Source organism: Pteropus medius, unplaced genomic scaffold (assembly GCF_902729225.1).
Source record: "Pteropus medius unplaced genomic scaffold, Ma_sr-lr_union100, whole genome shotgun sequence".
Lineage (NCBI taxonomy): Eukaryota > Metazoa > Chordata > Mammalia > Chiroptera > Pteropodidae > Pteropus > Pteropus medius.
In genome coordinates, this window is record NW_024340695.1 from 1,014,790 (window position 1) to 1,086,878 (window position 72,089).

General features: G+C 37.7%; 4 protein-coding genes across 6 annotated transcripts in view; 1 reads left to right on the forward strand and 3 right to left on the reverse strand.

The window, feature by feature from the left end:
* Positions 1-19,782: 19,782 nt before the first annotated feature.
* Positions 19,783-26,723, reverse strand: GPR135 (G protein-coupled receptor 135). The gene has a single exon (XM_039864105.1). The coding sequence runs from the start codon at positions 22,973-22,975 to the stop codon at positions 21,464-21,466; it is 1,512 nt and encodes a 503-aa protein (XP_039720039.1). The 5' UTR covers positions 22,976-26,723; the 3' UTR covers positions 19,783-21,463.
* A 187-nt stretch (positions 26,724-26,910) lies between these two features.
* L3HYPDH (trans-L-3-hydroxyproline dehydratase) lies at positions 26,911-35,746 on the reverse strand. The gene is made up of 5 exons (XM_039864116.1): positions 35,126-35,746; positions 31,371-31,540; positions 29,099-29,221; positions 28,871-29,008; positions 26,911-27,877 (listed from the first exon to the last, which is right to left on the reverse strand). The coding sequence occupies exons 1-5, from the start codon at positions 35,640-35,642 to the stop codon at positions 27,752-27,754; spliced, it is 1,074 nt and encodes a 357-aa protein (XP_039720050.1). The 5' UTR covers positions 35,643-35,746; the 3' UTR covers positions 26,911-27,751.
* Positions 35,747-35,778: 32 nt separating this feature from the next.
* JKAMP (JNK1/MAPK8 associated membrane protein) lies at positions 35,779-48,776 on the forward strand. Of its 3 annotated transcripts, none has more exons than XM_039864138.1 (7): positions 35,779-35,913; positions 37,883-37,956; positions 38,484-38,638; positions 41,073-41,279; positions 42,771-42,952; positions 44,865-44,941; positions 47,128-48,776. In XM_039864138.1, exons 1-7 carry the CDS (start codon positions 35,910-35,912, stop codon positions 47,344-47,346), a joined length of 918 nt encoding a protein of 305 aa, XP_039720072.1. In that variant the 5' UTR covers positions 35,779-35,909; the 3' UTR covers positions 47,347-48,776. The 3 variants fall into 3 exon arrangements, with proteins under 3 accessions (XP_039720072.1, XP_039720064.1, XP_039720082.1); XM_039864130.1 differs by having other exon boundaries at positions 35,780-35,913; positions 37,865-37,956; XM_039864148.1 differs by lacking the exon at positions 38,484-38,638 and having other exon boundaries at positions 35,837-35,913; positions 37,833-37,956.
* Positions 48,777-55,611: 6,835 nt separating this feature from the next.
* Positions 55,612-72,089, reverse strand: part of CCDC175 (coiled-coil domain containing 175) — a 46,442-nt gene continuing 29,964 nt past the window's right edge. Inside the window, exons 11-19 of the mRNA XM_039864161.1 lie at positions 71,716-71,787; positions 70,547-70,682; positions 69,866-69,997; positions 66,393-66,531; positions 62,433-62,512; positions 61,117-61,269; positions 58,322-58,424; positions 57,101-57,144; positions 55,612-55,812 (exon numbers count right to left, since the gene is read on the reverse strand). Coding sequence (XP_039720095.1) covers positions 55,642-55,812; positions 57,101-57,144; positions 58,322-58,424; positions 61,117-61,269; positions 62,433-62,512; positions 66,393-66,531; positions 69,866-69,997; positions 70,547-70,682; positions 71,716-71,787 — 1,030 coding nt within the window. The 3' untranslated portion in view covers positions 55,612-55,641. The remainder of the gene's footprint in view (positions 55,813-57,100; positions 57,145-58,321; positions 58,425-61,116; positions 61,270-62,432; positions 62,513-66,392; positions 66,532-69,865; positions 69,998-70,546; positions 70,683-71,715; positions 71,788-72,089) is intronic.

Sequence of the window (72,089 nt, forward strand, 5' to 3'; positions counted from 1 at the left end):
AAAGAAGACCATGATTTCCAGTGAAGACACAGGGACTACACTGTAGGGAATTTCTGCCATTATTTTGCCAATGCTAGTGTTGCATTTTTCTTCATTATTTATTGGACAATTCATTGAACATCTAGAACATGCCCAGATTTGTGTTCAGTGCAGGGGATAGAAATATGACTAAGCTATGGCTACTGTCCTTAAAAACCCACAGCCCCTGTGATGAGGATGAGACTAAACAAGCTCACCAAACACTAATGCCAGGCATGTATTAGTGTGTGGCCATTAAGATGAAGGACAAAGTACCACCAGTTGAGGAAATCAGGAAAAACCTCAAGGAAGAAGTGGCATTTGATGTGTATTTTCGAGGATGAGTAAGATTTTGATGTGCAAATGTATGTGGAGAAGACAATGCAGAATTGGCTTACTCTTTCTAAGGAAAATACAGGAATGAAGGCAGGTAAGCAAGAAAGCATAGGATTTATTTGGGGAGTTCAGATTTAAATTTTCTCAATGCTACTTACTAATCATAAGACTTTGGATGACTAACCTAAATTTTCCAAAGACTCAGTTTCTTTATTTGTAAAATGGGCAAAATAATACTATTATATGTTGTAAGGATTAAATATATGATACAATATATTTGAAATGTTCAAGTAGTTTGGTTGGCTTATAGGCAAATATAAAGGAGCGGAAAGTAGATTGGACCCATAATGCAGAGAGCTTTTGGTGTGGGATGAGAAGTTAGAACTTAGATTCCCCAAGCAAGAAGGAATTGCAAAGATTTTGGAGCATCATTAGAGCTGTGCTTGGCCATGAGCATATAGAATGGGAGAAAACTGGGCTGTTCTTTGGAAGGCTTTTGCAATAGTCCTAAGGAAAGGTAATGAGAACCTGAGATAAGCAGAAAGTATAGAAATTTAAGTGAGGAGTCAATTTGAAAGGCTTTACAAAGGTAGACTATATAGAACACAGCGACTGCTTAAATTTTGGAAACTTTAAAAGAGAATCCAAATCTTTTGAGCCTGTATCTCTGATATAAGAATGTCATGAAATAGGAAAATTGAGTTAAGAGGAAGGATAAGGAGATCAGCTTTGGCTTTGAGGAGTTTAAGGTACCTGTGAGATACTAGTGTGAAGACATCTAGCAGACAAGGAGAAATGGGGACTGGAGCACAGAATGTCTAGCCATTCTGGAGCTACCTGCCAAGAACTATTGGTGGAAGCGAGGGTGTGGGTGATACAGATACCTGTGAGATACTAGTGTGAAGACATCTAGCAGACAAGGAGAAATGGGGACTGGAGCACAGAATGTCTAGCCATTCTGGAGCTACCTGCCAAGAACTATTGGTGGAAGCGAGGGTGTGGGTGATACAGATCTTCACAGGGGAGTCAAGATTGACATAAAGAAGAGAAACAAGAACTGAGGAGAGGCTGATGAAACCAGCGCTGTGTGCTCACCAAGTTTACTCATAAGAAGATCCTTCACAAACTGTCATGTACTTCAGACTCAAGTTGATGAGAAACAAAGAAATAAACAGCTGCTGTGGAGAAGGTCGCAGGGCATCCTTTCTTGAACCAGTGGTGCAAAACTGTGATTTTTTTTTTGATAGACCTGATAAACAGTCAAATGAAATAATCATACTACTAGTCCTGGGATAATCAGATGTAATAGCAAAGGAATTATTAAGCCAAGCTTTTCTGACAAGAGAATTTGCTCTTGTGTGCTTCAAATAACTGTGTTAATCATTCCAACTTTATTGATTATTCCAATTGCCTTTTGAGACTACATTTTCAGCCATGTTTCCAAATTAAGTAATGATACTTGGGGATTTTTATAGCAAGGCATTGCTATAGGAATTATGGTGCCATTACCATCTTCTTTTTCTTTAATGAAGACAACTTCTGGAACAAACTTGTTTTCTCTATCACACATTTTATACCAGGTGTTCAAAGTATAAACAGTTCCACATTTTAAAGTTTATAGTCAGTCAAATGATGACCTGTTGGTGGCATCTGCCCTTTATGTTCTAGCAAAATCTTACTTGATGTCTCCCCAGATAGTCATTTGAGAGGTCGGAACCTGAAGCTAGAGGAAGTCAGGAACCATCAAAGCAGGAGACCACTGTGCACCAACCTCCCCAGGTGCCAGCACTTAACACCTGTGATCACAACAGTTTCTCACAAGGACCTTGACAGGGAATTACTTAATCTCCATTTTTCAGACAAAATCTGGTAAATGGCTGAGCTAGACTTTGAACCAATATTTGTCTGACTCGAGTGCTTTCTCTACTAAGTAACTTCTTTTTTGTTGGATTTATGAAGATTCCTACGATGTTCACCACCACGGCCCCCAGTGCTACAATTCTGACACTTCAGGTGATAAAGTAGTTGTAATTCAGGATGGTAGACCTTTTCTCCCCGCCTTAAACCATTTAACATTTCTCCATTTTATGCTACATTTACTATTCCATACATTTTTCTGGATACATTTTATTTTCGAATTCCTCTGTGATTAAATTAAACTACTCTTATTTCAGCTTAACCATTTTTCATATGCCCTTCTTAGATAAATCTGTGATGAGATAAGGGTTAAAATAAATTCCACATCAATGAAAATGTAAGTCTCAGATATAACATTAATAAATGCCTTTTTATAATCAGAATTACAAAAATGAAAAAGAAATTTGAAGATATTTAGCAATAATAGAGCTTTATTCTAAAAATACTAATAGTTGTATATTTCAGTTCTTTATGGATAATGCAAATATTACAGCCATTTTGTACAAAATATATGACAAATCATAGTAAACTAAGAATTCACGTGTAAATTAATTTATGAATTTAATGGCTTCTATGCTTCCCACAAATGATATGTAAAAAAGTCTTGTGAGCCCCAGGGAAGTACATACACAGTAAAGTAAGCCTAGTGAAGTCTGCGATTTTCCTAAAATAAATCACGACTTGCCAACATTAAGGGGAAACGGTAATTTATAGGGCTGCAGTGAATACAAGTTTTTAAAATTATGTTCTGTCCTAAGGGGAAATTACCTCCATAGAAATGCATTTACAAGAAAATAATTGGAAAAGTTAGGAAGCCTGGGCACTTAGTGTATTTTGCAGTGGCATAATATTTTATTACCATCATTATTTGCCTAAGCTAAAGTGTTTATCAGACTTGATCTGAGCCCTAAGAAAATTTAAAGTAAAACAGAATTCAAGTAGACCTACCTTGTTACAATAATATCCCTGATTCTTCATATTTGAAGACTTCTAAAGTTTTCTAAGCTTTTCATCCACTGCCTTCTCAAAAACAGTTCTTTACCTAGAATAAATGAGGAATTTTATATATGTAGATTTATAAGCCATTTGACAAGGGTAATTTGTAAATTGGTTGGACGTAAGGACGAGCCACCACATTTTATTAAGATTAAAACTAGTGTCCAGTCGCTATGAGAATTTTTTTCTCTCTGACCAGAGCACATTTGAAATAATTTCCTTTTATGCCTTTAATTAAAGAAGAGATTTAAACCCTACACACAGCGTCATGAGATGACACAGAATTGTGTGTTTCTGTACATCACCCCCCCATAAGCTTCACTTCATTTTCTAACCAACATAGGCTTGAAGTCCTCCATGGTTAATCCTTCTCTTGCTGATATCCACATTTATTTTGAGCACTAGCAAACTCCTTCCCTGGATTAATCCCGTTGTCTGACTTATGCTACTATGCCCTAACAACATAAAACAGGCAAAGAACACACTCAGTTCTGTGAACTGAAGCCACCTCAAATTCAAGTTCTCTAACTGTTCTCCTCCCGTTGACCTTCAGCACTGTCCCACAGGATGCCCTTGGCCAGCCTTCGATTCCATCCTCCTCAGAGGCTATTACAAGCCTCCTCCTCTCTCAGAGCACATCACGTCCCCACATCCTAGACTCTCAGTAGATGACCTCCCACCTGAAGACTTATCTACTCCTCATTCACCTTCACTCATTTCCTTTCATTTCAAGGAACAAGGTTACTCCTACCACTTCTTAGGAATCTTTCTCCACTAATAATTGCCACTCTGGTCTGACTGTTCTTTCTGTTCTTAGTTGATTCTTTCTGCTGGCAGATGCAAACTCTTCTGGATTCCCCAGTGCCTCCCTGGCCCACTCCTTGGGCTGATAGTCCTTAAATGTAGGTGGTCCTTTTCAAAATGCTCTTCTTTCATTACCCTCTACACTTTCCTTGGGTGCCCATATTCACCCTACAATAGTTAAAGTAACTACTTTAACCATGGGAAATTAATACAATTTAACTAGGCATAAAGTTGTTAACTAGGTAACTGAAAGGATGGCAGAGGTAGCACCCTCGGAAAGCAACTCCGCCTCTAGGGCTGAAAGAACAAAGGAAGAGGTTGGAATTATTGAAACTAGAACTTAGAGAAAGAAGCCTTCCAAAGGGGTGGGACTCAGGCCTCAGGGAGGGGGCATAGCTGGGCACTGCTGTTGTCTCTCAGTGGGGGTAAGAGGGAGTTGTTTCAGCAAGTGTTAGGAAAACTGCACACTGGACCCAACAGCTGCTACTGGAATCGGCTGCAGCAGCTGGAGTGAAGAAGCGAGGCTGCAGGGGACTCACACCCCTCTCCCTTTCCAGCTTTGCAATGATCTTTCTCCCTCTATGGGCAGAGCCTAAGAAGGAGGCAACTGGCAAAGCAGAAATGTGGTTTGCAGAGTCCCAGCTCCAGCATCTGAAAGTGAGTATTAAAGAGTGGATTTGGATCAAGAGATAAAAATTGGCCCAACCCCATAACCTCGAATACCACAGGAGGATTCAATAGCTCATTTCCCCCAACACAAGCTTCTCTTTTGAGCTCTAGACTCATTTAACCACGCCCCTGCCAGATTATATGGATGCCCCATAGTTACTTCAAACTCAGTGTGTTCTAAATTGCTCTCATTATCTTTCTTGTCCTTCCCAGCCCTGTCCCATTCTTCCACCCTGCTTTCTCTAGCTGAATGAATACCAGCATCATGTACGGATGAAATGCATAAATGTTATTTTATCATTGACACTCCCTGTCCCTTACTCTCCACATTCAATCAGTCATCGGCCTCCTACCACTTCCCTTAACATCTCTCAAGTCAATTCTCTCCTCTCCATCCCCATTGCCACTCTCTTAGTCTATATCCTTGTCATTTTTTACTAGACCAAGGCACTATCTCCTAACTAGCCTTCCAGTCTCACATTTGACTCTGCTGCCACACCCTGGGCCCTAATTTCTTGCCAGGGATTCCCTATACAGAATGATCTTTCTAAAACACAAAATTTGTCACCCTGATCTCTGCTTAAAATTCTTTACTGGCTTCTCTTAACCTTCAAAATCAAATTCTTTTTCTCATGACTCAGAAAGCTCTCCAGTATTAATTCTTAGGTCTATTTCTGCTTGCGACCCCCTTGCTCAGTTCAACCAAAATTCAAAGATCCTTAACCTTGCCCTGTTTCCCTTTGCCTCTGTGTATTTATATATCTCATTTCCCTTTCTGGATTAAGCTTCCCATTTTCCACCCCTTACCCTTCTTCCCCTATCTAACTCCTTCTCTGCCTTCAGGACTGAGCACAGGTTTTGGCTCCCAGGAGAATTCTCTCAGTTCCCAGTCTATAAATGTCTCCCCCGTGAGTCCCTATAACACTTTGCGGTGGGTCTTCTAGGTGGTATTGCTGAGTGGTTAAGCGTAAGAGCACTGGGGCCAAACTCTATGTTTAATTCCCAGCACTTCATCTCACTGTCTGTGTGACTTTGGGAAAGTTATTTAACCTTATCACCCCTCGGCTCCCATATATAAACTGGAGCTTATAATAGTATCTTCCTGATAAGTGGTTATGAAGATTAAATGAGATATTTGTAAAAGCCCAACCCCAGTTTTTAATCATTCTTTCACAGTGTCTCTCTCCTCTGGCTATTGTTGGTACCTATAGATTATTTTGAGTCCAGGACACAACTTGATAGTATACTGCTTTAGAACAACAGTGGTCTTCTGCTAAAACTCACAACCACATTTATTTTGGAAGGGCCAGGACCAGATGGATACTATAATTGTCTTAATTCTATAATTATTTGAGGATAGGTTCAAGTCTCAGATTTTCTTAGGCATTTGGGCCTTCTTCTTATTCTAGGATAAAGGAGTGAATGCTTTGCCAGCCTTGGATCCTCTGGTTGGTGGTAGAGTGAGTTTGGTGGGAATGTCATTAACTTTTTATGGGAAAAAATGAAATTGGCCACCACCCTGTTTCTGCCTTCCTGACTGGACCTGGAGAGAGGAATCCAGTGAAGCATGAGCTGAGGTAGCACCAGTTCTTCCCCAGGGTCCAGTCAGCCAGCAGGCCTCTGTTCTACCTTGATGCAAACAGTCCTTCTAAATATTTACTTGTGCTTTCGAACTTGAGGTCCAATGGGATCATAAAATATATTATTCCAAAAGAGATTACTTCCCTGTCCCCCACTAATTCATTCTACCACACACAGAGAAAAAGAAAACCACACGCAAGCCAACAGCATGGAACTTCTCCAGAGAGCTTCTGACCACCATGTCTGAAGCCCTCACATATAGCTGTGGGGATTACAGTATTTGAGGAAGATACATGTGTAAAATGAAGACACACGAATAAGTATTTTGTTGTGATTTTCTTTTCACCAGACTGATCCTTCACTTTTCACAGATTTCCCAATGGAAGAACTGGAATGGATGATAACATGGGAGAAAAATGTTCTACCCTGGTTTGTGTTCCTCTGGAGGGCTGTTTGCATGCACGTGGATGGTCAGCCCAGGGCCCCAGTTGGCTCGCTCAGTGGGTGGGGAGGTCATGCTGCTCCCTGGGAGCTGAGATGGAGTGACCTCTGTCTTTCTGTCCTCTGGGAGGATGCAGCTCACACTGGCTCATGTCCGGCTGTAAGCTGTCACCTCAGATGGCCTCATCAAGGCAAACTGAGTTACTGGCAAGTTAGCATCAGCCTGGCTACATAATGCCTTCTTGTGTCTCTCCTCTAGGAGCACTGACCTGATACTCCCACCACTGGGCTGTGGAAATTATTAGGAAAAGTGTAGTAGGGATAGTGTGGTTTTATTTTGTTGTTGTTGTTTTTTTAATGTGACAAGTGTTTTGGCCTTGCTCAAAAAACGTCTCTCCTTAATGAAAAAGCAAGAGGGCCTAAATATGGGAAGAAGAGGCTAAAAACACTGGTGTCTCTAGGGGAACTTTCCTCCCAAAGAATACAAGATTACAATGTGACTATGTTCCCTGAGAATGGTTTATTTTCTAATAACTAATCTATAGCATCACAAAATCAGACTGTATGCAAGCATTTTGCATAGATTCATCATCACCGTTAGATGTTACAAGTATATTATATTCATATCTAAGGTATTACAACCAAATTAATGAGAGCCTTTACTTACTTTTTATTCTTCCACACTAGTTCCCCTCCTGCGAGACCTGTGGAAGGATGATTGATATATTGATATGCTGGTCCTGCATGAAAGCAAACTGTTACAGACTATAGATCAGCGATGTTTTAGCCATTTTTAAATTGTGAGAGATGTAATTTTCATGTTTAAAAATTAAAATCATCGTGAAGTCATTTGCTGTAAAGAAATAACAAATTTAAAAAGGAGCACATATTGGTTTAAGTAATGCTTTTGAATATATTTTTATATAAATATATTTTAATGTATTTATTTCTAATTATAAATTTAGTTTTTGTCTAGGATTGTGGGAAGTCATTTCCCACAAAATAACCTGTAAAATAGATGAAGTTAGATGATTTCACACTTTTTTTTTCCTTTAGCAAAGGAAACCTTGTTTAAATGAAATCTTGCTTAGAAGCCCAATATGTAAAATAGGTAAAAGAAAGTAATAATGGAGCAGTTTTGGCAGAAGCAGAGGCTCTCTTGGCTGTCATGTCCACCTCATACTGACACCAAGGGCACTCTGGAAATAGCATTTGAAATAAGCAAATAAGCATATGCAAAGATGTTTACCATCATTAGCCAATAGGGAAATTCAAATTAAAACCACAATGAGATATCACTGCATACCTATCAGAATAAATAAAATTTAAAAAGAGTGGCCATACCAAATACTGGCCAGGATAGGCAAAAACAAGAATCACTCATACATCCCTGATGGAAATATAAAATGGTGTAGCTACTCTAAAATAATGGCAGTTTCTTAAAAAACTAAACATGCAGTTACTCTACAACCCAACAATTGCACTCCTGGGCATTTATCCCAGAGAAATGACAACTTATGTTCATGAAAAAGCTTGTACATGAATGTTCATAGCAACTCTATTTGTAAAAGTCCCCAAGTGAAACAACCAAGATGTCTTTTAACAGATGAATGGTTAACCAAACTGTGGGACATCCACACTGCAGAATAGTACTCATCAATAAAAATGAACCAATTATTAACATATGCAACCGAGATCAATCTCCAGAGAATTATGCTGTCTGAAGAAAGCCAATTCTAAAAGGTTACATACTGTTTGATTCTATTTATATAATATTATTAAAATGACAAAATTATGGAAATGGATTACAGATTAAGTGGTTTCCAGGAGTTAAGGCTGTGGGAAGGGAATGGATATGGCTACAAAAGGGTAGAATAGGGGATTCTGATGGTGATGAAAATGTCCTGTATCTTGTTTGTATCAGCATCATAAGTCTGATTATATTGTTCTATAGTTTTGCGAGATGTTGCTGTTGGGGAAAACTGGGTAAAAGGTACTGGGGGTTCTCAATTATGTCATACAACTGCATGAGAATCTATAATTTTCTTACAATAAAAAGTTTAGTAATAATTTTTTAAAACTACTAAAAAAGTTGATCTCTCTAAATACTATGTCTATGATTTTGAGTAACCCCATACAGTTATGACTTGGATGTCACATGCCTGTGGTTTTATCCTGTACAGGATTGAACCATGTATCACTCTGGAGGTGGTCATGACGCCCTCTCAGACAGATGCCAGGCACCAGCTTAAGCTCAACTTTCCTCCTTTCCAATGGAGTCAAAAGCACTTACTTTGAGTAGATACCATGAATCAACACAGGATTCAGTGCTGGAAATGAACCTGCTGGGGTTTTAAGTTAATTTCTTCTCTTAACTGGATAGGAATTTAGGCGATGAGGCAATGAAAGTAAGCAAGAGATAAATAATATCAAAAAGAGATGATTAGTTGACTGGTTGGTTGGTGGTATATACCTACCTAACTTAAAAAAAATAATGATTTAGGTTATATTATTTTAAAAATACTTATTATATTCTGTGGTAGGCTGAATTGTGGTCCCCCACAGCAGTAAATGTCCTAATCCCTGGAACCTATGAATATGTTACCTTTTATGGCAAAAGAGACTTTGCAGATGTGATTAACTTTAAGGATTTTGAAATGAAGAGACAATACTGGATTATCCGAGTGGGTATGATCACAAGGGTCTTTACAAAAGGGAGGAAAGAGGTCAGGGAGAGAAGGCAATGTCATGATGGAAGCAGAGATTGGAATGATGTGGCCCTAAGTCAAGGAACACAGGAAGCCTATAGAAGCTGGAAGAGACAAGGAATGGATTCTCTTCTGAAGACTCCAGAAGGAATCAGCTCCACCAACACCTTGATTTTAACCCTGTAAGACTCATTTCGGACTTCTGAACTCCCAAGTATAAGAGAAGAATAAATGTGTGTTGTCTTAAGCCACTAAGTTTGTGGTAATTTGTTACAGCAGCAACAGGAAATTGGTATATATATATAATATATATATATATAATATATATATATATACATCATACAACTGTTAAAGTAAAAGAGGAGAAACTACAGAGAAAGAAATAAGAGAAAGCAAGAGCTTACGCTCTCTTCTTTTTCATTTTATTGAAATATTATTTTAAAGGCAAGATTTTGTTCTTATAAACTATATATATAGACCGTATACTTGGAAGCTTATCAAAAAAGCGGTCAACTCCCATTGCAAGACATTGGATCATCTGTAATAATTAACTTTTTTTAACTCTGCTAGTAAACAAGTCCATGTTAGGAATTCTTTTAAAAAATTTGTCAGGATTTCTATCATTTGTTTTCGCCTCCGTTAAGAGTTGAGCTCAATATGTTCCCTTTCTGATTTCCATTTTGGAAAACCAGGAGTCAAGTAAATTGGTTAAACATCCATTTTTTTTCTTCACTATTTTCCACAGGACATTTATTAGTTGTTAGGGAAATGGAAATCAAAACTACAATGAGATACAACTTCACGCCTATTAGGGTGGCTAATCTTAAAAACAAAACAAAACAATAATCCATAACAAGTGTTGGTGAGAATGTGGAGAAATTGGAACCCACATGTGCTGTTCATGGAAATATAAAATGGTGCAGCCAACTTTGTAAAAGTTTGGCAGTTCCTCAAAATGTTAAACATAGTTACCATGTGACCCAACATTTTACTACAAGGTATATACCCAAGAGAAATGAAACCATATGTCCACACAAAACTTATGGTCATAGCAGTACTACTCATACTAGCCAAAAAGTGGAAACAACACAAAACAACCTATTCATTAACTGATAAATGAATAAACAACATATTCATTTGACATATTCATAAATGACATATCCATACAATGGATATTATTCAGCAAAAAAAAAAAAGAATAAAGCAGTAAAAAGAATGAATACTGATACATGCTACAATATGGATAAACCTTGAAAACAAGATTTGTTAACATGCTAAGTGGAAGAAACTAGTCACAAAAAAGCACATATTATATGTTTCCATTTATGTAGAATGTCCACAATAGACCAAGTCATAAACACAGAAAGTAGAGTTTGCTAGGAGCTGGCAACTAGTGGTTGCTAGGGCCTGGGAGGAAAAGGAAACGGGGAGCTACCTACTCTACTAGTGGATACGGGGATTCTTTTTAGGATGATGAAAAAGTTTTACAAGTTGTAATCATTTACTATCCCTCAGGCATCATTAACATCAGTGAGGTTGTAGAATGAACTTTTCAAGACATCTAATGTAGAATCTCTCATTTAGAGAAATAAAATTTCAACAAAATAATTTTTAATAAATTCTGAAACTTGTTATATTAGACAAATTAAACCAAACTATTGAAAGCATAAGGTTGAAAAATAATAAACCTTAGGCTTAAAAATGTGTTTCATGACTACAAAGCTTAGTTAAAATTTTTTTTTCGATAAACTAAAAACATGGAAAAGTGAAAGCTTATCATCACTGTTTATTTTATTAACCTCAAATGTTATGAAAAGAACTTAAGCAGTTTATTTGATTTGGCTGAACATATATTAATTACTTAAAAATAAAGCATAGCCTTAAAATAGCTTGTTTATAATGCCTGTCCGGTGATTTGGAACTAATTACTAAATATTATTCTGTTGCTAAGTCTTTACATTTGTTTTACTGAGGTTTGCTAAATGAGTTAACATAAACTCAAGCATAGCAAATTTCTGGCATATTTTTGATAAAATGTATCACAAACATACACTTTTCCACGTATGTTTAGAATAGTTAATAGGAAACGCTCTTACATCATATTTCCAGGAAAGGATTTTTTATACAAGAAGTTTATTGTAGAGTAGTCTCAAGAATAAAAATTACAAGGGGCTAAGGAAGCAGGATTGGGCAAAAGAAGGTGAACTGTGATGAAATTGCAAGAAAGGCCTCAGCAGATCTCAAAAGAGCTTGGGGGCTGGGGTGGCCCTTCAGAGCTGTCCCAAATTAAGGTAAGAGGACTAGATTTTTGTATTCCCACCTTGAGCAGTCATTGGATATGGCCAACTCTCAGAGAGTGGGCATAACCTTGAGTAAAGCAATTCCTTTTATCTGAGGGAGGGATTAGCTATAAGCCATCAATAGGTAATACTTCTGCCAGCTGCATAATATATCACAGCATCCACTACAGTTCGCCCCTTGCACTGCCTTGATTCACTTGCTTTGTATAAATCATTAATTCCATCTGTGTACAAAATCCTTAGGATTATAGTTGCTCTCTTCCTCAAGAAATTCACTGGAAAAGTTAGTGGGATGACGTATAATCGCCATGACTGCAGTTGATCTCTGGACTGTCACTAATATGCAACATCTTCCTTCCCTAGTATCCATCCTAAATTCTCCTCACCTTTGGCTAGAATTTTTGCTAGACTAGGTGGCTTCTCTGGTCAGATGACCCAGGCCCTCATTACTATTCGAACTAAACCCCTGTTCACTATAACCGCCTCAGGACAGGTGCTGCGCTTGTTCCTTTACCGTAAAATTAGGCAGGAGAATACTGAAAAAATGCCCAGTAGATCACGTGGAACCAAACCTATTCTTCCTTTCCCCAAAAGCATAATTAGATTTTCCCACCTGGGGAAGCCGGCACTTAAAGAGTCTCCACCTTTTGACCTCTTTCTCTGTGTGTCTCACAGTATGACTACTGATATTTCAGTGTATACTAAGCAAACTGACATTTGTTTTCTAATTGGATCCTTTACATCTTTCCAACAACCAGAATGCCAACACAGTGTTTTAGAAATGTTGAGGAGTTCTTCAAAAGTGGAGGTTCTGTTCAAAAAGAATGTCCTCTCCCCTTTTTCCATACTAACTTTTACTTCCAAAGGAGTAGCTTAATTTTTAGTGGGTCAAAGGGAAAGTTTTGGTTCATGCTAACTATCTACTTGTTTCCCCATAATTGGAGTATATATTTTCAGCCAAGATGCATTTTTTAAAAAAATCTTTTAAAGGTGTATAGACGACATCTGTGTCCATGCCATACTGGTTGATAATTATTTTGTTTGTCATGCCTGCAGTTTGATAATTTAAAGGTAAGTTGTAGATACACAAAGTTAATTAGTATTTTTAGCACCAAAGACAAAGAACCAATCTGGAATAGAACTTACTTGACAGCATTGACCTCAAGTTCACCTCTGTTATTGACTTAAATGCTTTGGTACGCAAGAGTATTTGATTTTTTTTTTCTTTGGTAGGCTGGTTATCCACTTCATGCTAAATCCAACATTCTGTGTTTAATTTCAGATTATTTTTTGTCCTGTATCTGTCCTAATTACTGATTTAAAACAAAATCCACTCCTGACTCTGTGTAAAGTTATTCAGGCAGCCCAAGCATCCCTAAGGCAACCACGTTCCTCCAGGTATACAGATGGCATCAGTGAGTCTGAGATCCTGACCACTTGACTCAGGTTGCCCCGAGACACGGCCACTAGGTCTACTCTACTAGCAGGGCCAGTGAGGCACAGTCCTGACCTTTAGGACAAGTGACTGGTTGCCCAGGTACTCAATAGGAAGCCAATTTCACTTTTACATTTCAAACATAATATTGATACTTAAAATCAACTGACTGGAAAAAAAGAGACCTATCTGGCTGCAGAGGGGCTAATGAAGACAAGGGAGGCATGATAAGAAATGTAAATCACTCCTTTGGTGAGCTCCCAGACAAGACACTACCCTCATTTCATTTCACCCCATCTCCTCCTTATTCTCAGACTCCCAGCTCTCTCCCCATCCACCCCCGCTGGGCCTCCAATACCACTACTTTCAATACCTGTTGTGGTTTAGTTGGCTATGTGATCTTGAACAAGTTATTTCTTTGAGTCTCAGTCCATTCATCTACAGATTGCAAATAGTAATATCTAGTCCACAGATATGTAATAAATGAAATAATTAAGCAAAGGACCTAATGAAGGCACTCAATAAATGTGTAGCTCTATCTAAAATTCTACTCTCTAAAGAGGAATTGTTTAGAATGTCTGTTTTGGAATAAAGTCTTAGAAGACTAAAATTCCCAAATTACAAACCTAATTCTATTTTCCACATAAAGAAATTTGCCTTATTTCTCAGTTACCCTGATATATTTTATATGTACATCATATCGTATGAAATAAATGATTTAAACACAAAGTTAACTGAACACTTATAGCACTGGTTATATTTATTCTAAGTTATTTTTTCAGAGGATTGAGGAGGCAAAAGAAAAAGTTTTAACATCATACAGTGTTATATCACACATCTAGTTTTATCATCATATGTTAAAGAAGATCTTAATTATGTAAATTATTTATTATGCATTTAGTTTATATTTCTTATTTAACTACTTCAAACAAACTTATAGCTACTTAGAAATATCATCACCAATATTTTAAGATCTTACATCATCCAATAAGAAGTATTCACTGTTTTCATTTTAAAGAATGATGTTAAAATAGGCATGACCATATGTGTTATTGATTAGGCAAAGAACTACTAAATAGATAATAATGATTTGTCTTATAAAGGGAAAGAATTTAAGCTAAAAGTTAATCTTCTTTCTTATTTGACTTATAAAACCAAAGTTGAATCTAATGTGACAACTCTTGGATCAAATGTAATAACTGAAGCATAAGGAAATGTCTTTAAAATTTCTTTTTATTATAATTATAGACATCCCACCTTCTCTCTCTGCAAAAAAGAACCTCTGTCTTGTTCTGTATTCTCAGCTTTATTTAAATTATGGATTTAATATATGATACATTTGCCTTAGCTTTCCAAAGCACTAAGATGATACATTACTTTTTATATGATAGTGAGAACCAAAGTGTAATCAAGAATGTCAAAGCATTTAAAAATTTTGAAAGTTTAATGCACCATGATGTGTTGCTTTTAAAATGGTTAATACTTTTCTCTTTTTGAAAATTGTTGTACTTGATAATGGAGCCTCCTTGTGGGGAGTTAATAGTATTTCAGGCTTTCAAAGCACAGGCAAACTGTTATTCGAATCTCCTCGCCCCCACCCATCACCATGGGAACACATGTAGTAGTGCTATCAATAAAATATGGACTTGCCTGTGGACTCCGACATTCAGAAGTTGGCAGGCACATAAGTAGTGGTGAATTCTGTGCCATCTCTCTTTAATTTGTGTGTAGTCTTTGTAGATGAAGGTAAAACAGGGTTAATTTTATTTCCAGTTAAATTGTTAGTTTCTTTGGAGAGAGAACATGCTGACTGAAAATTATTTACTTCTAAACTGGCCCGTGTAACGGGATACTTGAGAACACATTAAATTAGGCAAATACATGTTTTGTCTTAATCTAGTGGAGATATTTCTCTACTTTTAACCAGAGAGCATATATTCCTCTGATAGGGAATTCAACAAAGCTCAATGCTTTGAGAGAGAGAAGCTAGCTATCCAGATCAGCCAGCTCAACTTTGTGAATGAACATGATAACAATGGTTAGAATCTGGTGCCTTGTGCTTTCTTAACCAGTGATACAGAGAAATCCAGCTGAAGGGGGAACAGTCAGGACCAAGGGAATAGAAATATAAGATTATCTTCTACTACTCCATTCACATGTACAAAGGATATAACAAGATATTAGATGTAAAAGTATCTGAATCTTTGGCATATTACATTGATAATAATATAACAATATGATTCAAAGTGAACTATAAGTCTGGCTTATAGCTTAACTAAATTTTTTCCAAGATTTTTCTTTGTTTCTTTTTTTAACTATGTAGACACACAACTCAGAAGCATTCCTATGGTGGTATATTTTCAGGGGCCCAGGCCAGTAATTGAGGCCTCACTGAGAGGCTACCGGGCAGAAATGGCGGTACCTCCAGCCAACAAGTCTATAAAAGCAGAAGGCCCATTGCAGTAAATACATAGGTGACTTCACTCCATCCAGAGCCAAGTGGAGAAACTTGCCCATCGCACCTCCCACACAGAGGGGATGCTCTTGAAGATGCTCTTTTGTGGTTTATCTTTATCATTTGCTTTTTAAAAGTAACATCTGCTTATTATAAAAAATATAATGGGATAAATTATTAACAACTGAAAAGTACCTATAATTATACAGTTTGGTGAAAATATTATTTGGTAGTAATAATATTTGGTAGATATTCTTTCAGATTTATTTCAGTGCAAGTGCAAGTTCGTTCTCCAAAAACGAGATCACTCTAAATATACTATTTTATAATGGACTTTTTTCTTTAATAAGATATTATACATATATATTTATTGATATATTTCATATTGATAAATAAAAATGTATACTAAATAAAGTATATATTTAGTATATTCTCCGGTATATGCTATACCGGAGGTTAAGCATCTGTCCTATGAATGTGGGTTAGCTAGAAGAAGAGAATTCCCAACCTCTTGGTAGCAATCACCTGGGATTTAGCCTCTGCCACTTGTACTTAGAAAAATAAGACATTCTCATAAGTTGCTCCTCCCAGGAAGATCCCACAGTCCTTAGCTGGGAGTGGGAGAAAGAGGGAGCCCTACACTCTTGGCTGTACTTGCCTGAAGTGGAGTCAGGGAGTGCTAGGAGCAGGGAGAAGAAATGGGTTATAAAATTCCACAGATTCTTGCTGTTCTTACAAAGTCGTAATAGACTTTCTCAAGTAAATGTGTCTTCAATTGCTGTATACTCTTAGGACAATTTCCAGAGACTTCAAATAGTTGCTTTTTAAATAATTTTCACCAGGTATACTTGTTTCACTAGGGAGAGGATCCACAGAGTTTCTCAATGCTATTCTGTAAGTGGAATCTAAAGTGGTCTAACGCTAGAGCTGGGTCCTCTTGGACTGACTGAGTGGGGATAATCACACAGCAAGGTGACTAAAGACAGGTTGATGGGTGCCTCAGCGGATGCCCGTACAGATGGTTGACCATTGAAGACTGATGCTCACCAATGTCTAGGTGCTAAATAAGCCCCTAGAACCTGGATGCTGCTGTGTTAAGTTTCTGCCATCTGGCAGAACAGAGGAGTGGGGAAAAAATTGAGTTACATAAAAATGACTTTCTTGCACTACAAAAATTGTGGAATAGGCTTTATATCAGCTGTAAACATGCAAGCAAATCTTTTGACAATGTTAGCTGAAAGAAGAGAGCTGAGGGAAAGAAAGGGGATGGAGGAATAGGAGAGGCTTTTTTTCCCCCTTGTGAGAGCTTGGAGCCTGCTTAAGTGCTCATGGGAGGGATTTGGTTCAACTGGAAAGGCTAAGGATACTGGGAAAAGAAAATAATTGACAGCATGAGATTCCTGAGGCTGGGGGATGGCTTTCTATACTATTGGAAAGATAAAGCTGAGAACTAGAATAAATCCAGTTTAGTTTGTTACCTTTGGTGGCTAAAATATGAGAATATATTTATCTGAGGTCTTCTATTTTCTTGGTGAAGTAGGAGTTAAGGTTATCTTCCAAAAGGGGAGGGTCAGTTAAAAGTTTGAGTGGAGAAAGTTCAAAGGGTTACTAAAAGGGGCAGAAAAGGTGAGCTAACAAGTAAAGGGGTTGAGATTGTTTGGCAAGGTGGAGGGCCCAGGTGAGGCTATGAATTCTAGGTGTAGAGAGTACTAAATTGATCTGACTCTGTAATTTTTCTCCAGCTCTACTCGGTTGCCCTGGAGCACGAATAAAGAAGATGGATAATTGAAGTCATCCAGAGCTGGGATTATATCTATAAAAAATTGATAAGAATCTCTTCATATATTTTTAAAACACATATCTTATATAGCTGTTCTCCAAATTAAACAAATCCTTTCTTTTAAATTTTATGATATGTATTTCTCATTCCTTTATTGTTTTTATCTTCTCTGGCTCTTTTCCAGATTTCCCCTTGCCTTTTACAAATTAAGAGAAGCAGCACAACGCAGTGGTTAAGACAAGACTTCTGGCACCAATCTGCTAGCTACAAATCTTACGTCTAGCACCTACTTCTTCTGTGACCTTAGGCAAATCACATAGTACCTCTATGCCTCAGTTTTCTCATCTGTAAAATGGAGGTAGTGATGAAAATAATATCCCCCTCAGAGGGTTGAGGATTAAATCATATAATGTCTATACCATGCTGAGTATGACTTGTTGCTGTTATTGTAATACAAATGAAGTACTCAAGCTGGAGCAGAATGAGATATGAAGGATTACATTCTGGCCTCTATGCCATATTCAATGCATCCCAATATTTCATAGCTTCTTTCCCCTTTTCCCACAAAGTCTTTAAAATCATGTACTCAGTCAGCATGAGGAAAGGCCTAAGCCTCCTATTATTGGAGAGTCATTATTTCTTTTATTCAAGGCATTAACTTTTGCCTCTAAGTATTTACAACTGAACCAGATTGGTAGATGGCCTTTATCTACATGTCTTTTGCTTCCAAATCCATCTCCTTTGATAACCACTTCTGAAAATGTTGTACCTTTTCTTCCCCACAGTCCTGATTATGGGCAATTTTTATAAAGTACAAGGTTCTCAATTAAGCTATAAGCCTTCTTAAAGCAAGGTACTGTGATTTCTACTTTTTAGTTGCCTGAGTACCCAGAAAGTTGCCCTATGTAAAATAGGAAACAAAACAGTAGATGATGACAATGATAATGATGATGATGATGGTGATGACAGTACCACAATTTCTCAGCCTTAGCTTCCCTATCCATTGATCTTTGTGGGGACAACATAGAATTGATAAGGGAAAATAGGGCTCTGAGGCCAGACTGTGGTTCAAATCCTAGTTCTATCACTGACTGATTGTACAGCCTTGAATTAAACAAATAGACACAACACTCAGAATTGCTCATTAACAACTTTCTCTTTTTCTCCTCCTATTCTTTCCTACCATAAATCTCAGAGCCATTATCAGAGTGGCCTCTTCCCCAAGTCAGAACTTTTCTAAAACTTTCTACTACTTCCTACCAAGAGTTAGGGTAGGAATTTCTTTTCTGCCTTAAAGTCCTTCATACCAACACTTGTTACTTTGAATCTCTCAGATGTTCCTTTCCCTCACCAGGTTTATTCCAAGTCATGTTTATTTATTAAACATATTTATTAAGTGCCTTCCTTCAATTCTTTGTCCCAGGCAACACCTATTTTGCAGCACGCTTGCCTCCTTCCCCAAAGATCTCTAACTTTTTTTGCCCTTTATTCACAGTTGCTGAATTCCTATTCTGTGATACCTTTCATAATTGGAAAACTTCATCATGTCTTCCTAATCCCAGACATGAATTCCTTTTTCTCACTATGCCAAAAAATACTCAACTATTTTGCCTTTAACAGGCAAATACTGTAGATATCTGTTAACTCATTTCCTGTTTAGAAAAAAAAGTACAGCTGGCTGCCAGCATTAATTTAATTCTACATAAACACGCTCTTTGAGGCTGAAGCAAATCTGACTGGTTTTCAATGTGAAAATAAAATATAAAAACTTTACTTGGAATTATTTCTGAATAGAACTTGTCTCTAATCCTAAAGTAACGGAAATGTATACATAAATCAGATTCACCAAATGAATCTTCAGCCAACAACTGTTAGATTAACATCACACATAGGAATGTTACATTTTCTAGAAACTGACATTTTTAGCAATCGAAAATTACTGTATTTTGTAAATGGAAATACTACTACTGAAAACAGAATGCTATAAACAGAATGGTGTCATTTGTTTCCAAAGACTATCAATATACTAAAGCAATGAAAACATAATAATAAAAGTGAGATATTTCATGGCAAACTTAGGGGATAAGGTTAGGACTATAATCTGCGAGTTATCTCGGGGTAAAAGCTGCCACCGCTAGCTCCGTCAGAGACTATTCTCGGGGCGAAGGGAAAATGGGTTAAACGTTTGTTTGGCTCCATTAAGTCTGCATGTTTTATGACAAGTACTGAAAAGGAGAGATTACCTTATCTACTTTGTACTACATTGAGTGTAGCAAGATAGACACAGATAATTTATAAACTTCTGACTGTGATGATGCATTGAGAAGAAAAATGAAAACATCTTTAGTTCTGACACGAATCATATATTTCTATCTTTGATTACAAAATGACATACACCCACCTATCATACAGAAATTTGAATACAAGAAATATCGTAAATATTTTACAAGGAAAAGAGCTGGCAATTTCATACTGAAATTTTTATATGATAGTTGATGTTGTTTCATATCTAGTTTAAAGTACTTAATTAAGGCTGTGAAATATTGAAGACAAGAGGGGCAAGATGGAGGAAAAGAAAGAAAGAAAGAAAGAAAGAAAGGAGAAAACAGAAAAACACTCATAAAATTCTGAGTAAATGATTCTGTGTACAGTGGCCTTTAATGAGAAAATATACATACACGAATCCTGACTTGTGCTTTTGAATTTTTTTGAAACCATCTTTGTTTTACACATTTCTGAGGATATTTCTAGCTTGATTGAAGTACCTCTCTGACTTGCCTTATTAATACTCTATTACACATAATAATTCCATACCTCTTCTCTCTTTCTAATAAAGACTACATTTTTTTAAGGTAAATCATGTCTACAAAGCAATGATCCTTTTTTAAAAAGCAAATGTAACCAAACTGCCAAATATAAGAGAGTGTAATCTTCTTGGAAAACTCTATGCTTATTCCAAGAATAAGGCCACTTCTCAAAATATTTTTAGAATTCCTCTTAGGAAACATCTTTAGTTAGTTAAACACCACATAGTAAAGTAAAATCTTGTTACTTTATAGAACTCTCATTTTACTATATACTTTAAAAAGTACCATTACTCACCTGATTCAATCAACTTGACTTCAAATTACATTTTTGGCTGCATCCAAAAATCAATTTATCTCAAAAGACAAAGATTTTTCTAGCATGAAAGTTATTTTTTTTAAACGTGAAAGCATTCTGAGAGTGGCATCCTCAAAATTATTAGAAACAAGAGAAACTGGTTAGAGTAAGGGTTAAGCCTTAAAGCTTGCCAAGGCAAATAATGTTGGAGTTGGGATGAAAAACATTAATTTTTAAGTATAACCTCAGAATGCTTTTTTAAACAGCCATATTTATTTTCATATTCCAGATGGTTGAACTTTATGGTAATAAAACACATTTTCAAAATCCTAAAATGGTTTTAAATGGAATATGAATTTTAAATTTCCTGGAAAGATTTTTAGAAGGTTAGAGTATGGAGGAAGTGCACCAAAGTGTGTAAAGATAAGAATTTTTCGCTCCCAACCTAAGCACCCAAAGCATGTGTCAGAGGTGCAAGTTCTAGAAATGTGAAGTTCTGTTGAATGCTGGTGATTTAGAGGGACCTTCAAGCAATTCCGAGGGTCTCCGAGATTCTTTCCTGAAACTCTCTGTATTTGAACAAATACTGATTGCATTCAATGATTTTGTTTCTTTATTTCACAGTGTCATTCCTGTAATATGAGCTTTTCGGTAATCGTGAATTTTATTTTACTCATTTTTAGCACAATACTTAGTTGTGTGGTTTAAGATTGTTTTAATTTTTGCATTCTACATTCATTTTGGCACTTTTGAAGAAGGGGACATCGCCTCGTATGTTGTTTGGGGAACGTAGTAAGCCTTCTCCCTGTCTCCTTTTTTAAATGTTTGGCTTTATGAAATACACGATTCTCCCCGGAACCCTGTATCATTAAACGAAGGGGGTAAAAATTTGCCTTCGCAAGCTGTGCATTCCAGCCCCTCTTAGAGGCTGGTATCCCTGGCTTCGGATTTAGGCTGTTTGGCCACTCCTGTCACCAGCTCTGGCGGCCCTTCCCGGCAGAAAAGTACAACTGGATTTTTGTGAGCCCATAAGGCCATGTCCCCTCCCAACCCGCTGGTCGGATTGGAAGAAGGCAACCTGCCGCAGGTCCCCAGCCGGTTGGCATAGCGGTTTCGAAGGCGACTGCGCGTTCTGGCCTGCAGGCCCGGGCCCTGGTTGGGCAGGAAAGCGTCCACATTCCTAGTCCGGTAACCCTCTTCCCGGCTGCGCCCTAGGAGCATCGAAATGTTGGGGTTGCGAATGGCATAGATGACAGGGTTGATGGCCCCATTGGCCCAGGTCAGCCAGAGAGCCACCACGTTGAGAAGCGAGGGGGCCTGCGTGGCCTGGGCTTGCCGGGCGGCGGCCAACAGCACCAGGAAGCAGTAAGGCCCCCAGCAGCAGATGACGAAGACAATCATAATGAGCACGGTGGTGGCCGTGCGCACCTCGCTGAAGAAGCGCAGCACGCGCGCGTAGGTGGTCATGGGCCGCACGCGCACGTCCGACAGGCGCACCGCCCTGCAGATGTGGTAGTGGCAGAAGCACATGAGCAGGAAGGGCAGCAGGTAGCAGGCCACCACCAGCCCCACGCTGTAGGCCGCGCCCAGCTGCTCAGGGTCGGGGGACGTCCGATACAGGCAGCCGTGGAAACTCTGCGCCGCCGGGGACTCCCGAGGCGCGCGGAGCAGGTCCCAGGGCAAGGAGAAGCCCAGGGCCACCAGCCAGGCGCCCGCCAGCAGCTGCAGCGCACGGCGGCGACCGATCTTCTCCCGGGGCGGCCGCACGATGGCGCAGTAACGGTCCAGCGAGATGAGGGCCACGCTAAGCGTGGACACGATGCCGAAGCACGAGCTGAAGAAGCGGCTGGCCGCACAAAATCCGCGCCAGGGCCCCGCGGCGGCGGCGGCGGCGGCGGCGGCGGCGGCGGGCGGCGAGTCCCCGCGGGGCGTGAAGAGGTCCAGGAAGGCGGCGGGCAGGCAGAGCAGCGCCGTGAGCAGATCCGACAGGGACAGGGACAGGATGAAGGCGTTGGTGACGGTGCGGAGCTGCCGGTGCTTCACGATCACCCCCATCACCGCGCAGTTGCCCAGGCTAGACAGCAGGAAGATGAGCAGGAGGACGAGCGCCTGGGCCGCCACAGCCGCCCCGTGCGACAGCAGCGGAGCGGCCTCGGGGCCCAGCGGCGGCCTCTCCGCCTCCCCCGCAGCCCCGTGCGGGCCGAGGCCGCCGCCAGCCCAGGCGCCAGTGCTGTCGCCTCCGCTCCCGTCGCTCTGGTTCCCCAGCGCCGCAGCCGCCGCGGGAGCCACGGTGCTGAAGGAGAGCACCGCCGCCGCCGTCACCGCAGGGGAAGTCCCGCCAGGTGTGGCGGCTGCGGAGGGGGAGCCGGGGTGCGGGCTGCCCGACAAGGCCATGCTCACGGGCGGGCGGCCCGGCGGCGGCTGGTCCTCCATGGGGCCCCGCGGGTCTGCTCATCCCGCACCAGGGGAGGCGGCCGCAAGCCGGAGGGTGGCTCGGGGCCTGGGCGAGAGGCCGCAGCCGAGAGTTGGGCACGGCCACGGCCGGAGGGGTGGCTGTCGCCCGCGACCTGGCGGAACCTTTGACGTGGGTTCCAGGCGTTGCCGAGGGAACCGCGTGTTTACGCAGGAGCGCGGGGCGGGACGCCCGCCAAGTACTTTCCGGAAAGCCAGCGTACAACATCACCCCTCTCCTACTCCCTCCCGAGGATACCCAGCCAGGAGGGTCTGGGATCCAGAAAGGGCCAAGTCGATCTCCTCAGGGACCACTGCTTGGCCAGATAAAGAGGGACTGGGACCTCATATAAAAGACCAAATTCGGCAAGGGTTCATTCTCAAGCTCTCCTGTTGGATACAAATGCCCTACAGGGAGGCCTTTGTGGGGGACGCTTTGCTCCCTGTGGGTGTTTCTGGCATATGCAGGTAGGGAAGGAATCAAGAACCTGATCTAAAAAAAACTATCCAAATCCAGCCATCTGAAACTTGAGGGACAGAATAATTTAAACCAGGTGTTCTCAAACTGGAGCATGCAACAGTTACCTAAAGGGCTTGCTAAAACACAAGTGACAGGGGCCCAATCCCAGAGTGCCAGATTCAGTAGGTCTGGGGTCCTGTCCTAGAATTTGCATTTCTAACAAGTTCCCAGGTGGTAATGATGTTGCTGGTAGGAGGACCACACTTAAGAGTACCACTGATGTAGTACGCTTGTTAAAATGCAGATTCACTGGCTGACTCCCAATATCACCCCGTAGGTGATTCTGATACAAGATATGCAGCTCAGAAAATGACACCACTTTCCATCTAGCTTACAAGACAAAAACTTAGGATTCTTTTTAGATAAATTCTTCTTCCTCACAACCAGTCCATGTCCAATCGCCAAGACCTGGAAATTTTACTTGTTAAATATCTTTGTATCCATTTACTTCCTCTATTACTTTATCCTCCACCTTAGCTCTCATCCTCTCTTCTTTGGACTACGGCTGTCACCTCCTGATTGGGTCTCCCCACATCCAGCCCCTTCTTTACACTATAGGTAGAATGCTCTTTAAAATAAAATAAATTTAATCATGCCATTCGCTTATTTAAATCCTTTGAATGGCTTTCTCCATTTAATTTAGAATAAGGACCCCAATCATTACTTAAAGTTTCCTACAAGGCACTACATGATTTGACATCTGCTTCCTCTCTAGTCTCATTTGGGTCCATTTTCTTTCTTTTGTGCTCCATTCCAGTTACACTGGCCTTGTGCAAGTTCCTTAAACCTTCCATCTTAGGGCATTTGCACTTGCTATCCCCTCTGCCTGAAAAAACTCCACCCACCTCCCCAATTCCCTTGCATCACCATCTTCACATGAATGTTAGTTTTTCAGGGGAAGGCTTCCTTGGCTGGTAGAACATACCACTGTCTATAATTATTATTTTTTTATGATTAAGCATTACTTGCCTCCCACTGTAGACCACAGACTCTGTGAAGCCAAGAACTTGGGTTTTTTTGTTTGTTTGTTTGTTTCTGTTTTTGTTTTGTTTTTAGATCCCTAGCACTTAACACTCTGGAAAACTGCTAGATACACAAAAAATTAATTTTTGAGTGATTGTAGGAGAATCTGGCAACTGAGAGACCAGTTGACCAGTTAAGAAAAGACATTGTAATAGCACAGGGAAAAATGAAAGAGTCTGAAATAAGGCATTTATAGTGAAGAGGGGAAGAAATTGTAAAAAGGTAGTATATGGATTAGGGACTTTGGATATAAGGAATACAAACAGAGCACTGTCTCACTTAGGCAAAAAGGAATTTACTGAGGGACAGGAGAGTTCAAATTACAAAAAGATAGTCTAACAGCCAGCCTTTTCCTCCAGGTGGGGAGCTAACAGGCTTTTCATGTATTTCAGAGATAAAAGAAGTTGCCAGGGAGTGGAGACTCACCTGTAACACCTGGGCCCAAATGAGTAATTAAAATAGATTAGTTAAAAAGTTTTTCTCCTCAAATGTAGTCCTACCAGCAGCATCAACATCATCTAGGAGCTTGTTAGAAATGCCCCAAACCATGCCTAATAAGTGAAAATCCACATTTTAAGATCCCCAGGTAATTCATACATACGTTGAAGTATGAGAAGCATTGCCCTAAAGAGGGATGTTATGGAATTTGTGGGTTTTGAGGGATGAACAGAAGAGTGCCATAACTCTTATGGAGTCTGGGGGACTTGGGGCAAAATGCATTGCAAGTTAATGATGAAGAAGAGGAAATGGGTTTGAGCCCACACAATTGCAGCACCTGGTGGGTACTAATAGGAACTGGGTACTAATATAATTGGCTTTGAGAGCCTCAGTGAGTTGCTCTGTGGCTGAGCTCAGCACAAAGGGAATGGAGGTTCTGCCTCTAAAATGTACCATACTTGCCTGCCAGGAGCAAGCAACAGTGTCCACCATGGATTGAATAAACTCTTGGGCGACCATTAGATTTGACAGATCAAGCATAGTTTCCAATGAGTAATGAGGTAGCAACTAGACTGCAATAGTTAAATAGAAAAAGGAAGACGAAAAAATGTACCCAATGAGCAAAGAGTCAGGAATCCAGAAGCCTGGCTACAATGGGAAGGAAACAGGGGTAACAGCAAGCTAGAGTGGGCAGATAGACGAAGGATGTTTCTGTCATTTTGTTTATGATGAACTCATGTCAATACTTAGAGGAAAGAACCAGTGAGCAGAAGAAGGTTGCTTAAAAGAGGTTAATTGATGAAGCGAAACCCTTACCAAAGACGAGAAGGGATAAATGTGAGCAATTTTTAGAAGATGGAATCAACAAGGCTTTGTGACTGATTAAACACATGGAGGTGAGAGGAGGAGTTAATTTCCTTAGTATTTTTGACTCTAAGAGAGATGGGGCAGAGTACAGAAGGAATGAACATTATTGCAAGAGTTTGTCTCTGGTTTGGATTAGAATTCAGGAAGATTTAGGCAATACTTTTTTTTTTTTAACATTTAAGAAGTGTAACATTTTTGTTAAAATATGTATCTTAGAACAAGCTCTGTCTATCCTATCTTAGAAGTGGAGGAAGGAGGAAAATACAGGACTTGGAGTCAAAAGTACTAGATTTACAGCCTTTAATGTGACCTTAAGAGAGTTATTTAATATGTCTGACTTGCATTTCCCTCATATATATAAAGGGGATAAAAATAGTAGCACACCATGGGCAGGGCAGAGGGAAAGGTTTGCCCTGGAGTTGATAAGGGGTGCACTGTCTGTAGACAATTTTAAAACAATAATAAAATTGGCTAAAAGTGAGTCTGCTTTTTTATTATTATCATGTGCTGACAATTCTAAACAATCAGTGATGAAATACTTCTTATTCTTGGTTGCCATGGGATAATACACATTCTGTAGTGTACTAAAGTAGAAGATATGTGTGTGGCAAAATGCTATAAAATATAACTTTTAAAGTATGTATTTTCAAATCAATGTGGCTTGAAATTTGGAGAGAAAATAGTGGCTCTGTTTTTATCTTTGAAAGAAGCACTGCAAGTCTCCCTAATCTGTAAAAATTTTCTTGGTCATATTGTTAGTGATAGCATCATTTTTAGAGGAAAATGATTTGTTTACCAGAGGACTTTATAGAGAATGAGTGGAAAACATTAGTGTTTGTGTAATTACTAGGGAAATCCAGAATATTAATTTTATAGCCTTCATTTTGGTCAGGTAATTCAGTCACAGACCTAATAACTGGGTCTATGCAGACCTGCTGGATGACAAAGCCAGTTAAAATGAATGAATTAGGTCAGTTTCTGAATGTTCATAAAACAAATGTTATTACTTCTTACCTCAGAAAAGTACTGAATATGAGCATCACACATCAAATAATTTTTTAATACTTCATTTTATAATGACTGATAATGATCAAATTTATTTTTAACAGGTTCACAATTAACTAGCAAGAATGCCAATAGTTACATTTCTCTCACGTTTTAAATCTACCTGGCATGTAGTTGGTAGAGTATGAGGCTCATCCCACTGTAGTGATTCACTGATTTATTTCTATTGTGTATATATATTTCGATAATGCAATACACAATCCCTTTCTTAAGAGCCTTAAAGATATATCAAAAGTCTGACTGTAAATTGGTCTTCTCATATCAGTTTATGAGTCTTCAGGTACCTGAGGTAGGAGGTGGGCTTTGTAGCACAGACAACATCCTGGCAGCAACTGTAACAACATCTACCCAGAAAAGCTGGCCCCAGGCTATGTATGCTGAGTGTTGAGTACCTTATAATAATTCATCTTCCTTACAACTTGCTTAGAGAGAGGGCATTATTTTACTCAAAAACTAGAAGACTTGTAAGAGTCATTATTGTGAGGGCTACAATTTAAGCTATTATTCAAAGAACATTTAAAACAAAATATTATAGCAATTATCATAGAGTAGTATTTTAAAATAAGAACTAAGGCTTTAATTTTACCTGATATGTTAATAACTAGAAAAATATTCTGAATTTTTGGCATTGTATATACTAGACATAAGTGAGATTTATACCTGTATATACATGTACGTGCAAATATGAGGTATAATGACTTTATATTTAGCCACAGTGTACCATTTTAGAAAGAACAGGAGTTAGCTTACATGTACAATTTGGATATATGTTTTTACATAATTTATAGTAAAATTACCTAAAGATAATTATTGTTTTAAAAGAAAGCCCTTAAAAATCACAGAAGTCACTTAAGAAGAAATCCATCCCTCAGTGGGTCATCGTCTTCCACTATAAAACTTGCCGTACCTGTGTAATGGGCTCGTCCAGATACTTCCACTATAACAGCATTAAAATCACCACATTTTGCTTCCTGAGAAAAGATAATGAAAGGAGTATAATATCAAACTACTACACTCACATTATATTTGGCCTAAAAGTCATATTCTTGATATTTATCATTTTAAAGAAAACCCAAGAGTTAATCCAATAGGCAATGAAAGGTTTTTAAGGAGAGCAACCTGATCAGATTTGGGTTTTAGATAAGTTTAGTTGTAAAGTAGGGGACAGATTTGAGAGGAGAGAGACTAGATACTCAGAACCCTGTTAAGAGGTAACCTTACTTAATCCATTGATTGAATCTAGAGTCACTAGTATAGTTTTTAGTGAGGGTGGAGAAAAAATACAGAGATACTTCAGAGGTAGAATTGACAGGCCTACATACTGATATATACGGAAAGTGAGGAATAGGAATAAGTTTAATATGACCATAGCTTCTAGCTTGGAAGTGAAGCTGGTGCTACCATTAACATGATGGGGAATGAGGCAGAAGAAGCCACATTTGGGAAGGAAGGGAGAGAGGGAGGGAGAGAGGACTTTTTAATGAGTTGAGTTAGAGATATCTCTGGAACAATCATTTAGTGATAAGTTTAAGTAGACAATTGGGACTACAAGTGTTAGACTCATCATCAGCAGATGGTTGAGAGCTGAAGCTTCAGAAGTGAATGAAATTGCCTACTGGCAACAACTTGCAGATGAGATGAGAAGGAAGTTAAGGATAAAATACTGGGGACCCCTAAATGGAAGGATAGGAAAAGGAAGCTGGGGCAGGGAAAGAGATGGAGAAGGTACTATCAGAGAGCCTGCAAGAGCCCTGATTGAGAGAGAAGGAAACTGGTGCAATTGAAAATGTTCTGGCAAGTACAATTAATAACACACTGAGAACTAATATCCTGGCTGAACAGAAGTTTTATGGGCCTGTTTTAAAATTCTCTTCTGAGTAAAGAAACTTACCTAACACCCAACTCATACCTTTTCATCTCAAAAGTAACACATTTACAAGTAAGAAGCTGAGGGTGTCACTCACCCTCACAGCCTTCCCTGTGAATACTGAGCCAGTTGTACTGCTTTTAAAGGCTCTTGTCTGGTTCAGTTCCAGAAGCCCTTTGTGATACTGCAAGGCAATTCGAGCTGTCACTCCTGAGCCAGTAGGACTTCTGTCAACCTGTACCAGAATAAATGAAGATGAGAGTGTTCACAGTGTTCTAGTTCCATATTACCAGGTTTTTGTGTCTAAAAATTGCAGTTTTAATACCTGTTGATCTGCAAACACACAGATGTTGGTGGTTGGTTCTTCACTATAAGCATCTTTTCCATCTGTTAATATAGTTCCATATAGAAAGCCAAGGTCTTCACTATCAGGATGAGTAATTTTAAACTACAAATGACAAAAAATTATTATCAACCACATGTAAAATAAATATTTTGATTAAAATTTATCTTTTAAATAACATATATGGGGTACTCTGTATGACTTCTATCTTTATCATTTTTAAAATATCTTTTGGATCAAGGCACTAAATACTAGAAATTATGTCTTTGTCTAGATGAATAAACATAGTTTGACTGGAAGCTATGATTCTTACCATACTTCGAGTCCTTTTTAAGGAAGTTGCTCTGCACATAGCCTCTACCAAAGGAATAGTCCTATTTTATACACACATACTCAAACCCACACACTCTTTGAATCACTGACCCCAGGACGGTCAGTCCACAGGTTGGACATGGCTGCGCAAACAGGAGGAGCTAAGGCAGTTATATCCTCACTCTCAGGAGCTTGAAAGGGATAATGTGGAAAAATCAATCAGTATCTAGAGCTGAAGTTAATACCATTGATAGATACAAGGACAGTGAGAGGCCATGAGCAAGCAAAAGTTATGAGAATATAGAAATAATTAGTAAGAGAAACAATTGGATGAACAAAAAAAAAATGTATTGAAGAATGAAGATAATTGTTATCATGAAAAGCAGCAGACACACAGAGAAAAGCAGGCACTGATAGTGAGGCTAAATCACATCAATGGGAAAGCATAGGCCCAAATGTGAAATGTTTCCTGTTCTCGGAGGTCTGGTTGTTCAGTTTTTCCTGGATTTCTATAATGTCTGATAGTTTGACCAAGATTACTATAATCTTACTTCCATGTGTTTGTTTAAAAATGAATGAATGAAGATGAATTTATGTTATATTAACTTTACTCCCCACCCCATGGCCTTTCCCTAAATCTGCATCAGCAGTATGGATGGTCAGGAATTCACAACATAGTTCCGCTGCCTGATTCATCCCTAATAGAACTTTTTCTCATAGTTTTCTCAGAATCCCTTCTCCTGCAAAGACCACCCTTTGTGACCTTGGTGAGAAGTTTAAGCTTCAATGGAAAGTTCAAAATTACTCCTTCTATTAAGAAAATTATGCCTTTTCCTCTTGATTTCATTGAATGTAAGGTGAAATTATTTTATGCCAAATTGTTAACTCAAATTATTAGCTGTCTACTTAATGAAACAAAATTGATGTAAATTCAGAGCTTCAGAAGTTACTATGATAAAATAACTCCACATATCGATATTGACAGTACTGGAAAAATGATAATTTAGAACAGAGCTATAATATATTTTTTCATTTTGTTAAGTTATAAATTATGTTAAATTAAAACATCAGTTGTTAATTAGACCCATAAATAATTATTAGTAAAAGTATATTAGACACTTTTTTCACAAGGAATTTTTTTACTTAGAATGATAATTAAATTTTCATATGCTAAAACATTCAAATACTGTATTTGAGTTTTATTTATAGGTCCCAATTTCAATGGCAGACTGGTGGTGCTAGAAATGAAAGAATATTCTAGGCTCGTTTATTATCAAAATTGATTTTATCAGAATAGTTTTCTCAAGCCAAAACTAGAGTTACTTGAGTAGTTATTTAACTTTGTAGCAATATAGGAAAAAAATCACTAATTAGGAATTATTGTTCTCTGTGAAATAAGAGAAAGTCTAATCAAATTTCGTGAAATCCATTTTGTAAGCTATATTTTACATTCATTATTTTCAAGTTTTGTAGAATGACTACACATAGCAAGGCATATGCATTTTGAATTAGTAGAATACTATACGATACCTTTACTATATGTTTAAATAACCACAAATTATATTAGTATATATATATTATTAAAGTTAGTAATAGTTATCATTACTGAATATTTATTATGGGTTAGGCATTATTCTAAGTCCTTGATCTGTATTGACTTATTTCTTTCTTCTAACACCCCGTGAAGCAAGTATTTCATAATTTCCATTTTATAGATAAGGAAAACAGGTACATGTAATTTGTTCAAAGTTACAAGAGTTAGAAGCAGCAAAGCTAGAACTCACTGGTAGTCTTGCTCTAGAGCCTAAGATTCAAACCCTGTTCTTAGTATTACTAATAATTTAAATATGTAGATATTTAATTTTCTGTATAGATGTGTAGTTTATATTCCCTCCATGCCACAGAGGAAGGCGTTTGTTACAATGGCAGCAACTGTACTGACCTGAGCTGTCACTGCTTTCGTCACTGCAGTCGCTGCATCCACAAGGTCCCTTGTCTTTGCAGAACAAACATCAAGTCCTAACTTTTCAGCACTAACAAATGCATAAAATGCGCCACCATATGCAATGTCCACTACCAACTTTTCATGACCAGGAACATCCACTGAGAGATCTGAAAAAGATGTGTTAAATAAATTTGTTTTAGTATTTTAGCAATAAAGTTCATAGAATTTTTAATATGTGTATTTGGGGGATATTTCTTCCTATGACGAAAAGGAAGGAAACAAAAATTCATCTTTAAAATGAGTAGGCATCAGGTAAAGAATAATAGACCTTTAGCTAAGGGCATCTTTCTATCTTTAACTTGATGTTTGCATAAATTAATGAACATATCATTACCATGTTTTCCCTAAATCATACATACATATTTGTTAAGTATTCTGACGATCTTTTCTAGGAAATATCATAGAGGCAGAGAGAAGGAAACCCCTGCGACATCACATGTGAAAACTATGAAGGAAAATGTTGGTCCCCTCTCATGCCACTAGGAATGGTTTAAAATAGTGAAGTTTTCAGATTCGTATTCACAAATTGGTTTTTGTTTTCAACTGCAATGTCAAAACAAAACGAAAAAATTTTTTTTCATGTATAAATTTTTTTTTCATGAACGCTTATTATGTATTTTCATCTCATGAAAGTATCCTGCGGGCAAATACTCAGAATAAAGCCATTGTGGAATCACTGACCTTTATGGTATCATTTTGCATCAGGGTTTTTGAGTATTCTAAGTCCCCGACAAATCCAGAGTTTCACTTCAAGATCATTTGTTTGAAATCCTAAACTGGTATTTCCAAATAAATGGGGCTGGATGATATTTTGAAACATTAAACCTGTTTTCCCCCTCCTCAAATTTTCCTCTTTCTCCTCCCCAGTTCAAGTGGGCTTGGCAATTACAGCCTCTGGGGAGAGGCATATGGCAGGGGAGAAGCAGGTTTTATGGAAAATCTAAGATCTCAGGGGAGAGATTTGTTGGCAAAGGAGTATCCCAAAGAGGAATATTTCTCCTGGTCAATAGAGAAATTTTTTCTGGATTGAGGAAAGACTGAAGGTCCTGAGTGCAGAGGACCTGTGTTGACTTCCCCACAGCACCATGAGAGTCTTTGGGGTGGGACAGAGGCAGCAATGGGGCAGGAGCAGAGGCCACGTGAACAGGGCAAACAGCGTTTCACTGGTTACCTGTGTAAGCTGAGGACCAAAAGGTTCTCTTCTTCAAGGCCTTGGCTCTTTTCACAAAACTTTGCTCACATATATGCCAAGAAAAGGGGTAGCACATGGAAGGATCAGGCTAAGTCAACCAATAGGACAGAGTGAGGTCTCAAATTCAGAAATTAAATTGTGAAAAATAAAAATTTTATTGCATTCTTGAATTTACACAGTCATACAAAGGTAACAACCAATATGCTCTCAGTTACAGGCTAGCCCAAAGAGACGTTTTTTACATGTGATGTGTAAAAACACAGCAAATTTATCATCAAAAGAGTAAAACATGCCTGTGGAACTTAAGAGTAAAACTGAATGAAAAAGGTCTTTATCTGGATGCTGATGCAACATGAAAAGTATGTTTAATAAAAGGATAATGAGGAATTACATGGAAATGAGGGACTGCTAGAGAGCTAAGCCAAGTGAGGCTTCTTTGGTGTTCTCATGTGTAAAATGGGCTATTACCTCCCAAAAGAGTTCTTTTGAGAATTCCATGTGATAATGTGGCGGGGGTGGGGTGGGGTGCTTGGCATAGATTAAGAATGCAATGTTAATATTAAAGCCAAAAGTTTAATTTCCAGTGAGAATAGGACTCTTAAGAGGACAAGATATTTACATTTGTCCATCAGCATATTCTTTTCCAAATTTCATTTAAGTTACTCATTCAACGAATATTGACTACCTACTGTTCTAGCATTTGAATACAATGAACGAAACTCAAGAGTTTTCATTTTAGCAGGTGGAATGCAAATGGCCTCAACAATCCTCTGAGGTGTTGTCATTTTCATTTTACAGACATGACAGTGAGAAATAGAATTCACAAAGTTACCAAGATAGAGAGGGGCAGAGCAGTGATCTTTGTTGAACACTGTCAGTCTGTCTTTTTTGCATTTTCCCAAGTAGAGATTTTAGGATTTCATTTTCTTAATGACTCAAAGTGAGCATTAATGCCCACTGATTATTGTACAGTCATGCAGTGATGCTTTCAGGAACTACTGTGCTTGCCGAGTTGGCTGCGCCTGTCCTAATCAGCCTGAATTGAGGTAGTTGGTGATCCTGCTGCCAGCTGTCATTTCCTACAAAATATAAAGTGCTTCCCATTTGCTGCTGGGGTGGCTAGGTAGTCCAGCTAGTTAAACTGTTGAGGATTTTGAGATGCAATCCTAAACATAAACTCCTGTCTCCCTCTAGTGTCCTCCCATTTGCAGATGTGACATCATTCTCTCCTTAATGAGAAAGTGGCACCAATTTCCCAAGTGGCATTCTTCATCAGCTTGAGTGTTTCAGCTGCCTGAGGTTGCTCCAAGACTGACATATGCCTGGGCCATTACAGCATCATTCATAATCAGGCTAATCTGGAATCCAGATCCTTGAGGAGGATCAAAATCAAACTAACAGAATGATTTGCATGGCTTGAAGACTCAAAAAAAAAAAAAAAAAAAAAAAAAAAAAAAAAAAAAAAAGAAAAAGAAAAGATGCTATAACCTTATTCATGGCTGGACTAAATTAGCTCCCAGTTCAATTCCAGTCATGACTACTATAGCAGCCTCACTGATAGAATTCAGCTCTTTAGAGGGATCTCCCTCTATGTAAGGATAATAGTTATAGACAGCTGTTTTACATGACATACAGGCTCTGTACTAGGGAACCGTCCAAAATCTTTTGAAGGCTCAGCACACCTAAAGAATTCTAACTAGCAACCCTATATATTCTGTAGTCTGTCCATAGGAACATTATATATACACGCACACATACATACATATGTATATGTGTGTATATAAGTAGTGCCTTACATATTCTTTTAATTTTCATCAATGAGTCGACAAATGAAGCATAGGCACAGAGAGGTTAAGTAATTTGACTAAGGTTGCACAGCTTTACGGGGTTGTCAGGATTTGAGCCCACGCAATGTCTGTCCCTGTTTTAAAAAATAAGAGCAGCAACATTGTTATCTTCACGATTTATAAACTCCTTAGTTCATTCTCATTTACTTTTTCCCCCAAGAACTGGGGAAGCACTTTTTACAGATGAATTTTAGTAACTTATGTTTTGTAAATTCTCGGGTGATTACCTCCCGACAATTTTACATGTACTCTGAGCCAGCCTGTAACTCCGGTACACTGGCTGTTTTTTACTCTTTCCCTGACCCTAGTGGACCTTGCTTTATTCAATTGTAAAATCCCTAGGAAGGCTTGTCAAGTGGAGAATGAAACACGGAGCAAGAGAAACGCGAAATTCTTTACTTCTAAGGCCTCTTTCAAGGCCACAAGAGGATAGATCTGCAGCATAACAGACTTGCATGCACCGCACAACCCCTCAGGACTAAGATTCTGGCACACATCCGCAGTGATTTAGAATTACCTTTCTATTAACGGCAAAGGCTGTGGGGGTGCGTTAGTTGCATAGCGTGGCTTTCAGCCCAGAGAGTTAGTGTAGTTAGTTTTTACCTCCGGCTGCCGTCCCGCCCGCGGCTGGGAGGGTCCCACCGTTTGGTTACCTGTGGCCAGCGCGAAGGCCGGGACACTATGGAAGCGCACCGGGCCGCGACTGCGGCCGCCTTCGCACTCCACGAAGGCGGCCACCAGCCCGCATGGGCAGTGGATGTTCACGCGGGCCTCGCGGGCGCCGGCCGAGGGCGCGGGCACCAGCCCGAAGTCGAGCGCGAAGCGGCCCAGCGCCAGCACCGCGTGTCCGCACATGGAGCTATAGCCCTCGTTGTGCAGGAACAGGACGCCCAGGTGCGCGTCAGGCAGCTCGCTCCGCACCAGCACGGCCCCGTACATGTCCCGGTGGCCCCGGGGCTCAAACATAAGCCGTCGCCGCACGTGGTCAAGGTGCTGGCGCATGAAGCGCCGCTTGGCCAGCAGCGTGGGGCCGACCACTTCGGGGCACCCTGCCATAACGATGCGCAGGGGCTCGCCACCAGCGTGCATGTCCACCACTGACAGCGCCGGCGTCCCTGGGTCATGGGGTGGCAGTAAGGGCACCGGCCGCGTGCTCTCCACTGTCTGCATCCAGGAACTCGACCACCCACCCGTAACGCCGGCGTCAAGCCCCGGGCCTATCTGTACTCGATGTGAGAAGAGCAGGACGCTTGGCCTCTCTCAGGGGGCGGGATCTCGGGCCTAGACAAGGAAGCGCGAGTCAGGGGCGGGGCTTCGGCATGGTCACCCGGGTTACCAGGAGGCGGAGCCGCCGAGGTGGCTGTGGCCCGGATGTCCGGGCGCTGCGGCTGGATCCGCTGATCCTGGATCTTCTCCAGGGGAACTTAAGAACGGCCAATGGGTGAGTGGTCACCGGGGTCCAGGGAACTGTTTGTCTTAGTCCCTTTTTCTTCTCTCTGCTGCTGGCTCTGGGCTCGGCCCGGCAGGCCGCTTCTAAATAGAGGCTCATCCCCGCCCCTTCCTCCCACCCATCTTCTGGCCAGGCCTCCTCCAGACTCTTCCCAGGATCTGGATAGTTTTGGATCCTGACAAGCTGCAGAGGGGAGGCCAGCTACGTGCTGGGAGTAAGGCCAAGCCTTTGTTGTTTTGTTCGAAATGTCACTCTGTCTCTTTGTTTCAGTACCTTTGTTTATTTAACATTCATGAGGATTGACTTCACATTTTTGAGTGCAGAAATACAGTAAGGGAAGCAGAAGCTAATTGCCGCATAACTATTGTCTCCTGCTTCGGCATCTAACATAGTTGATAGGACCGTTCATAAGGAGGCAAGATGGTTGCAAAAAAAGCCAAAATTTTAGGCCTAGTTTACTAAAGGAAATGAAAGAGTAAAGTGAAGGGACACTGGGAGTCAGGGTTTTGTTTGGTTGATGATAAACTATTGCTTTCAGTTTATCATACTGGTTTTCAGGCCTTGGGTTTTAAGAAACTTCACCTTATTTACGTTCAGATATATTTATTAAGCATCTAATAGGTGCAAAGCCCTTACAGAAAAAGCTTCCAGTTCTTTAACTTATACCTTCTCAAAAAATTCGAGCAATTCATTCCATCTATTAGTTTAGAACATCGTGATTACAGTTGGTTTAAAACTAAGTGCCAAGTAAGGTAAAGAAGCCCCTGGGTTTATTAAAAATTCAGAAATTTAATGAAAGCGAACATATTAAATGAAGCATTTTAGTCAGTGCTATTTCTGTTTTTTCTCAGCAGCACAAGGAGAAAGAAATCAAAAGTCTACTCGAATTTGAAAGGAGAAAGGGCATTGTGGACCAGGCAGTCTCTAGATTGTTAATTCATGAAGAATTTGGGAAATGATCGTTCAAGAATAATCATAAAATATATAATTCTTAAATTAATTCATATTTGACCACAGTTCTTTTGGATTTATTCCACACTAGGCTGTAGATTTCTTGAGAGCAAGGACTCTGTAATGTTCCTCTGTGGCTCTTTAGTGGTCCCTAACTAGTGGAATCTGACACTTTAATGCATGTTTACTGAATAAATGAATCAGTGAATGAAGGGTAACATGTCACTGATGAAAAAAATCCTCCAATAACTTCTACCTGTTGATGATATCAAAGACAATCTGTAGGCCCTGAATTTTTCTTGTAAAGAAGAGCTGCTTTTTGTTTTCTTTGAGGCTTAAGATCAAGGTAGTTGATTCTAAGGCAGTGGTTTCCAAATGTTGGTCATTGTGGCCCACTGATACAGCTTTGATGAAATTTTCACCTGTCCTTGACAAAAATGACAGAAGTTAGGACAATGTAATAAGCTTTTTATAAAGGTGAATTTATTTACTTAAAAGTTTTCCCTTTATTCTGAAATTATGTCCTTTCTGCCCTCCTGATGTTATATAATGAAAGGTGATAACAGATTGTACCTATGTGTGTGTCACATAATGTCCTGACTGAGCAAAATGAAAAGTAGTGATTCTCTACAAATTCTCTTATTAAAATTAACAATGGAACTTCAGAGGTCTAGACCATCTAATAAAGGGAAGTGGCTGGAGCCATCGGAGTCATGCCAGATTAGGCTTTGAGTTCTGGGGATAGACCCCGCTCTGCTGGTTGAGAACCTTAATCATAAGGAACAGTATGAACAACGAGGTTCCAGTGTAACTTTCTGCAGTGTCACAGTGTAAAAGGAGAAATTTAATTTTTAAAATAAATGCTTTAAGACTTGTCATTATAATACATACCATCTTTTACTTGAAACTGTGTTTCAAATATTCAACTATTATTGCATAATTTTTTTAAATCACAAAAGATGTTACTGTACTGGCATTTGTTTTTAAAAAGCTGTCGATATTCAACCAGCATGCCTTGGACTTTACTGTGGGAAGACCCTACTATTTAAAAATGGCTCAACTGAAATATATGGAGAATGTGGGGTAAGTCTTAATGTTGTGTATTATTTCATTTGTAAATCTTTTGGCTTTTGAAGTATTTTCACATGTAGAATATCTTTTTTCTCCATTCTGGTCATTAAAGGAATATGGAAGCATTAATAAAATCTTTGTTGTCATATTGATTGTCTATAATCTTGACAGTCACAAATAGCAATTTTTTAAACATTTTATAATTTTATAGTAACTTCTAATTATTTTTTATTAATGATGTAGTACAGTGACTTGGACTTAACATCATAAATGTAGAACACTTTGCAATTATTTTTACATGATATTAATAAGTTTTTTGTTTAATGTTACTGTTTCAGTAAATTAGTAAAAGAAATCCTTTAAGAGCATTTTACGGATATAGGCAAAAACAATGTATTTTGTTTTTTTATTTCTAAAAGACACACATGTAAACATATTTAAACTCAAATGGGATATCTTATAGAATGATTTTTTGAGGGGAAGGTGTTAATATTCTAAAATAATATCTGTACATAAAATATTGTTTTTACATATTGTAGGTGTGCCCAAGAGGGCAGAGAACAAATGCACAGAAGTATTGTCAGCCTTGCACAGAGTCTCCAGAACTTTATGATTGGCTCTATCTTGGATTTATGGCTATGCTTCCTCTTGTTTTACATTGGTTCTTCATTGAGTGGTACTCAGGGAAAAAGAGGTTAGCACTTTCTATGAATGTATCTGGATGGAATGATATTGGAATAATTATCATTTACAAGACCTTATCAAGTAATTATACTTCTGTTATTTTAAAAATGGTACACCTGTTTTTGCTTTATATTCTGATTACTTTTGACTGTGGCAAGAAAATTTAATGATAGGGCATGCCTCAGTAATTAGTAAAGGAAGTATACTATATCTGTTTGATCTTGAAAGAATGTATTTTTAAATTTTATCAATTATAATCTTTATTGGTTTTCTACAAAGAATTGCTTATGATTACAAACTATTGTTCTAGAGCAAATATATTGTAATTTAATACTACTAATCTCTTATAATGTTAAAATGATATAGCTGCAACCTAATTATGAAAACTTATACTAACACATTACATCAACAAACATTTATTCAGCACTGTGTTTTATGTTTAGAAGATCAGGAGAGGAAATACAAAAATAACTGACATGGTTTAGAGCTATAATCTTGTAGAGAAGACAAATATATATACAACTAATTGTAATATAAATCAGTCTTAAAAATGTATAAACAAAGTGTATAAAAAAGATTATAAATAAAATGCTCTGGAATCACAAAGAATGGAAGAGATAAATTATGCCTGGTGGAATCTGAAAAACTTCAAAAAAAAAGAACATTTTAGGCAGAGGAAACAGCATAAACAATGGCATGGAGGCATGAAATGTGTAATCTGTTGTGGGAAGAAGGGAAGTTTGGGTGGTCAGAATGGGGACTGCATATGAAAAGAAGGTGTTAAAAAGGAGAGTGGAAAAGGTAGATTGAGGCCAGAATGTTAATGTTCTTGATGAGGATGTGAACTTTATTCTACTGGGAATGAAGACCCACTTTCTACCCTAGTACATTTCAACCCTACTGGCTTTCCATTCCTCTAATTTCTCAGCATCTTACCCGCTTTAGGTCCTTTCCACACTGTTTTCTCTGCCTGAAATATTCTCTTCTTTCTCTGTGACTTTTTACCTAGTTGCCTTTTTTCCCTTCAGATAGCAGTTTAAATTATACCTACTCATATAGGCTTTCCCTGGCCCAATCTAAAGTAGATATGTCCCCCTTATTTTTCTTTCTTAATAGCACTCTTCATTTTGTTGTTTTCGTTTTATATTTAGCACTCGACACAATTTATAGTTAGTTATGTTTGTTTCCTCATTTAACGTTCGGCCCATTCCTGACTGTAAGTTCCAGGCAGGCAGTGGCCATTTCTGTTATTCTCCATGGAATCTCCCAAGACCAGCACAGCAGCTGGCAAGTGAAAGATGCTCACTCGGCTACTATTTGCCAAGTGAATGATTTATTGGTGAAGGTTTGGGTTTAGAGAAGTTGCATCATTGGATGTTATATTTTCCGAAGATAACTCCTGTAGAGGGTAGATTAGAGGTGAGACATCCTAGAAGGCTGTTGTCCAAGAAACAGTGATGGCCAGACTCCAGTACTGGGAATGGAAGTGAAAAAAACTAATTAGATGGAAATAGAATAAGCACTTTTCTAGATCCTACTTCATAAATCCACGGTGATTATTTATGTTGGGAAAGCATTCATTGTTTCTCAGAATATATAAATAGATTTTTTTAAAAGCAGGTCTCATCTTTTTAATTTCTGTTATAGAATGATGAGAGATGGGGGCGAGAAAGATGTGATACTAAAGCTAAATAGAATAAATGCTCAGTTAATTGTTGAAACCTCTCAGCTCAAAGAAAAAAGATGGGATAAGAGGTACCTCACCAAATGCATCAGAACTAACACATCAGGTATGTTTTGAGGGAGAACCTTGGAGGAGAGGTTAGAGCTTTGGTTTGAGGGCAGAGCAGTGATCAGTGCTTAAGCAAGAAAGGAGGCGGGTTTTAAAAGGAGTTCGCATAACTATGCTTTGCCTAGGAAATTGGTAGCAAGGAACACAGGGACCAGCCCTTGCATTTTCCTGAGATGCTGCACTTAAATCAAGGAAGCAGAGGCCTAGCTGTCTGAGGCTATAGCAATGTTTCTCAACCTTTTTTTCACTGTCACCTCCTTAAGGAACCTTTATAGATAACTTTTCCCCCTAATTCCACCTACCGCCTTTAAATTTTAATATCACAGATGCCTAAATTACTTTAATAAGTTTTGGTAGCAGTTTGACAAGATACTGTAGATAAATGTGGATCTAATTTCTGCTCTTCTACGCATTTAGATACTATTGGCACAGCATTATCTGGGATGTATATCCCTTTTTTGTAAACAAGGTTAAACTCTTCTTAAGTTGTTTTCATATAGGTTTGTTTTTTCTTACCTGTTTAGATTTTTATTTTCAGGATTTACCAGTTAAAATTTTTTTTTAGAATCATATCTTAAATCATATCCAGATTTTATTAAAGCCATTCAGCACTAAAATTTTTTTGGTAATTGTGCTTCTTTTGTATTACTAGTTCCAGTGCACTTTTCCAACACATCACTGCATTATTTGAATGCAGTATGGCAGCTATCATCACCTTACTTGTGAGTGATCCAGTTGGTGTTCTTTATATCCGTTCATGTCGAGTATTGATGCTTTCTGATTGGTACACAATGCTTTACAACCCAAGTCCAGACTATGTTACCACAGTGCACTGTACTCACGAAGCTGTCTACCCACTGTAAGTATTTAGACTTGAGATCATTTTTTCAAAAATGATAATTATGGATTTCACTTATTTCAACATATCAAGCATTGTAAAATGGCTTCTAGGTACTGGGGAAGATATATAGAAATGATTTTCTTAAGAGATACATAGCCTGATAGGAGAAAATAGAAATACATCTTGGTATAATAAAAGTGAAAGTATTTTTGTGTTGGTGTTTAGAAAGTGTGTATAAACACATAAAATAAGCCATATATGTTTCTTAAGAAAGGAGTTATAAGAAAAACCTTTTTGATATGCAGCAGAGAAGCAATATCTGACATACAGAAAAGAGTATGGGCTTTGGAGCTAAAGACCAGCTTGAGTTTGAATCCCAGGTCTGCCAGTTGTTGTGTTAACGTGAACATATTCAGAGCCTCTTATAACTCAGTTTTCCCATGATAAAATGGGAATGATGATCCTTTATAAGATGATTGTGAGGATTAAATAAATGTGCACATATCAAGTACAGTGCAATGCCTTATATATAGGAAACACCTAATAGTAGCTGGAATTATTCAAGTGCTTGAGTAATGTTCTCTTTCTTTTTTCCCCCAAATGTTTGTAATTTCCATCAGAATGTTTGTTTTACAAATATCAAATTCATAAGGTTCTGTGTAATATTATCCCAGACTACTTCATTTTTAGTTTCTGTTAATTGTTGGTGTTCATTTGATGGGTTTTTCTTGGTAAAGGTTTAATAGAAGAGTCTGATATTTATGTTCTCATAGTTAATAGCAAGTTTTCATTATATAATATGCCAATGAAATCATCCTTTTTAAGCAAGTTCTTAATAGCACTAAGCATTAAAAATACACATGCACATATGTTAAAAAGGTAATTTTCAAAAAATAAGACCCAGATATAAAGGTATGAAAATCTTTTACATCTTCCTACCTTTAAGGCCTACAAATTATTTATTCCATGTATAGATATTATTTTCTCTGTATCTCAATGTATATAAGATTAACATTTATGTGTAAAAGACTGATAAAGTTTTTTTTATTTCATAGAATTATACCCTCAGCCTCAATTAATGAAATAATGGCTGTATAATATTCCAGCTTGAATGTACTGTAAAATTTAACCAGTTTTCTGTTGCTGAATATTTATTTTCTTGCTGAGTTTTATTATGTGATCCAATAAAAACCTTGTTCATAAAGTTTTTTGTGTATCCCCGATTATCTCCCTTTGATAAAATTCTGCAAGTAAAATTGCTGGATCAAAGGATATAACCATTTTTAGGATTTTGGATCTACATTTCCAAACTGCCTCCTGGAGAGGAACCAACGTGCCCTTTCCAGCGGTGTACGAGTCTTTTTGGCCAACCTTCCACCAATATGAATATTCAATGGGTAGACTTAATATACTTTTTAAAACTCTTATAGGATCTTTAATTTAAATTAACAATCAATGATAAAATATTTTAAAACATATTTCTGCTAATACAATTATTTTATTTTATAGGTACACCATTGTATTTATCTATTACGCGTTCTGCTTGGTATTAATGATGCTGTTCCGGCCACTCCTGGTAAAGAAGATTGCCTGTGGGCTGGGGAAGTCCGATCGATTTAAAAGTATTTATGCTGCACTTTACTTCTTCCCAATTTTAACTGTGCTTCAGGCAGTTGGCGGAGGCCTTTTATGTAAGTTTGATGAGTACATTTATTATCATATGTGATAAACAGTATTTTCTCTGAGTATAATTTTGGAGCTTTTTTAAAAAATAGTTTTTTTTAATCCTTGAAAATAATCCATAGTATATATTTTTGCTAAAACATATAATAAGCCTTATAAAAAAATCAGGGTTTCTTGGAGTGGATTAGAAAGTCTCAAGAAATTAGTGGCACTAATCAAAACTGATTTATATTTAGAGAATACTTTGTATTTGAAGCTTATGACCTAAATAAGAAGATTTTAAAACCCTGTATAAATTAAAAAACAAAAATCTGGTTTTTGCATATAAAATATGGAGGTTACTCTTGATAATGAATACTATTTACCATTAAGTTAAGTCCTAGATTTCTAGTTCCTTTATGAAAACCTTTTAGATACAGTAAGTTGGAATTAGGCCTTTATAGATAATTCAGTTTCTGGCCTCTGCATCCTGAAACATTTGAAATTGTTCCAAATGGATTTCACTGCAATGTAGAATGATTAGTGGTTTCATAACCTGAATTGAATTGTTTTAAAAGAATTGTATGAAAAATAATTCAAGATTTTTTTTCTCAAATTGTCCGTTTTAGCGTGCTATCAGTTTAAGAGAAAGGTGGTATTTTGTAAGAAAAATAATTTGCTTAAAGTATTATTACTATCCTGTATTTGGAGTACAGTAGTGTCCCCCCTTCTCCACAGTGTCACTTTCTGTGGTTTCAGTTACCTGAGGTCAACCGCAGTCCGAAAATATGAAACAGTTCATACAATTTAAATTGAGTGCTGTTCTGAGTACTGTGATGAGATCTCATGCCACCCTGCTCCATCCTTCCCAGGACGTGAATCATCCCCTTGTCTAGCGTACCCACACTGTTACTGTATATGCTGCCCTCCTGTTAGTCACTTAGCTCAATTAGCAGATCAACTGTTGGCAATATCGCAGTGCTTGTGTTTACGTAACCCATATTTCACTTTGATAATGGCCCCAAAGCTATTCACATAACTTTCATTGCAGTATATTGTTGTAATTGTTTTATTTTAATTAGTTATTGTTGTTAATCTCTTACTTTTCCTAATTTATAAATTAAACTTTATCATAGGTGTGTAGATAAAGGGAAAAAAAAAACCAATGTATATTGAGTTTGGTACTATCCACAGTTTTAGGCATCCACTGTGAGTCTTAGAATGTATCCCATGTGAATAAGGGGAGACTGCTGTAGAAATTTATAGAATTTTAGACATTAAAAGCACTGAATGATCTATTTATCCTTTGAGGTTTATTGATGTATAAACTTTTCTAAAGAATAATTTAAGCTGAATTACTCTTACAGCCTTTCCCAACTGAGGTTCAACATAACGCAGAAAATTATTCGAGTAATTATTTTCTAATTTCTTCCAAATTTGGTACATAACTAGTATCATTCTAGATGCATAGGAGAGAAGTTAATTCTTTACATTCAATGGATGCCTTAAGGCAGGGCTCTTCAGAGCTGGAACAAAGATAGTTTTACATTTTTAAATAGTTGGGGGGAACAAAAGAAGAGTAATATTTCTTGACATGTAAAAATTACATGAAATTCAGATTTTATTGTTTATAAAGTTTTATTGGAACACGGCCATGCCCATTTATTTATGTATTGTCTGGCTGCCTTGCTCCCACAACTGTGGAGTTGGGTGATTGGGACAGAGACTGTATGGCCTGCAAAGCCAAGATTATTTACTCTCCGGCCTTTTACATAAAAAGCTTGCCGACCCCTGCGTTTAGAGCATTAGGGCTTGATTCTCTCACAGGACTGGTGGAGAATGTTTTTGACCTTGGGGAAAGTTATATTGTTTGATTCTTTTTGATGGTTCATTCAGAAAATGTATTTAATTTTTAACATTATACCAATGTTTGTTTTTCAGATTATGCCTTCCCATACATTATATTAGTATTATCTTTGGTTACTCTGGCTGTGTACATGTCAGCTTCTGAAATAGAGGTAGGAAATCTTTTTTTCTTTTGTTAAAAATTTTTTTTTATAGATTTGACAATTGACTAGGAAAATAGTTCATATGATACGACATTGTACAGCTGATCATTTTAGTAATCCTTGGCTAATTGATGTCACTCAACATTTGGTTATGTTTATAAAAGATTGTGTACTGGACCTTATTTGCTTGCAAAATTAGTGAAGTACTCAGGCTTAACTGTCTAGCATGTTGTAGAAAAAAATTATTTCCCATAATTTACCCACATAGAAAATATTGAATTATTGAAAGGTTGAAACAACACTTTTGAGGGAAGCAAAAAAATGGGTTATCATATATAGAACTAATGTTACACTTTATTTTACAATGGCAACACTGTCATCAATAATTACATCTTACATTCCAGACCCTTCTATATTTTGTCCCCAGTTTTATTTTCTTGCTTATGGATGTTTATTTTTGCCCTCTAATATCTTTAATATTTTGATGATTTGGAAATAACATTACTAGTAACATTAGTTCTGATACTGTTTGTTTTGAGATATCTATTGTGTTCCTCTATTTATTTATTTTTCAATTACAGTTGACAATATTTTATATTAGTTTTAGGTATACCGTATAGTGGTTAGACATTTATATAATTTATGAAGTTATCCCCCCAATAGGTCTAGTACCCACCTGGCACCATACATAGTTATTACAATATTATTGACTATATTCCCTATGCTGTTCTTTACGTCCTGTGTCTATTTCATAACTGCTGATTTGTACTTCTTAATCCCTTCCTGTTTTTCACCCAACCTTCAAACCCCTTCCCATATGGCAACCACCAGTTCATTCTCTGTATCTATGAGTCTGTTTCTGTTTTGTTTGTTTGTTTATGTCGTTTTTGAGCTTCCACATATAAGCGAAATCATATGGTATTTTTAGTATTTCAGTGGAAGGCCACTGTTAGAAAGATCTCTTTATTTTGAGGCTAACCTCTAAGGAATAAAAGTGCCTTAGTACTCTTCCATCCTATACTTGCTAATCTAGTGCCTATGCACTGTCTTCAACTGCCCACTACAGTCAATGTACTTTCTCATGATTCTTAACATAAATAAAGCTCAACCCAGAGAAAGTAAGTTAACTATTTTGGAGTGCTGGAGTGTTTGCTATTGGTACTCTATTTTTCTATTACATTAGTGAAAGAGTGAGAGGGAATGACTTTTAGGTAGAATAGTAGAGGAACTAGACAATATTTTTTGGTGATTATTCAGATGTTTTCATTTGTGTACTATCCCCATTCTCCTTTGTAATCTTTAATCAACACTGTAGTATGTTTAATTAAAGAAGATAAGCAGATTAGTTTGGGCATGTTTATCAACCCTAGGTAAAGATTTGAGGGGGAAAATGATTCGACCCTCGAATAAAATGAAGATTTTGAATTTTTATTACCCATAACTACTATAGATAGTAGTTACGTTAGATTGAAACTTGTTTCTCTGCCCTTGGGAATCTCTCCTATATAAACTGTTTATGAAATAGGGACCCGAATCAGGAACAGACAGTCTAGCTTTAGGTGAGTTGATGAGCCATTTAGTAAGAGAAAACTGGTAACCTATTGCAAATTACATTTTAGTGTGTTTATTAGCACATTCAGATATTTTATAATAATTTGGTCCTTGTAATTTCTGTATAATTGTAAAGCTGTATTAAAATAAAGATTAAAAAGAAATCAGAGTAGTCACATATTATTTCTGCTCATTTCTAATTATCCAGGCAGCAGACTCCAGGAATGCTAGAGGTTAAAGAATTTGGGTGTATATACTTCCTGTTTCTCACCTATAGACTCAGTTGCAGTGATCAGGGCAAAAACGTGGAGTTTCCCTCCTAGTCATATCTTTCAGAAGAAACTGTAGTGTTTCCAGGCTCGGATGGTGGTGTAAACTAATTTAGAGACATGGGCTCCTGACCTGGTGCTGCCTCTGAGTGCTTGTATGATGTGATGGTAGGAAGCCTCAGTTTCCTCATTTGTAAATGTAGTGGCTAGAGTGGGTGATGCCTTAGGTCCCTTTTAGCTCAAACATTCCACGATTCTGACAGTATGATTTTATATGAAAACAAATAACACATTTTAAATAAAATGTAATAAACTATCTAGCTGATTCAGCCAGATAATCTGTTTTTCTCTTCTCTCTTTTATAAAATTATGTAGAATTGCTATGATCTCCTGGTCAGGAAGAAAAGACTCATTGTCCTCTTCAGCCACTGGTTACTTCATGCGTATGGAATAATCTCCATTTCCAGAGTGGATAAACTAGAGCAAGATTTACCCCTCTTGGCTTTGGTACCCACACCAGCCCTTTTTTATTTGTTCACTGCGAAATTTACTGAACCTTCACGGATACTCTCAGAAGGAGCCAATGGACACTAAAATGCCACACACACAAAAAAAAAACCAAAAACCAAAAAACAAAAACCTAAACCTAAGAAGTATTCCTTTTTTTTTTTTGAAGAATTCTTAATAAAAAAGTAAAGAAATAAAAAATAGTTTTAGTACTTTTCTGTCACACATGGAAATAACATTGTCAATATATGTTAATGTTTTTGTTGACTTCGTTTTTGTTTTTTGACCTAAGAGACTTGATGATTAGACTTGGAAAAGACAAAACACTATAATACTCTGTTGCATAGTATAATACACTATACACTTAGAGCACACTATTATATGACACTATTCGGTCTATTAGGAAGCACTTGCCTCTTGCAACAGTTTAGTTATTCTTTAGAGCAAAATCATCTTTCTGTGTACTTAGCAATGTGTTGTTTTACTTTTTGTTAAAATCTTTAACAAGTATAATCTGAAATCCTTGGCATTGGTACAGTTATGCATGCCTGTTATTTTTCAATTTGTTTTTCAAGTCAAATGAATTACTTACGGGGGTCTTTTAGCAAACATGGAAATAAAGTATGTTGTTTTTTGTTATCTATTTATTTTCACCAATACAGTATTTTAATCTATTACAAAAATAGAGCATAATTTATATAACAGATTTTCTCTTTACAGGTAGTTTGGTTTACGATATCTTCAGATTATTCCTGTAAAGAAAAACAATAGTTAAAAGCTTAACTTCAAAAAGTCTCAAATGTTCTGACATTTGTATTTTGCCATACTAGTTGTGGAAATTCAAAATAGTAAATAGTAAGATTAGTGTCTTTTTCTCAAATGAATAAATGCATGTACTCACATGTTCCCTTTCTCTTACATCTCATTCTTTAAGGATAGATACACACGCCACATTTTTTTGATTCTGGGACACATTTTTTTTCACATTCTGACATCTGAATTAGGCTGCATCTTATTATTGATGGCTTCTTAGATTTAACAAAATACAAATATACACAGCATATAAACAGTTTTCCTGTGGTTGGTGGTTGTTAAGTGTTGCTGCTTGTCAATTTTTATTCTCTGAAGACATCAAGAGACTTATGGTTGCAACCATGGAAGCAAAATAAGACTTTTAGCACTTAACCTGATAATCTGACCATGTTTATCCATTTATGTTGTTTAGAATTGCTTCTGCTATTGGTGGGGGTTGTGTGAGTTTATTAAATCTCAAACTTTAAGACTTCATTGACAGTTGCAAATTATGAAAGTGTACTCACTTTTTCTGTAGTTTTGTTTATGCCTTTTGAATTCACAGCAGTTGTATCCTTGAAGTTATTTTGTTGTTAGTTTTTCTTTGTTACTGTACTTTTTATAGTACCTCCAACCACTGGGAAATGGGCTTTTTTGATACGTTTATGTTTGTTCATTTCTGTAGGAATAAAAATAAAATGTAAAAGTTGTATATGTATTTCACACAGCTTTGAATGGTTATTAGTGTCTATTAAAGTTCTAAGTTGTCAAAGAATCCTCAGCTGGAAAGAGAAGTCTAGGGGGCCATGTAACCGATTACCAGGACTTTTCTTGTCCCACTATATTTAGAGCCATTTTAACAGTTATCTTCTCCTCTGATGTCCTATTTTAGCAGAAAAATGTTAATGCAAAAGAAGAAATCGTACAAATAATTATGATTACAAGTCCTTAAATGCAAAGAATTTCAAGAATACTTAATACATATCTGCATTTTTTGCTTTCTTAAGAACAAGACTAGAACAATTCATAGCAATTGTGATTGCTAATGTTACTAAATAATTTGTTAAAACGTGGTTATTAAAAATGTACAAAAACTACCCATGTTCTAGCTTAACTTTGTTTTGACATGGTCCTTGTGCATTATAACTCTCATTGCTCTAGTAATTAATTTTGCTAACTAGTGCTGGATAGGCAACTTAAAAGTCAAAATATCTTGATTAATTTGAGTTAATTGATAAATTTAAGTTACATTGTTATATATTTGTCTAAAACCATTGGTTTGTTCAACTTGACTGCACATCGGAGCTAGCTGGACAGATTTCTAAAAACATTCCCAGACATGATGGTGTATGGGCCAAACAGAATAATATTTAAAACTTTCTCCGGGTGATTCTAATGTTTGGTCTAAACTCTCTTTCTAGTCAAGATGTTAATTTTTCCAAGAAATCTTTCAACAATTTCTGGGCAAATGATTTTTTAAATTATTATTTCTTACTGAAATTTTGGTTCTGCTTGAATTATAACTATATGTTTTTTTTCTTCCAGAATTAAATGAACAAAATACAGATAATTGTATCAAGTCTTTTTCCATCACAATAACAAAAATAACTGTAACAGTTATATGAATTATTTGATCTTTCAAAGTATCTCTTGGCCTAAAAAAGTCTCTGTAGAGCATTTATCCAGTTAAGACATTTGGTTAGTACACAAATCGTTTATCGGTAACCTAAGTTATAGTATATAAATTGGTATAGTATATAAATTATAGTATATGGTATATAATTTTTGGAATTTTAAAACAATTCTTTTTAATACTTCTTTAAACATTTGTGCTCGGTTACTATTTGGTTTCGGTATACACTAAGAACTCATTTACCTTTTGTGTCCAAGAAAGAATATTTAAGGCAAAAAGTAACGATCTGAGTTTTCGGGATGAAGTCTGGTATTTCACACTGTGACAAGCCAGTCCTCCACTCTTGTCTGTTGGTACCCTTGGCAGATCTCCACTCAGCCATCTATTGCAGTTCCTGGCCAGACCATGTCTGCTGCTCCTCTGGGCAGACATCCCTGTATTTCCAACACCCCAAAGACTTAGAGGTCCCTCTTTACCCTCTCATAGCCACTGGAATCCATTGGATTCTAATCATCTCACTTGTTTCTTTCTCCCATCATGTGCACTTTGAGGTTCAGGGACTGGATTTCATTCAACTTCTAACAGCAGCATTTGCTCTGGTTCGAGACTCGAAAGGTGCTCAACATGTTAATGAAACTAGTGCAGTGATCCTGAAGGAGGGGACCAGGACCTGCATAGCTGCAATGACATAGTGTGTCCAGAAGAGGACAGGAGAGGGCTGTCGAGCTGGAAGAGAGCGAGGGCTTCTTTAGAAAGTCCACCTGTGAGAGAAGCCATTCAACAGGGACATTCAAAAGCTAAGAGATTACAGGTGGCTCAGAGATGGCCAAGTGATTCAAGGGGCCAAGGCTGACCTTTAACACCTCAGGAGGGTGGTAGATTTTAGGGATCTGAGTGCCTAATACAGGTCTAATGCTTTATTACCGCTGTCAGTTACCTGTATTTTACAACCAGAGAAACTGAGGAATGGAGGTTAAATAATAGGTAAGAAGCGAAGTTGAGATTTGAGCCCAGGTCCACTGTCCGCCAAAGCCCATATGGTGCCAGTGCTTCAGGAGCAGACATAAGTAGAGCTAGGGAAGCAGAAATCATCCTTCAGATCTCAGCTCCATTCCCAGTTCTTCAGAGACCTCTCCCGATTCCTTAACTAGGTCAAGTCTCCTTCTGAGGTTCTTAAGTTCTTATGCCCCACCTTCAGTATACTTATGACACTTGAAATTTTACATACATTACATAATACCTGATTCTCCCACCATACCAGGAGTGGGCAATTCTGCTACCATGGCAGAGCTGAGTGGTTTCTATGAACACCTTTTGTGGCTTGCAAAACCAAAAATATCTGGCCCTTTAAAGTTTGCCAACCTCTGTACCTGTGATTTCCATTTGAGCAGGGACTAGATCTGTTTTCATTCACTATTGTAATCCCAGAGCCTAATATAATACTTGGCACAAAATAGGCATTCAATAAATGCTTGTTGATTACAGTTTAGAGTTAAGAGTGAAACATGGGTGGAACCTAAAATCAGGAGGAATTTCAATTTATCAGTATGTTCGATTGAAAACATTCTGGTGGCTGAAAATGGTACTGATTTTTAATTGAAATTCTTCCAATCAATAATTTATTGACTGAAAATATATTTTCAGTAAGAATATGTATATATAACGTTAAGTGACACTCTTTTCATTTTAAATGACGGAAGGGGAACATTTTAATTTTTTCCAAATTATAGTAACAGAGTAACAGAGTAACAGAGCTCATTCATCATTATGTGGCCTAGAACAAAGAAGTCATCCCTTATTCCCTTATTTGGCTCAGTCTATATGATTCTTAGACATTGCCATACTGCCAACGAAGTTCACCCACTCCTTGAGTGACCAATGGAGAATATGATGTCAGTATCAACACCATAGTTCAGAGGTTGGCAAACCTATTCTCTAAAGGGTCAGAGATTAAACATTTTAGGCTTTGAGAGGCACACGATCTCCGTCACAGCTACTGTGCCATTGTAGCACAAAACCAGCCATATGTAATATATAAATGAATAAGCATGGCCATGTTTCAATAAAAACTTATTTATGGACATAGAAATTTGAATTCCATATAATTTTCTGGTGTCATGAAATATTATTCTTTTTATTTTTTTTTTTCTCCAACCATTTAAAAATATAAAAACCATTCTTAGCTCTGGGCCTTATTAAAACAGGAGGGAGCAGGGTTGGCCTCCAGCCTGGAGTTTACTGACCCCTGCTGTAGATAATAGACTTGCTCAGGGATCTTCATACCATCCTTAACATCTGGGAAAATGGGGAGCAACTGAGAATATGGGGTAGAATTCAAAGCTAAATGCCTCTAAGTTTCAATTTCTCTATAGTTTTCATCAGTCTATAAACTTTCCTTAAGGTCTGCTGTTTGGTTATGTTAATGACAACTTGACCAGAAATTGTGGTCACAAGAGATGTACATAAATGGTCCCCAAACTCTTCTGATCTTTCATTTATGTCATGTGTCCCAATTTATTTATTCATTTTAAATTTATACACACATATATGGTCCCCAAACTCTTCTGACCCTTCACTTACATCAAGTACCCCAGTTTACTCATACATTTCAAATTTTATATACACACATAATATGTACAACATTAAGCATAGACAAAAATAGATATTTTAACAGATAACAAAATATTAAATATAAACAGGACTTTTAATATCTGCTTCCTGTGTGTAGAGTGATCGTCATGACCCACTTTGGAGATCCTTGATTGTTCTAGAATCTAGACTCTGTGATCTAGAGTCTACATCATAGCCAAATCTCAATGCACTGGCCTTCAACTATAGTCGGAAGAAGTAGGAGAGAGCTCCGATGTGGTCACGAGAGAGCACTACTCCCCATGTGCAGTATCAGCCAGGACTGGGCCTGGGGCTGGAGTTTTAGATCTAGCCACCTCGTTACTTAAAGGGGAAGAAGATATCTTGCTGTATTGTCCAGATGGGAAGATCTGAAAAGTAAATGTTCATTCATTCTCTAATTTTACTAGTATCTATTAAGTACCTATTAAAAGTGGGAGGCACTTTTGCTATACACTGGCAATAAGTGGTGTACAAACAAAATGGTCCAGGCCTTCATGGAGCTTATGATGTTGCAGGAGAGACAGACAAAACACAAGCAAACGGAAATAAAATAACAGCTAGTTGTAACAAATCTCATAAGGAAATTAATAGTATGTTAGGATAGAGAATAATTTAGATTGGAGGTTCTTGTAAGATGACTCTGAGGAGTTGACATTGTCAGTCTAGATCTGAACCCGGTGCCCCTCGGAGGAAAGAGTATTCCAGGCTTATGGAGGTGATAGGGTTTATAATGCAGGAGGCACTGCTTAAAGCACAATTGTTACTAATGATAAATATTTCACCTGAATTGTTAGCTTTGGTTTCTAGAAAAAAATGAGTAGACTAGATAATCTGAAAACCTTCTTTGTATTGTAACACACCTAGACACGTAGGAGAGAGAACTAATTTTTTCTGCAATGCAGAAGTTGCAAGCAAGCAAGGGAAACCCTCAAGGCTCTCCAAAAGAGGGAGTAAACTCCTGAGCAGTGAGAGTGAGCACTGGCTTTGTCTGCAGCCTGGAGAGGGAGACTAGGGAGGGTGGGCTTCCTCCTAACTCGGAGGGGGATGCCAGAGAGAAGGCCTTGAGTTCCTTCCAGGCATGCAGCTGGGACAGACAACCCTTCATAAAGACCCTATTTACCCCTCTGGGAATGAAGGAAGGAGGGAAATGGAGCTGGAGAGCAGAGAATTTCATTGTATCATGTTCTAGTTCTTGGGGGGAAAATATCGTAAGTAAATATAGAAAAATGTTAATATTTCACAATGCTTGATGCTGGATATAGAGATATACAGGGGTGTGTGCGTGTGTGTGTGTGTGTGTGTGTGTGTGTGTTTATACATTTTACACATGCAACATTTCCAAATATTAACTGGAACTTGTTCAAGTTATCTGGAACAAGTGCAGTTTAATTAAGAGTCAAATATTTACTTATACTGATTGCCTATCAAATGAACTCAAATTTTAATTAAATGACTGTACTGTTTAGATGGAATAAAATGAATGGCACACACTATATTGTCCTATTATTTAATTTTGAGGGGTTTATTTTCATTCAAAGCAACTGTTACTCTATTCTGAATATGATACTTTAAATTGAAAATAGACGTAAAAATTGAAAGTCCTGCTGAGAGACTGAATATTCAAACTGACAGTGGCCAGACCCTATATAATAGAACTCTGACCTCTGCAGCTGGCCCAGAGCAGTCCTAACTTGGTCAATGGCTGACATCTTCCTTACTTTTTGACCCTTCTAACTCAGGACCAATCAGAGAAAGCCAAATACTCTCACTAATGGATCACATAGAATGTCTTGCTTCTAGTTAGCCTGATGCCAGCTTCCCAAGGCCGACAACCTCCGATCAATGTGCACCTGAAGGCTTCTCTTCTTTTTCACAATAAACCTTTTCCACTACCCTGCCCGCCTGTGAATCTCTGCCAAATGCAAGTAATGGTAACCCTGTCTCCCTTGCTATACCAAGCTTTATGACTCTGCTTGTTCCCATTTAGGTGGTCGTCCTTTATCTCTACACTGCAATTCTACGCTTTCCATAGGTTGTTAGTCAATGAGACAGTCCTCAAAATACATGAAAAGGGGATTATGATATTAGTTATTCAGTGGGCTTAGCTTTTCAAAATAGTTTATTTAAATTTGCTCCAATGCAAAGATTCCATCAGGTTTCAGACAATAAATGGAAGATTCGCTCATATGAAAATAATGCAATTAACATTTAGAGATGATTTTGCTCTTAAAATACTGCTTCATCTACAGTTGCAAGGATGGCCTGGCCTAGCAAAGAAAATACGAAGTGAAGCAAGGCCCACTGGGACCTATTATGCATTATACATAATAAATATCACCTGGCACCAGAGGGACCACCGAAATAGCTTTTTGGCTGATAAGAAGGCTTACGCACAAAATTCTTCATTGGCTGCAAAAAACATTATTTCTCCTGTCAGCAATATCCTCAGAACATTGTTTTAACCAATTAATTCTATCACTTTATCACATTTTACTTTTATTTTTATCTCATTTTGCTTTCTAAAGCTCACCTTTATAATTACTGATGTAATGATATGCTCTTTAAAAGTAAACCTTAATAACCTTTAATAAGCTCATACGCTTGCTCAACAATATTGTTTTCATTTCACCACTCCATCTCTCCCCTGCATACTCTTCTCCTGCCTTCTCCCCAGCCTTCTCTATCTCCACCATCCCATCTCATCAAGGGATTCCACCTTGGGACCCCTGGGCAATACCTGTGCAAGGGCTCGCCTCCATTTCTCACTGCAGCATTAATTTGAACAGAGCTCTGCGGCCCTAACATGACAGAGTAGGGATTAAGGATGAAGTTGATATTCCCCTGGAGAGACCGGGCTGCTTGCTCACAAGGCAACCCTGTTATATAGGCTGTATGAACATCTCAGAAGCCTCAGAAGCAACATTAGATTTTCAGAGAAGGTAATAGTTGCTTGTTTTTAATGCTAAACTCACCTTTGGAAGAAAAGATAAAATGATGCTCAATATCTTCTGTTTTAAGAAGACAAAAAAGTACGTAAAGCAGTTTTAAAAGATTTCTTTGAAAAATGTTTAAAATAAGAGTTTTTTAAAAATTAAAAAAATAAGTTAAGATTTAGTTACTTAGAAAACTCAAGTAGAAGGGAGACTGATCCAACCAATGAGAATCAGTGTTCAGCTGAATGTCTGTGTCATGATTTAGGGATGAATTACAGGAGATAACTAAATTATTTAGTAGGCACTCTTTTTTTCGGGGAGGAGGGCTCTTTTGATGTCACCAGCTACAGTAAAAGAGCAGGAAGTTCTTTGTTACCCAAAGCTCTTGAGATGCTACTTACGAGGATGGCCCACAGCTAATCCGTGTTCCGTAAGAAGACGCAGCTCTGCAAGATTCCCTTGTAGCCAGTTGCTGATATGCTCAATTTTTTCATCTCTTTCACTTAGCTTGTCTGTTAGATTTTTTATTTCTTTCAAGGTCTCTTCACCATCACATACCAAATTCTAAAAATAAAAGATAACATTTTGGGCGTGTGATTATAAATTGCAACAAAATAAATAAAAACCATATTCGATTGAGTGAATCATATCCAAGACAAAAATATATATGCAAAATTGGCATTAGGCATGCAAAATAAATGGGTGTACACTGCACATTCACAAAGTTCTATAAATGATCTCAGAAAAATAGATTGGTAAATGAGAAGATTTAAAAGATTAAATCTCGCTGAACTAAAATTATTTTTCAAAGGTTAATATTCTTTTATTGAGATATAATTGACAATATATTAATTTCAGGTATAGAACATAATAAACCAATATTTGTATATATTGTAAAATGATTACAATAAGTCTAGTTTAACGTTATAACCACATAGTTACAAAATATTTTCTTGTGATGAGAACTTTTGAGATCAACTCTTTTAGCAACTTTCTAAAATATACAATATAGTATTATTAACTATAATTGCCATGCCCTACATCACCATGGCTTATTTTATAATGAAATTTGTACTTTTTGACAAATTTCACCCGTTTGTACCCCAGTCCCCGCACCACCACCCCACACCCCTAACCACCAGTGTTCCCATAGTGTTCTACGAGTGAACTCAAATTTTTAACTGCATCAGACAGCAGTGGTGGTAGCATGAAAAGCCAGCTCACTTTCAGAGCAGCACAGAACTGCCGAGGAGACTCAGGTTGGCTTAATATTTAAAAGAAAGAATTTTGGAGTCAGGCTGGATCTACATCTCCACTAGTTTATTAACTGTTTGGTCTTGGGCAAGTTACTTGAATTCTGAGTCTCAGTAGCTTCATCTGAAAGAGGCACTATTCACACTTTCCTTTAACCTTTAAGAGTTAAACAAGGATCATATCAAACTTTAAAAACTTAGAAAGTGGCAGAGCCAGGATTTAAACTCCAGCCTACCTGCCTGTAAAGTGGAAGGAGTGGAGATTCTGCATGGCTGGTAAAACATGGAGTTTAGATGGAGTTCAGAACTGACAACTTTGTCCTAAAACAATGTGTTCAATTTGAGCTTGTTAAAAAAAAAAAAAAAAAAAGTAGCATCCACTTTAACTGAAGTGGTAGTGTGGGAAGTTTCTCCCAAAATTAAGATTTCATAGTGATATTTGGCACAAAGAATACATTTTAGTATGTGATGGTCACAGTAGCTCTGTCATTCCCCAGTAATCCTGTCCTCTATTGGTGCACATACACACACACACATGCACACACTTATTAAGTAAATATTTTTAGAAATATGATAGAGAGATAACACAAAAAACTTACCTTTATGGTGATCTGAAAGTCAGCCCACAAACGCAAATATTGTGCTAAAATAAAGATTTTCAAAATGCAAAGTTTACTGAAACAATTTAAACATTTTGATAAAAGTAATGCTATTTATTTTTTCAACAATTGTTTTTATCTACAAATTTCTACTTTCAAAATGACAGAACTGGCTGGACTTGCTCTCTCACTGCAAACAAGCAGAAAATAGGACATCAGACACGCGTGTAAGTCTTAAGATGATTCCAGTCCCCAGCTACTGAATTACTCCTCAGACATCAAGTTGCCCTAGCTGATGTCATGTGGAGCAGATGTGAGTTGTCTCCACCAAGCTCTGACCAAATTGGCAATTTGTGAGCAAAGTAAGTGATTTGTAATATTTGTTATGCTGCAATAGATAATTGGTTCAAGACACTTCACAAAATACGATATACGAGTGGCCAAAAGGCACATGAAAAGATATTTGACAACCTTAGTCATCAGGGAAATACAAATTAAAACCACAATGAAATACCATTATATGCCTGTTAAAATGGCTAAAATATTAACAATTTGAAGTGTTTTGACAATTTTAAGTGTGGGTGAGAATGCAGAGTATCCCGTAGCTAGCGGAATGATAAATTTGTAGAACCACTTTGGCAAACTAACCCTAGAACCCAGCAATTCCACTCCTCAGTATTTACCAAAAAAAAAAAAAATTAAAAAAAAACGTTCACGAAAACACTTGTAAACATACAGCAACCCCAAACTGGAAACAATTAAAATGTCCTACAGCTGGTGAATGAATAAACAAAAGATATAGTATACTACTATTATACAGCTACAAAAAGGAACTAGCCAATGATACATGCAACAACATGAATGGATCTTACAAAACAGTTAGCTGAGTGAACGAAGCCAGGTACCAGTGTGCATACTCTATCATTCCATTTATATCCAGTCCTTAGTGATGGGAAGCAGATCAATGGTTTCCAAAAACTAGAGGTGGAATGGGACCCAACTACAAAGGGACACAAGATAAATTTTTCAGGGATGAAATGTTCTGTATCTTGCTTGTGGTGGTAGTGGTTACCATGGTATGCACACTTGCCAAAACTCACTGAATTTAAGACAGATGCATTTTATTGTATGTGAATCAGTAACATTTGATTTAAAATGATTTAAGCAAAACAAAAAACTTTATTTTTTGTACGTGAAGGTCACCCATGACACATTACTTACTCTGATGAGCTATCAGATTCCAAGACAGGTTACTTGAGGTGTGTGTGAAGTCTTCTTCTCCCTGTTTGTATTGTTCTATCCTTTTCTTCAGATATGCGATGTACTAGAAATTAAAGGCGTGTAATTGCTTTAAGAAGTTTAGTTACTGTAGGTTAGTTATCCATGCAGTCACTCAGCAAACATTTATTGATTCCTCCTCTGTGCCATCAACTATTCTAGGTGCAAGGGTAACGCTGATGAACAGAACCTTTGTCAAGCTTACATTCTGGTGAGGGAGATAAAGGATCCTGCTTTCTAGTAAGCACTTCAGCACCCAAATAGACATGGCATTCTGAATATAATTTTCCACAAAAAGAAATTTAAAAATATTCTGCCTAATGCATTGTGTCCATACACACACACACACACACACACACACACACACACACACAAATGTTCCTTATACAAAATGTGTATGCAGGGAGTGTCACAAGGCAGCAATTCTGCCTGACTGGAGGAGTTGGGCATAAGATCTCCGAGGGAGGGTTCATCGAGTCAGGAGACCCCAAAGAACTGCTCACTCAAGTCGAATGTTTCATTGGGTTGGGTGATGGTGGTAGTAGTGAGTTGGGTACTACAGTCATGGCTTTCTGACCACCCAATGCTCAGGAACTCTAAGTCCCTGAGAACTCTGAAAGTACGGGCTTGGGGATATCAATTTGCACTGGCCCAGTTTGAAGGGAGAAATAGTTAGATACTAGAAACTACTGATAAAAGTCTAAGAAATGGCAGCCAGTACAATAAAAGGAGTAGACATGGAGCTGTTTATGTTCCATGCACATGGTACAGGGTCTGCTCATGCAGCCTTGAGCTTGTGTCAGGCTTTTCATGGTTTATTGGCAGGTTTTATTGTAAATCAAAGTGAAAGCCACCTTAATCCAAGTCCAAGTCATCATTCCTGCCCCTCTTTGAACATGGACCACTCTTTGTAGATTTGTCTATACAGCTGGCCTCTCATAACTTTCAAATGTGTTAACACATTGAATTGTAATTATCTATTTATAGACCCACTCCTCAGTCAGACGGTGAGATTCCTAAGGGTTTGGTTCAGCATCTTATTCATCTCTGTATTCACTGCATCTTCCCCACGATTTGGGACTCAGTGGGTGCTTAAAATGTCTGTGGAATGAATGGATGTAATCAGCAAAACAGAAAGTGGTGAGTGAACAAAATAACAGCACAGGGTCATCCGGGGATAACTAGATTGGACACTGAATCCAAAAGCAGAACTTTTAGAATCGGTCTTTCACATAGTCATTCATTTGCTCACTCATTACCAAGATAGCAATAAAATTTCAATTATTTTAATAAGTAATCTACATCATCTCAATAGGAAGACAGTATAGTGGAATATTTCCATGGGTGGATGCAATTCCTTACAGGTTTGTTTCAAGGGCCAGAAGAATGAACAGGTATTGCATGTGTGTGGGTTATTGTTGATGGTCCCCAGGCTTTGTGTGGCACATTTACATTTTCAAAGTTCATTAGTACTTTTTATGCCGTTTTAATTCTACCAAAAAACCTATGCTATTGGTGGAAAAACTGTTGCCATTTAACTAATGACAACAATTACCCAGAGAGGTAAAGGGATTTGCCCTTACTTAGAGTCTTACTGCTGTGAGACTGCTTTTATTTTTCCAGCTTTAAAATATTCTAAAAAATGTAGAGCCTCAATTTCTTCATCTATAAAAGAGGAAGAATGTATTATCCACATTATAAGATTATTGTGATCATCAAATAGGACTGAATCCTCCTTACATATGGGGGATTGTGCAAAACATTTGGAATACACTGATACAGATCCTGACGTGAAGGTCATTATGGTTTACTGAAAAAATGATACGATCAATACAAAACAGACTGATTTTTTAAATGAGCAAGAGACTCGAACAAGAACTTCACAAAGAGGGTATACAAGTGGCCAACAACATATGGATAGATGCTTCATTAATCATCTGGAATATTCAAATAAAAACCACAATGGGACACCATTGTACACCCTTCAGAATGAGTAAGTTGAAAAAAGACCAAGTTTCAGAGAGAATGTGGAACAACTGGTGCTCTCATATGCTACTGCTGGAGTGGCCATTATTGCAACTTTTTTGGGAGATGGGCACTGTGAACTCAAGTGGACCCTATGCATCTCTATGGCTCTGTGATTCCACCTGAGTGTATACCCAACAGAAATATATACATATGTTCACTAAAAAGCATGTCCTAGAATGTTCATAGCAACACTGTTTGTAATAAAATAGCCCACTAGAAACTCTCTAAACCCCCATCAACAATAGAGTATATAAATAAATTGTACTATAGTCATACAATGGAATTCTTTACAGAATTATGAGAATGAATCAACCATAACTGCATGCAACAATAAGGATGAACCTCCCAAACACAGTGTTGAGTGAAAGAGTATGTATTGTATCAGTCCAGATATATAATATTCAAAAGTAGGCAAAACTAGTCTATGGTGTTAGTAGTATGGTGTTGCCCTTGTGGGGAGGTTAGTGACAGGAAGGGACATAGGAGATATCTGAATATCATTAACACTTTGTTTCTTGATCTGGGTGCCCATTACCCAGGTGTGTTCATTAAGCTGTACACTTATGGTTTAGGCATATATGATTTTCTGCATGTACTTTATGCTTCATTTAAAAACTTTTAAGAGCTATTCTCTCCTTTTTGCTCATAACTATTATGGGTTAGGCAATCAACCAAAATCGCTGTGCATACTGAAGTGCTCTTGAACTTACTTCTTTCAACCTTTTATTTTCCAGAAGCAAAGCTTCTGCTTTTATGTCATGTACATAGATTTCATTTTCTAAGTTCTTTAGAATTTCAAAATGAATTTTCATTTTATGGCTTTCTTGATCTCGTAATCCTTTTAATTCCTGTTTCAGTTTATCCTGCTCAGACATAAAACCCACAGTTATCTCACAGAGTTCAACAAGCAGGGCACCAATATATTAAATTGCCCACCAATATATTAGGACCCACATTCAGAGAGGGGTCCTAATTAATTCCTGAACCATCAGCAGAGGCTACGGATACTTTCCCTTAGAAAAACTTTATATTAAAGTCAAAATCTGATTCATGGAAATTTATTCATGGACTCAGGTACATGGACCCCAAGTTAAGCTGTTAAGACAGCTTCGCAAAATAGAATATACATTGATATATAAACAATCGTCTGGCAAAAACGGAGGAGAGCGAAACTTATTGATGCTTTTCAGAGAGGATTTAATATTTTTCAAAGTAAAGGAGTATTACTTTATGGATTTTTTCAGGATTTTCTATTGTTTACTGAATTTCTATTCTTAGTTTTTATACTGTTATAAAACATATAATCTTTATTCATTGTATAATCATCACTAGCAGCACCTTATTAAGAAATAGAATTGTGCATACAGTATATTACTTGTAATTTTCCCCTTCAGATTTCTCTATACCCACAGCATGTTAAAAGTTACTTGTGATATCAAAGAATAGAATGTTCCCATTTTTAACTAACCAAGTCCACATATACATGTTTATCATTAACTATTAATTATATATTTAAAAAAGTAGTAAACATTTCTTTATCTGCTCCCATTTCATCCACTCTCTCCCCACCCTGCAACCTCTGACCACTTATCCTTGTCTTTGTAGGAAAATACCAGGATAACATATCTAAAAAGAACCTTAGAAAGCATAATCCAATCTCTACCTTACAAATAAGAGAACTGAGGCCCCCCCGCCCACTCAGTTATTTTCCCATGGTTACATGTTAGTTGCTCCTGGGGTCCCTCTCTCTCTCTCTGTTTATATGTACATATATATACACACATATACACGTATATATGTATGTGTATATGTATACTGTGTGTATATGTGTGTGTATGTTGTGACTAAAATTTCAAAACATCGGTAATAAAATGTGGGTTTTCTGAAAACGGTAATACTTACCTGGCACCATTTATAAAATAAATGTGGGTTTTCTGAAAACTCCAATGGTGCCAGGTAAGTATTACCGTCCTTATATACCAGCATTCTAATAAAAGAAAGGAGAATGAATGCATCAGCTCTTTACCATGCTGTTAAAGTATCTTGAAAATTCTTTTGTCTTTTGAAAAATGAGACTGTTCAGTAAATTCTGATCCTGCTTTTGTGCTATAAAAAAAGAGAAAGAGAGAGAAAGATAACTACACACAATGTTCTTTAGTTTAAAATACATATTAATCGAAATAAGACGTTCGCCTGGTTTTAAAAGTAAATACTACTATTAGGCTTATAACAAAAACTAGCAGTCAAGTGCTCCCCAATGCCACATCCACCCCTGTGTTTGACTCCTTAGAATCAACTATTTTTAACTAATTTTAGCTTTTTCATCTTCCATTTTCTTTAAAAATGCTTATACGGTTATTTCTTGATGTGTCATCTTTAGACAATTTCTACTTCCTAAAATAGTAGAGGAGGGCACAGCATGCTTACTCCCATCCTGGAATCCTCAGCCCACACCCACGACCTCCACATTTTCTCCCTGTAACCTCCCCATAAAGTTATGGTTGTCATTTAAGTGAAATTTAACTGTTTAGATCACTATGACAATGTTGATACCATTCACTTATGAGACAAATGGTGTAGTACGATTATATTTCCTTTCTTGTATAATTTTTTTGTTTTCTGGAGTTAAAAATTGCCTCATTTTATTTTTATTTGCTTAGTTTTCCATGTACATATCATAGTTCCTATCAAAATCTATAACAGAATTATAAAATCTTTCTGAATATTACTTCCCACATGGTCAAACACCTGAGGTAACCTATCAGTTCCATTTCTCTTCCCTCCCCCACTGCTTTCTGTACTTGTTTTTCTTTAGACCTGATGCACAGCTGATCTTCTGGGACTTCCCTTTGCATCTCTCTTGTGTTGGACTTCCTGTTTGCTGAATCTTATATCTTCCTCTTTTTCTCGATTTATTCCCTCTGTTTGTTGAAGCAAATTTTGTAGTAGTTTCCTGAGACACAGTAAATGAGGTATTTTCAGATCCTGTATATCTAAATATGTCTCTATTCTATATTTATACTTGACTGATAATTTGGATGGGTATTTAAGGCTGGAAATTAATTTCTCTCAGAATTTTAAAGGCGACGTCCTCTAACTTCTGGTATCATATTGCGGTGAAGAAATCTGAACAATCGGATTCCTAATCTTTTGTATGAGATCCGCTTTTTCTCTCCAGGAGCCTTTAGGATCTTCTCTTTCTCTTTTTTCTCCTAAAATCCCACAGTGATGTGGCTTAGTGTTCTTTCTTTCATGTATTGTACTGGAGATTTGATGGGTCCTTTCAAATTGAAAACACATATTTTCCAGTTCTGAGAAATATTTTTGCATTATCTTTAATAACTTTATCCTTTCCATGTATTTCCATTCTCTTTTTCCAGACTTCCTGTTAGATATTTGACATCTCAGAATAGTCAGATTTTTTTTTAACCCTTTTATACTGTTTCTCATCTCCTTATTTTCTGAGAGATTTCTTTAACTTTTCTTATAATCCTCTTATTAAGTTTAAAATTTTTAGTTATTATACTTTTCATTTCCAAGAGCTCTTTATCATTCTCCATTCTTTATTTTAAGCATCTTGTTCTTTTTTTCACAAATGCATTATCTCCTTTTACTTCTCTAAGACTATATCTGTGAAATATATTCTCTATAAACTATAGAGACTATATTCTCTAAGAATACGTTCTAATGTTCTTTGCGTTATCTATGTTGCCACCAGGTTCTGTTTCTCTGTTAGTGTCACATTGAAGTTTCTCCTGAGACATCTGGTAATTTTTGACTGTCTAATCCTATTTAAAAATGAGGCACTGAAAGGTTTGTTTCCTGGACAAACTTCTCTGTACAGTGATCAGGGAGGGACCAGCCATTTTTGTCGGGAGACCCTCAGATGTTAGATACTGTGGGGCTTTTCTCTGAAACTTCAGTTTCTTTAACAAAGAATCTAACCATCTCCTTTTTTGTGGTGGGAAAGGGATTACAGAAGAGTCATATAACACAACTGGCTGGGAGCCTTCAGCAAGCTGAGCAGTGAGTAGAAGGGCGTCTCAGTATAACATCTGTCTTCTGCTCTCAATGATATCTGATATCCTGTAGATATCAGATATTGGACCCTCTGGTCCAATTTCTCTGCCAGCATTGGGGAGGAATAGTCACTTAGCTACACAGGAGAGGACATTTGGCCTGGAGGTCTAACTACTCATCAGAAAGACTTTCAACCAATCTTTAGTCCAATGACTCATATCAGCCTTCACGGTATCGGGGTCTTCCAATGGCCAAGACTTCCCAGGTCCTGTGGAGGGAACTTCTTGCCTTCCTGGTGTGCTTCTTTACAGGCACTTGCTATTCATATTTCTCTCTCTGCTAATCCTTCTATCCAATTACACCTTCCAAAATTTTGTTGATATTTATTATCTGCTGATGTCTTCTCTGCCAGTCTCTTGTACTTGCGGGTTTATATCTTTTTTAAAAAATCTTTTACACACATTTTTATGAAGTTTCATCAGGGAGAAAAGATAGATGCTCATGATTTATCCATCATATTTAACCGAAAGTCACAACATGGATCCTTATGTGTCCTGAGTCCTGATGTTCCATCCTCTGTAAATCTCACTGCTGGCTGGTGACATATATTTTCCTATTCTCTGAAGCACATTGCTCTTATGGCCCCTTTCCTTTCTTTCTTCTGCCTTCCCTTCCTTTCTCTCCTTCATCAGTATTTTCTCTTTTCTTTACCTTAAGAGAATCAGTAGTTGCAATATGTTGCTTACTTTCATGCAGTGTTTCTTACAACCTCTACTTAGTGCAAGGATGGATCAGAGGAAATGATAAAAAATAGAAAATTGGGAATGGAGTACATATTTATTATGAGTCTTGGTAAAAGTGGTAAAATACCAAGAAAACCCACCTGAGATGACTAAATGAAAACCTGATAAGAAGTGGAAAATCAGCTGAAGAATGGGAACCAGACCAATTACCCAGGTATTTATTCTTATTATATTCTTATGTTCTTAAGAATCCACCTCCTTGGCAATAACTATTCATTTAAAATATTTGTTTATTTCAAATGTGAACTTATTGGGTTTCCATATGATTGTCTCTTTTTGACACGGACTGTCTTAATTTCCATACCCACATTCATCTCACCAGCAGATCATTCCTGTCCTAGTGCACATTTTTTGTTCCCATTCCACTCCTTTCTTTAATTTTGGTCCTGGCCTTTCAATCCTCATGGCGCTTCCTCCATCATTGAGAAGATAGGCGTTCTGGAAGCTGTCCTGCTAAACAACCTGTAGGGACTCCTTGGATAATGATCCTCAACTCCCCAAATGCAAGACAAGACTCATATCTCTAGGGATGATTCTAGATCTGTAAATTTGAGGGTGCTGCATTAGATGACCAATTCAATCTTCTGTGTGTATGGAGAAAATAATGATTTTTATATTAAACACACACATAATTGTGCCATGTAATAAGATGCAGAGTATACATACTTTCAGGCACATTTCACATTCTCTACAAAGCCCCCAGATCTGAGACAAGCTCTAATTTATCTCTGCCTCAGGTAGGTTAGTGAAAAAAAACTGAGAGGTACCTACTTGATCAAAGTCATAGCTGGGTATGAGATATAATTGGCAAATTCATGGTAAGACACAGAAAAAAAATCTCCACATGGTAGTAAATAAAGAAGTTGGTTCTACCTTTACCAAGTACAGAGAGAAAGCACATAATACAGTTGCTACTAATTCTTAATTTTAAACAGTCTTTAAAATAGAAAAGGAAAAATTTGACAGCTGCAAGAGTAAGATTCTGTAATGTGGAGGAGAGGAAATTAGTAGATGAGACAAAAACTAGAGACTAGAGAGTTAAAGGTGATGGGGGAAATTGGAGGAATGCCCATTGCTTTGATTGCTGACCTATCTCGTGCTCGAAGACGACAGTGAAATCCTTACCTGGGCTCGAGGTCAATTAGTAAGCGCTTCATATGTACCTGTGAGAATATCATTGAGCTCGTCGACCCTTTTGCTTTTGCTCTTATACTCTTCTTCTGCCATTTGAAGTTGTGGAAGACACTCAAATAGTTCATCTTCCTTTCCTTTGGTACTTTCTGTTTCTTTAACGAATTTTTCCTTCAGAGAAAGTAAAGCTAATTGTGAGGTATGATTTTAGAGAATTTACATAACACCCCAGAGTAGAACATAAGTTATTCAAGGGGTAGAGTTCTGTCTTGGTATCCTGAGGCATATGGCAAAGGTACCAGGAACATACTAGATATTTAAAAAATATTTGCTGGCTGACCCATTGACTCTCTGGCAATCTATAAAGTAAGAAGATTAGATTCAATAGCTTTCCAAAGAGTTGCTCAGTTCTATAGCTCTATTGCTATGATTCTATTAATGCTTCCATATATGTACCTCAACATCATTTGAGAAAATTTCTTGTTTGATCCTATTTTTTTGGAAAAAAAAAACAACCAGATAGCAAAACAGAATATACACAAGTTCTAAGAAATGTGTATGTAAGTAAGAAATGGGGAGAGGGGTAACAGTAATTGGATATAATACTATAACAAATGGGTAAGAAGTGCCCAGAGCAAAACACGAAGATGCCCGTTTAATTACTCAAACTCAGGTTTTATTTAGTTTCAGATGGAATAATAGCTGGATCTCTTGCAGAAAGTCAGGATAGGTTTAAAATAATGACAAAGGCAGAGACAGCCAGCTAACATTTACTATCTATTCTCCCGTCCTTGAATATCAGGATTCCTGAGCTTCAGCTGAACATTTGGCTGCCAGCTAGAGTGATTGCTCTGTTTCCCTTGCAGGTGAGTGAGACCAACCAATTTGTGAGCAGAATTGTATGTGCTACTTCTAGGTCTTGCCCCTGCAATGAGAAGGGTTATGTGTTCCATTGGCCCTTTCCTCCTGCCCCTGGCTGGAAGAGGATAAAAATAGAAGCCACCACTTCGACTCGCAGGTGTTAGCCTCATGCTGAGGATGGCAGAGCTGCCCTCCCAGCCCGGGATTGCCTATACCAAGAAAAATAAATAAATGTCTCTTGCTGTCATGACCACAACAGTGGGGCTTCTCAACTATGTACGCAGACTCTTAAGATTTGAATAGGCCATACTTGACCCAGTTCATTCTTAAAAACATTAATTTTTTATATTAATTTTTATCCAAGTTGTCTGCACATAATTTAAAGAAATCCCTGAGTGCTAGCAGGGCAACACCAGGCATGCTTCCCCTGCAGGAGGTGTCCTAAAACACAGTCAGCCAGAGGCTGATGCCCTTTGACTCCACCAAAGGGCTAACTCATATGTGAGAAAGAGACCCACAGCAGTGGGTGTGGTAGCCTTCCTGGCTTAGAAGCCCCATGTTCAAATAGGAACCAACATCTCTTGGGCATATCTGCTAGCACCCCGCAAGGTACGTGCCCACTTAAAGGAGGCTCCAGACCCAGGAAATCCCTATATTCTGGTTTCCCACCAGTTATTCTCCCAGTCAAGATGCAACATACCAGTCAGGGGTCATTCTATACAAACAATGTTACCCGATAATACGCATTTATCTGGGTACTAGAGGAAGAAGCCAAAATGTTAAGCCAAGGTCAATTTCCCAATAAAGGAGAGAGGGTTGCTAACCCTTTAGAACACATCTTGTTTGTGTTCACTGTATTTTGGCATCTCATTGACAGAGCAGCTTGCTCTCGCCCTAATTAACACAGTGGCCAGATATGACTCCTTCCAAATTGCCATTAGAATCCTTATAAATAAATATTCAAAGAAAAACACACATAAAACATCATAATTTAAAAATATCACAAAGCAGAATCAGTAATAAATTTCTCCAGACTGCATTGTTAAAAAACTCAACAGTGAATTATTTACATTATATTCTCTAAAAAAGAATAGCCTGTGGGGATAAGGAGGTATGCCAGTGCTTTAATTCATTCCCATTGTCTGCATGTGGCTTAGACCACCAGAGTTCCCCTGACAGAAACCATGCTCTTGTTTTATGCTTTGAGAGAGGGTTTGGGTACCAGGCACTGCTGCAGCTCAGGTAAGCCAGTGTTTGTCTTCTGGCTCAGCTTACTGGAGTGAGGCAGCTGGTCAGGCCCGCAGCTTCCTCAATTCCTTCAAATTCTCCATCTGCTTTCCTGATTCCTGAGCTGCATGCAAACTTAGCTCAGTGAGGACCCACTCAGAGATGAAGCTTCTGCTGCAACTCCTTGGAGTCAGAGCCTTGGAGAAGAGAGAGACCAATGCAGGATGCAGGTACCACTCCACACTCGTGAGTTCCAGCTCATCCTCCGACTTGCAGTTTGACCTTGCCTGTGTCTGCTTCCTGTTCATCTTTCTTTCCCAACTGCCTCCTTGCTGCCTTTAGGCCCCAGCTCCATATGCAAAGCTGATAGCCTCAGTAGACTGTGTCATCAGCTCCCACAACTGCAAAAGGTCAAATCCTCTAAAAAAGCCCTTTTCTGGTGGCTCTGTTTCTCCTACTGAACCCCGCCAGATACAGGGCTGTTGGACCCAGCAATCCAATCATGCTCCATATGTCAGTGATAGATCATAATGATGTAGACGCCTGATGTGAGCTCTGATTGAGAATCGGAGTGTAGGCCCCCAGTAGTGGAGCCAAGTCTTTAGAGGACTTAGTCACAGCACTACATGGGAGGCAATATCTATCAAGATCTGAAAGTTTATATTTTAAACCAGTCACTAATATTCAGCGCTGTTTTCCTTAGACAGAATCTATGTGTCAGGGGCCCAAGTGGTGGTGGGACTTCTCACTATTAAACCTAATGCTTTTGCTTTCCCTCCCCATGAGTGTGGGTTCTGTCAGTTTAGAGATCCTACAACTGATGAGAAGAATGATTCCACCAAGAGTACAATATTGATTCCATAAACCAAAATCTGAAATTGCTTCTACTCTATTTTGGGCTCCTTGTGCCACTAAACTAAAGGCAGAAAATGAGATTCCAATGTGCCCAGCATTATTGATGATGATTGTCAAGGAAGAAAAAGGTAATACCATTACCTTGAAAACGTGTGTTTTCTGTTGTGTTTTCAGGGACATGACACCTCTGGGTCTCCCGGGTAATTTCAGCGCCCTTTTTTGCCACCTCCCCCAGCATCCATGCCCTGTTCTATCCCAGGTCAGCTCTTGGCAGTTTTCAAGTCAGTACAGCGTCCTCTCTCTAAGGAGGATTTCTGAGGCTGGCCTGCCTCCTTGGTCTCCTTTACCCTTTGTCAGTCTTCCCAGCCACTCTCATGCCAGCCAGGCGTGGCATCCTGCACCACTCCATCTGTCTCCATGGATTTTTGCCAATACTTCTATGAAACTTGGAGTGTATAATTTTTTAACTAAAAAAACAAGCTGATTAAAATAGCATGAAATATACTCCCTCCCCTACATATAGCCATCTAAAAATTATTCTTAGATGTAAAATAACATTTACCTCATATTTGGTCAATTCTTCAATTAACTTTTTTTCTCTAATGACAAATTTCTCCTCCTCTTGTTTTAATTCTGCTGCAATTTTTTCAATCTCTACCAAGTATTCATTGATCTCTTTTTCTCTAGATTTGGTCTAATTAGGAAAAAAACAAGAGGATTTTTTATTTGTCTTGTGGCAGTCATCCTTATATCTTCAAACAGCCAAGTAAATTAACAGCTCTTTGCATGAGATTTGGCTCTCATTTCAGGTTATTATTTCTCAGGAACCACTGAGACATTTTTTTTTTTTTTGCCCTCCAGACATTAATTTCTACACCAAACAATATCTGTAAATGACATGAGGAAATGGAGAATGGGAGCAGTGGAGGATGGGCAGAGGGAAAATATAGGAGCTAAATAAATGATGTTTGGCCTCTTTATTTTCAGAGATAGATCCTCAAAAAACTATCAAGTTTCTGATTACAGGCTTTAAAAGCATATTCTGGAGAGAACGCCTACTTCATTTGCTACATTCCTATATTTAATACACAGCAAATGGATAAATTTCTTAAGAAAGTTACAAAATTCATCCTAACATGAAGTCAGCAGACAGAAAAATACCTTTTGGTTACATTAAATATTGAAGGAGAATTACTGATATGCAATATAGGGGACAAATAGCAAGTCTATTGAATTCCCTTACCTCTTGTAATAATTTAGTGCGTCTCAATTCTGTAGCCTTAATTTTATCTATATATTCTTGTAATTCGGTTTTCATCTTGGCTTTCCAACGTCCGTGTTTTCTTTGCAAACAAATTAGTTTCCACTGAGTTATTACGCTAGAGATTAGAACAAAAAGAATTAGCATTAAATCAACATAATAGTCTACAGAAAAGATGAAGAAATTCAAAACGAAACAAATTCTACTACAATTAAACTAGTGATGCAAACTATGCACATTAGCTGAAAAAATAACACAAAATGTTAACTGCCTCAATGTCATCTCTGCAAGATGCTTCAAAGCAAGAAGTTATGCCGGCACATTCAGTAAGACAGTAGACAAACCATATTTGGCAGTTTGCCTCCTTTAGGTAAAGAATAGAAATGGGAAAGGTTCAGGGGCAGGAGGAAAAAGAGGCCCAGGGATAAATAGAAATGGAATTAAGCAAATTATCCAAAATGCTAATAAGAGATTTCAAACTTCTGGGTTCTCAAATTTTTCTCTTAACCACAACATTAAAAAGCTACATAATCGGAGAAGGGTGAACATATATAATTGGAGTTTTATAAATAATATTAATAACAATGACAACGACAACAATAAAATAGAGCTAAGTTTTCCCAAGTGTCTCCTAGGTGCCAGGTGCTGATCAAAATACTTTACATGGATCATCTCATTTACCATTCACAGCAAACTTACAAGGTGGATGATACTATTATGCCCCTCTCTACAAGGATGTGAGCAAAGATGATTGAATAATGAGCCTCAGTCACAGAACCAGTAAGAGGCAGAACAAAGTAGTCCATCCCCCAAACCTGTATTCTTAACAACTCTTTACTGATTCACACGGAAACCTGGATAAGCATGAGCACAGCACAAATCTTGGCAACTTTGCTTTTTGGTGACTTCATTCATTTGAAATGGAAAACTTTGGTTCTATTCAATTCCTGCCACCCACCCCATCCCAACCCCCAAAATCAAACTAACACATCTGCATCGGAGAGCACTCACACAATTAACTTAGGAAAATCAGTTTCTTGGACTCTAGCAACTAACAAGTACTCTGATTTCTCCCCAACTCCCTACTTTGGGGCACTGTTCATTCAGATAACATATACCATTTATAACATAAAGGAATTTTTTTTCTTTACCATCTCTGATTTTCTCTTTCCAGGTTATCATTCAGGATTCTAATTTGTTTCCGATAGACTTCCATTGTTGCTCTAAAAACAGGAAAAAATATATCGGATTTTGCATTTGTAAGAGCTGTTAGAATATATAAAAGATTTTATGTATAATTCATATGCACAATAAGGCTACCGCTTAATTGAGAGGCAAAACAAAACTTGTGAAACAACTAAAGATTTTAGTGACAGATTAATAGGAAGGCAATTACAATTTGGGGCAAGTGCAAGCTGATTTTGCAAGTACTGAGGTGTATATCCAAGGATAGAGAAGAATAGATTCTGATGAGGCAGGCGAGGAAAGGTTATTGGAGGTTAATGTTTAATAAAAGGAAGAATAC

What these genes read in the sequence shown, in the direction of transcription:
- GPR135 (XM_039864105.1), bottom strand. Translation starts at nt 22,975, where the DNA reads ATGGAGGACCAGCCGCCGCCGGGCCGCCCGCCCGTGAGCATGGCCTTG.
- L3HYPDH (XM_039864116.1), bottom strand. Translation starts at nt 35,642, where the DNA reads ATGCAGACAGTGGAGAGCACGCGGCCGGTGCCCTTACTGCCACCCCAT. An exon ending in GGCCTTCGCGCTGGCCACAG is followed by an intron (nt 31,541 to 35,125) that starts GTAACCAAACGG and finishes CATCTTTTTCAG; the next exon opens with ATCTCTCAGTGGATGTTCCT. An exon ending in CGAAAGCAGTGACAGCTCAG is followed by an intron (nt 29,222 to 31,370) that starts GTCAGTACAGTT and finishes TGTCATTTGTAG; the next exon opens with TTTAAAATTACTCATCCTGA.
- JKAMP (XM_039864130.1), top strand. An exon ending in AAATATATGGAGAATGTGGG is followed by an intron (nt 37,957 to 38,483) that starts GTAAGTCTTAAT and finishes TACATATTGTAG; the next exon opens with GTGTGCCCAAGAGGGCAGAG. An exon ending in CACGAAGCTGTCTACCCACT is followed by an intron (nt 41,280 to 42,770) that starts GTAAGTATTTAG and finishes TTTATTTTATAG; the next exon opens with GTACACCATTGTATTTATCT.